The 72089-nt window shown below is 39.0% G+C and overlaps 1 protein-coding gene across 6 annotated transcripts; it reads right to left on the bottom strand.

The window, feature by feature from the left end:
• Window positions 1-22304: 22304 nt before the first annotated feature.
• Nlg4 (Neuroligin 4) lies at window positions 22305-71706 on the bottom strand. 6 transcript variants are annotated; one of them, XM_070287088.1, is made up of 14 exons: window positions 71578-71609; window positions 68915-69447; window positions 64114-64535; window positions 63690-63907; window positions 63032-63181; window positions 62474-62907; window positions 61683-62096; window positions 57961-58394; window positions 57520-57638; window positions 54268-54582; window positions 41999-42508; window positions 41288-41866; window positions 29762-30216; window positions 22305-23888 (listed from the first exon to the last, which is right to left on the bottom strand). In XM_070287088.1, exons 3-14 carry the CDS (start codon window positions 64362-64364, stop codon window positions 23442-23444), a joined length of 4326 nt encoding a protein of 1441 aa, XP_070143189.1. In that variant the 5' UTR covers window positions 64365-64535; window positions 68915-69447; window positions 71578-71609; the 3' UTR covers window positions 22305-23441. The 6 variants fall into 6 exon arrangements, with proteins under 6 accessions (XP_070143189.1, XP_070143187.1, XP_070143184.1 ...); XM_070287086.1 differs by lacking the exon at window positions 71578-71609 and adding an exon at window positions 71644-71706 and having other exon boundaries at window positions 23822-23922; window positions 29715-30219; window positions 68915-69337; XM_070287083.1 differs by having other exon boundaries at window positions 23822-23922; window positions 29715-30219.
• Window positions 71707-72089: the final 383 nt, after the last annotated feature.

Here is a 72089-nt window from a genome sequence, read left to right as displayed (position 1 = left end):
CCCAGGGCAATCGATAGAAAAATCGATAACAGACGAATAGACGTTCGTATGCATTTCGTGAAAAAAGATTAAAAAACAAACGTTTTCTTAAACTTTTTGCCTTTCTATAGTACGTTTGTACCGCTTTGCTTAGTATCAATGATGGGGTTTCTTACTCGAATCTTTCGATTTCGATTAGCGGAGCTGAAAAAACCAAAGAAAAGGCACTGTACATGTTCCAATTTCATCGCTAATTGTTTTAATCTCCACGTGGTTCTCACGCGCTAGCCAACACTGTAAATAAACTCATTTCCGGAATTGTATTCAACTGGATCTGGATAAGAAGTAAGTTCGTTGTAATGTATGTATTTGACATGTATTTTATTATGTTATTTTTTTAAATTTAAATTTTTATTACGGTGGCTGCGGAGGAGGCAGAGGCGGCCAAGCATGTAGTCGCGACGGCGGACATGGACGTGGTCGCGGCCGCGCCGTCGACGGGAGTGGCCTGAATAGGCACCAGCGCTGGGCCCTCGCCAGAATGGCAATAAATATGGGCAACCCGGAACTTCGGCGGGAGTTCCTTAACCTGCCCAATAGGGCCTATGCAAACGCCGCTCCGGCGGAGGAAGGACGCGGACGGGGCCTCAATCGGCGGCAGAGGGTGGCGTTGGCCCACCAGGCGGCGAGGAATTACCCGGCGGACCAACAACGCACAGTCCGCCGGGGTGTGATGGAGGCGGTTCGTCCGCAGCCCCAACCTCCACTTCAACCCCTGGAGCAGTCAGAGCCCTCGCAGCATGAGACCATTGAGCAAGCAATCCAGCTTTTGAATATTAAATAAAAACAAAAAATACTCTGATTCCTTTCTTGTTTTTACTTGGCTTCCAGAACTTGTTCGTGGCACCTCAGAGTGCCTCCGCCTGTAAGCGAACATGTAAAGAGAATGCTAGAGCTGCCATTATCATTCCAAAACTTTCATGAACATAATTTCTAGGCTTCAATCGCAACATCTCAGTGAACATGAAAAAATGCTGGCCATTAATATTTTCATGACTAGCCCGAGGTGGTATAGGAATTTGAGAAATAATTTAGGCTTTAATTTGCATGTGAGTCAACCATTGACAATTGGTTGCCACTATCAAACTTTAATTCAAGTTTTGAGCAGCATTAAAAAAATGCTGTTGCAAAGATGGAGCCATTCCAAAGAAATGGTATCCTCAATTTCGACGAAATGCCCATTCAGCCAAGCATAACATAACATACATACATACATTGACAGTTCTGATAGTCATAGGTTATGACTGATAGAGATAGATAATCTTCTCCAGCCACAGGAATGCTTGCATTTATGGTGCGGGGAATAAATTCAGATTGGGAATATATACTTGGAGTGGTTTTTGTGAATCATAATATTGTTTCACATAATTATGCCGATATTGTTGAAAGAGCAGTAACGACATGTAAAAATCTTCGTTTAACCGTAAAAGTTCGTATTTCCGATCAGAGTAGGATAAACATGTCTATTTTTGAAATTTTACATACAAGAGAATTTTTTAGAAATGATCTTGAATACGTTTGCGACTCTGTGCATTTGTTTAAAAGCATTAGAAACAATTTGCAAAGTCGAGATGTTGAAATAGATGGCAATGTTGTGTCTTTGAGTGTCATCGAAAAACTTTTTAGGATAACTCAATCCGAACAGTTCGATTGACCCTAAAATTAACCGCTAAGCATATGTATCCGGAATTTTTTGATAAAATGAATACAAAGCTAGAGGTACAAGTGTTTTCTCATACAGCCAAGCTATACTAAGCTCACAATCATTTTTCCGATCTGCAGAAAGCTGTTTCTACGGCAGACTTTTTGGGAAAAATGAATGAATTATTTGACTTATTAAACAAAAAAAGTTTAACAGCCGAAAACAATTCCAGTCTTTTTTTTGGGTCAAAAAACAATGAAGTTTTTATTAGATTAGTGCACCACGAATTTTCAGAGTACTTGAAGCGAATTAAAATGCTCCAATTCAAAGAATCTGAAAGTGAATCGCAGGCAACATGCATATTAGAACTATTGAAAACATGTTCTACTAATAAAATATGCACTAAATTAATTAAAAATATAGAAGGAAATGGGAAGCATATTTTCTTGAGTATATTTAATCAAGATTCCCTTGAACATTTCTTTGAATTTCTTAAAAGCAAATTTGGAACTTCAACCAGTCCGACTATAACTGAATTGAGATACGCATTAAAGAATATGTGGTCAATGACAATTGTAATTCAGAATACAGTTGGAAATGCTAATTGTATTCCAGATTTCGATTATTGTTTTGATTGGTCCGTTGTCCCCAAAAAATATAGTCCAAAAGAGGAAGCCAAAAGTCTTTTCGCGATCATTAAAAATGAAAGCATTGAATTAGATGAAAGTGCAGACCCATTTAATGGTTGTTTAAAAGATCCACCACAAGAGTATTGCGAAGCTATGATTAGTGAATCTAATATCGAAGACTTGCCATTATATATGGCCACTCGATATTTGTTAGCTACCTTTGTTTTTAAACTTTTCCCCGTTGAAAATTGCTTAAAATGTGTGAAAGATTTTAACAATTCCAATAAATTAAGCGATAAATCGGAGGAATTCATTAAAAACAAAATCTGCAGCAATGCTAATTTATATTTTAAAAATCCTTCAGATGCTATGTTTGCAGTCACGCTACTGAATATTCAAATATTTTTCGCAGAATTTCAAGCATGGCCTAACCAACCGTTTATTTTGAATGTAGTTCTTAAGAAATGTGTTGAAGAAACGAATATGAAATATCCATATTGGTTTGCAATATCCGATCCATGTGCTTTACATAGGCGTAGCATACTTACTTGTACGCTTACTAAAAGTATTGTTGCATTGGCACTGCAAATGGCTACATGAGAAACTCACCAGCGAGAGAAATCAAATCCTTAAAATAAATCAGGAATTAAGCAATAGAAAACAAAAATATTATATTTAAATAAATAAAATTGTTATCTTTTTTTATATTTCAGACCCGTACAATCTCGTGGCGTACAACAAGAGGATCCCTATCCCGTCCTTCTCTGTCAAAGGTGCTAGAGGCCAGTTCCATCATCGTTCGATAGACCGCGTCATGATCACGCCCAACGACACAGAAGTCGTTGAAGAGAAAGAAAAGGCCTATGAAAAAGATTAGATTTAGCCAATAAGAGACTTTTGCGACCGACTATCGGAGCTCACGATCGGTAAGTGCCTTCCCAAGGGCTGCGGTCGGCTTTATATAGGGCCTGGCGAGGATTAGTGTGTCCGCCGCAGGCAATTACTTTGCCCGTATAGTGTGACCAGGACCCGTTCGGCCCAGTGTGACCCTCTGTTCGCGATCGTTGGCGTGCGCGCGAGTTTAATTCATATCTTTCAACTTTTCTTATTTTATTTCATTTCCTATTTCCTACTAATTATCCCACTCATTATATTTATATATATACATATATTGCAGCATCAGCAACAGTTTGAGCCCTGACGTACATAACTCCATAACTACGGCTGGGCAGGCTAAAGGGCCTTCATTACTGCCAGTCGGATTAGGCGTTGTTGGCCCTCCGAGTAATTTTTCGCCGTTTGGTGGGCCAACACAACCTCTCCCGACGATTGGGAGACGCGTCCATCTTGGCCTCCGCGATCACGTTGGCCGCCACGACCTTGTCGTCCTCCTCCATCAATAAAAATATTATATTTAGCATCTGAAAGACAATTTTTTCAAATTTTTCTAAGAAACTATGTTTTTGTACCATATTTTACATTCGCTTTCAAAATTTTTCTTGGAGGATTTTCCTCAAATAATGAAATCTCCAAATTATCCGGTGTTGCCACTTGTCGATCAGCCAGGGCTGCAGAAGCATATATAAAGAGTGGGAAATATAAAAACCAATATTCTTATCAACTACTGGCCTAAGCGTTTGAATATTTTTACCAAAATTTTGTGTTCAGTGAGTGTAGGTACAAACAAAAAAAATATATAAACGCCACTTATACTTAAGCCTAGTAATCTGACGAGAAAAATCCGCTGTATAAATTTAGACAGCGGCCAAACTCCATATAAAAAAAACGGTGTCGAAAAAAGAAGAAGAAGTACTTTTAGCCACGTCGTTTTTTCCGGTACTCTGACGACGAAAATGAAGCCTGCGAAAATTGAATGGCGTTGCCAGATCGAGATAGTAAACAGCTGATATCGCGCTGTCTAAATAATTCATTTGATTTATTTGGACACCCCTAATGGAGGGAAAGTTGAAGGAAAAAGGTGGCATTGATAGGGGCTGTCAAGGGGAAGCCCATAATATGGAATTTAACCCACAAAGGACATTTTAATGCCATATTTATTAATATTTTTTTTTTAATATTTGTTTACAAACAGCTGTCCAGTGTGACCAAAGAAATTCCTTAAACGCCATAAAAAGTACATTTTCGTGGCGTTTCAGGCTTTTCCTTAATTTGTTTGGTCACACTAGCTCGGTAGCGAAATAAACAGCGATTCCGCTGTCTAATTTAGACAGCTGGTTTTTCTCGTCAGAGTACTAGGCTTTAGACAGCGCGATATCAGCTGTTTACTATCTTGATCTGGCAACGCCATTCAATTTTCGCAGGCTTCATTTTCGTCGTCAGAGTACCGAAAAAAACGACGTGTCTAAAAGTTCTTCTTCTTTTTTTTCGACACCGTTTTTTTTTATATGGAGTTTGGCCGCTGTCTAAATTTATACAGCGGTTTTTTCTCGTCAGAGTACTAGGCTTAAATCTTTGAATACAATTTGGTAACTTCAAATATTTTTCTGTACACTCAAACTAAATAATTAAAAAGAAAGTGGAAAAATGTTAGGTGATTGTTATTGAAAAATTGTCCGATAGTTAAGTTTTGTATTGAGTATAATTTTTTGTGTTCTACACTGCTAAAAATTCAGGGTAAACTTTAAAGATCTGGTCAAGATTTTGGAGATTTTTCATAATTAAAACAAATTATTTTTCATAACTAAATACGTTTTATTCATCTGATATTTCTGTGGATATATTATGTCGTTTTGCGATCATTTCAGGGGTTATCCGGGTTTTTAAGCACTGAAAAAGGCCTATTTTCCTGGATTTGTTTTAAAAGATCATACGACAATTTTACAAATTTAATTTACTGTACATTAAAATATCAGGTTTGAACTACATTGTGTAAAAATTTTAACAAAAAATATTAAAAAATGAGCCGTTGAGGCAGGCTTGAACTTAACCCCACAAGAAAATTTGTCCTTCCGGTAGACAGGATATCTCCGTCAATGTTTATAGGAAATCAAAAAACCAAAGTTTTTCTGTTAGTGAATGTGTCTGGCTTGTCTTAGAACAAAGGATTTTTTTTTAATAAAAAATTTAATTTTTGGTAGCGCTTTTTGGCCGTATTTTGGCTTATAAAATGAGTTGTAAATGAAGATATACAAAATACTTCGTTCAACGACAACAAAACCATGTCTTGAAGAAGTGTACAAAAGCAGAAGTCGATCGGTGCAATAGTTTTCGAGAAATCGTAACTACCGACTTCAAAAAAGTGGTTTCGAGAAAAACGACGCAAAAGTTCGAATTGCCAGTTGTAACTCATACGACGCGCTGGGCTTTAAATTTCTCCCATTCCTACAGTTTTGCTTCGATCGACTTGAAATTTTCGGACAACATTCCTGACACTTTGTACTATTACATAAAAAAGTTTGAAATAATTGCATTTTTGTACGTTTCAAAACCCGGATAACCCCTTAACAAAACAATAAACTAATAGTTTAACTATTTCATTATTATTATTAAAAGAATATTTAATGTATTTTTCTGAGTGTTTTATTTAAATTTTTGGTCTTTAAGCCTAGTACTCTGACGAGAAAAACCCGCTGTATAAATTAGACAGCGGAATCGCTGTTTATTTCGCTACCGAGCTAGTGTGACCAAAAAAATTAAGGAAATTCCATGAAAATGTACTTTTAATGGCGTTTAAGGATTTTCCTTGGTCACACTGGACAGCTGTTTGTAAACAAATATTCAAAAAAAATATTAAAAATATTAATAAATATGGCATTAAAATGTCTTTTGTGGGTTAAATTCCATATTATGGGCTTCCCCTTGACAGCCCCTATCAATGTCACCTTTTTCCTTCAACTTTCCCTCCATTAGGGGTGTCTAAATAAATCAAATGAATTATTTAGACAGCGCGATATCAGCTGTTTACTATCTTGATCTGGCAACGCCATTCAATTTTCGCAGGCTTCATTTTCGTCGTCAGAGTACCGAAAAAAACGAGGTGTCTAAAAGTTCTTCTTCTTTTTTTTCGACACCGTTTTTTTTATATGGAATTTGGCCGCTGTCTAAATTTATACAGCGGTTTTTTCTCGTCAGAGTACTAGGCTTTAAATAATTGTGAATTGTGCCCATACTTCATGGGGCCAAGAAATCCATACAATATCGGATAACTTAAGAAATACTAGAATTTCCTTCCAATACTTATTCTACCTATCGATTACAATGTATGGCCGTCGATATTGACAATTAAAAAAAAATCTAGACAACTATTTGTGCGTATTTGTAGGTGTTTTTAAAATATAACATGTTGTAAGAATTTGTTTTCGTTTTATGTTTCGAATTATTGTGTTAGATAAATGTTTTAAATTTTAATAATAGAATGGTGATGGCGATGGTGATGGTCACACAAAAATGGTAAAAATCTCGTAGAAAGTTGCGATCACACTGAAGCCTCGTTAGGCCCTATATAAAAAAGCCCATCCCGTAAATTGTTGCCTGTTGATCGATCGACCAGGCTATGCGGCCCCGACAATTTGTGCGGAATTTTTTTTTTATCGGTACTCAATTTTGATAGCCTTAAAAATAATGCGGACTATTTTTTGACTATTTTTTGAAACCAGCAAAAATGTACATCGTGCGGTAAGCTTTACGAAGATAGTACTCCACAAAGGGCCACCGGGGGTTCTTTTTGTTCGCCGAGCTCATAAGGCCACCGGCACCGGACACGGAATTCGTGCTACTGGTGGCGAGGGAGGAGTCAACCAGAATCGGCGAAACCGCTCCGATGCCGCTTTAGCGAGCCGGATCGCGATCCTCCTCCTGTGGTACTGAACTCGGAATTCGTGCTATTGGTGTCGATGCTGTCGGGCTCGGTGCTGCGAGAGATATTTTTATGAATGTAATATAGAAAATACCCTGAACCTGGATTAGATTTTAAATAATATATTATAAATAAAAAATTACTAACAATTAATAATATATATTAATAAAGTTAAATAATTATTAAACTTGGAAAAATTCCTCCATTTATTATTATATAAAATTTATATATCCATATATACAAATTATAAATTTATTTTAAATGTATTTGTTTAACATTATATTATTTATATAACCTTGGCGGCTTGGCGCTTGATCAACCTCATATTGCGCTTGATCGATCGTTCTAGCTTGCGAGCCTCCTTCTATCGCTTCTTCTGGCTATTGTACACATAAATAAAACGAGCTATTAGACAAGATTTGTTTGAATGTAATACAGAAAATACACTGAACCTGGATTAGATTTTTAATATATACTTTCCATCTTGTCCAAAATATAGCTTTCCGAGAAAATGCTCTCAGGCCCAGGCCACGTTTTTTAACACTTTTTTCTCGATTTGCCGGCTATCGGCACTGGCCTACGAAGATTTATCGATGTACAAGTTATCGCCATAGAATAGTTTCGAACTGACTTTTCACGGCCTTAAGAGACGCGTACTTCCCCGAATTCATCTCTGACATACACATAAATAAAACGAGCTATTAGACAAGATTCGTTTGAATGTAATATAGAAAATACACTGAACCTGGATTAGATTTTAAATATTATATTATAAATAAAAAATTATAAATAGTATACTTATACTAACAATTAATAATATATATTAATAAAGTTAAATAATTATTAAACTTGAAAAAATTCCTCCATTTATTATTATATAAAATTTATATATACATATATACAAATTATAAATTTATTTTAATATATTTATTTAACATTATATTATTTATATAACCATTTTAGCGTCCGCGACACTTACCGTTGCTCCTTCAGTATCTTTTTGTGGGCCTTTTCGGCCGCCTTGTCATTGGGCTCTGCTAGCGCGCTGGACGGTCGGGATCCTGACTGCCGGCTGGGTCCGCCGATACTGTCATCCTGTCCTTGGAAGCGTAAATGAAGTTTGTGGGAATTAGTTTGGGTCGGATTTGGGGCGTCGGAGGGATTTAATAACCCTCAGATAGTTCACTTACCTACTGCGGCGGCTGCTGTTGCTCCTCAGCGCTGGACGGTCGGGATCGGGGCCAAGTCCTCAGTTGTGGAGAACAAGATTCTTCTAAAGCGTCTTCCGGAACTCTGGGTGGCATCTTGCACGTGGTCTCACTTAAGAGTGACGTGTTGTAAAACGTCAATAAGAGGAAGCAAAGTTTGTAATGGTTTTATTTGCTCTCTTATATCATATTTCCACTTAGTGCATTTGCATTTTTTTCTAGTCATTTCCCGATCGTTAAATGATATAGTCGTCCGAATTTCATAAAATTAAATCCGAAAATAATACAAAATGGAGATATTTCTTTGGGAAAGGATTCAATAGATAACTATGCTTCAAAATATTCGTTACCGAGGAAAATATATAGCGATTCTGTTTATTAGGCTTTAAGATTAGGCATCTTTTATCAGCATTTACCATTTACCATTTCAATTTCATGTTCCAATTTCATCGCTAATTTTTATCTTCACATGGAATTTTTAAGAAGAAAAAGTAAGTTCATAGTAGTTGTATTTCATTATTATTTTATTTAGAACAGTTTAAAGTGCCTAAGGCCTCAGTTTTACTGTGTTTAGTCTGCCTCGCTGACCAACTAATTAATTTTTTTATCTTCACAGAAGAGGCAACCAAGTCAAAACTCAGCATAATCATGGAAAACGGTAGCGGCGGCATGTCTATCGAGCAGATGCACCAAAAGAAGTCGCAGCTGGAGCACATCCTGCTGCGACCGGACTCCTACATCGGATCCGTGGAGTTCACCAAGGAGCTGATGTGGTTTTGGTAATACTCGCGGGATCCGCGTGATCCGAGTCGTAAATCGTGAGTGATTCACCGCAGTCGCCTTCGTATTTTAATATTGGATATTCAATGGGATTGATGCGGAAACTGGAAGGAGAAGAGGGTGAGTTTTTAAATACTATCTTCTTAATTAACTGATAAGTAAATAAAGCAGGAAAAATCGTACCCTTGGGATCATATTTAAATATAATCCAATGTTTGTTGTTTAATGTAATTAATATTAATTTCAACTATGGATTTTTGGTGTTCAGGTGTTTCAGGTGTTTTAATATACAGCTTATAGTTCGTGTTTTTGAATTTTCAGAATATACAGATAACAAAACTTGGTGTACTATAAGAATTGTTTAAAATTAAACTAGAAACTCCAAAAAATATAGTTACCTGGAGGACAAATCAACTTTAAATTATATCTTAAATATAATTTGCTTGTCTTTCTCCGGGCATCTCCTTTGATGCCTTCCTAGCTGGTGGGCGGTGGCGAACAGGCGGCCACATTCGCAATTGTACTAGTACTCCGTTTTTTCACACGTTTCCTTGTGCCTATAAAGGCTTACCGAAGTCTTGCACGGCAATTTGCAACGTGTGCATTCAAACTTTATTTTGCTCCCGCTCCCGCCTCCTCCACGTTATCATCCAGTCCCTCTGCCCTATCCGACGAGTCCATATCCTGGGGACTGATTTGACAAAGACGAATTGTCCGCCATCATCTCCTGCAATACCTTGTCCAATTCATCCGGGACGTTGCACAGTAGCGCCTTTTCTCATTTCACGTTTCAAAAATCATAACTTTTGAACAAAACAAGATAACTAAATAATTTAAACGCCATTTGACAGGTAATTGTTGTAAAATTAACATATGTATTGGAAAATCTGCTACGCCCACTCATTCGCCTTTTAAAGGGTATCAAAGTAAAGAAATATTTTTTTCTCAATGAAGACAATTTTTTAAAAATATTTTTTATTTAATTTTTTATCTTTATTTTAATGTATTTGCTTAAATAAAAATAATTTGAAAACTGAAAAAAAAATTTTTTTTGTTCTAAGTTTAACCGCCACAGAACCGTGAGCGCTACAGTTAGTATTTTTTGTTGGTTTGTATGAAATTGTGTCGGTATTTTGGTATATTTTACCCTGAGTTGTTTCAGTGTTTTGCTTCGCAATGCCAGAGTCGCAGCTGGACGCAGACTTTCTAAACGGATTCTGATTCAGGAAAGACACACGCAGTGCGTAGTCATAGTGTAGTCGCCGGCTCTGGGCAGCTTCAGAAGTTATAGACTACTTTAACCAGAAAAAGGTGAAAAAAATGGACACCTGGCAGGAAGCGATTTACCTGTACAAGCCCACGCAAAACTACCCTTTTTTTTAATTTGAATAAGAGGTAATGAATATACCTGTCTTTTAAAAGAAAAATCAAGACCATTGGTTATGTAGTTTTTGTGTAATATTACCTGAAAGTCGACTAATTTACCAATTTTTTGTTGTATGACGCATACACGGAAAACAATTTCGACTTTGAATGCTCATATCTTCCTCAAAAAAAATCTGAAAATTTTTTTGGTTAAAGATTCGGAATCCTTGGGAAATTCTCTGTCGATTTCTTATGGTTTAAATCGATTTTGCGATTATGACTTTTTCGATTTTTGCAACGGCTTTTGTTCGAGAGGCGCTACTGTGCGTTGGCGAGAACTTCGCCTACGTTGGCGTTGGTAAGAACTTCGTCGATGTCGGGCTCTGTTTCGTCCAACATCTCGCTGGCGCCGGAACCCTTATTCAACACCTCGCTCAGGAGCGTCAAGGCCGATACTTTTTTTTTTTAATCACGCCGTACGCTTTGATCCTGAGCGAGGGGATCAACTTTTTCAAATCTTCGGATGCCACTTTCGACCTGGCCAGTTCGTCCAGTCGGTCCATTAGTTCCATATAGGCCTTGTCGGCCTCCACCAACGCGGTCTGGATTTCGTGTTTGGTGGTGGGATTCTGCCGTTGCAGAAGGTCCTTGAAGTATATGCACAACTTCTTTGCAATTTCCATTTTTGGGGTGACGCCACGAATCAGTGTTGGAAATGGTTTACGTGTCGGTAAACGCCAAAAAACGGCCCAGGGCAATCGATAGAAAAATCGATAACAGACGAATAGACGTTCGTATGCATTTCGTGAAAAAAGATTAAAAAACAAACGTTTTCTTAAACTTTTTGCCTTTCTATAGTACGTTTGTACCGCTTTGCTTAGTATCAATGATGGGGTTTCTTACTCGAATCTTTCGATTTCGATTAGCGGAGCTGAAAAAACCAAAGAAAAGGCACTGTACATGTTCCAATTTCATCGCTAATTGTTTTAATCTCCACGTGGTTCTCACGCGCTAGCCAACACTGTAAATAAACTCATTTCCGGAATTGTATTCAACTGGATCTGGATAAGAAGTAAGTTCGTTGTAATGTATGTATTTGACATGTATTTTATTATGTTATTTTTTTAAATTTAAATTTTTATTACGGTGGCTGCGGAGGAGGCAGAGGCGGCCAAGCATGTAGTCGCGACGGCGGACATGGACGTGGTCGCGGCCGCGCCGTCGACGGGAGTGGCCTGAATAGGCACCAGCGCTGGGCCCTCGCCAGAATGGCAATAAATATGGGCAACCCGGAACTTCGGCGGGAGTTCCTTAACCTGCCCAATAGGGCCTATGCAAACGCCGCTCCGGCGGAGGAAGGACGCGGACGGGGCCTCAATCGGCGGCAGAGGGTGGCGTTGGCCCACCAGGCGGCGAGGAATTACCCGGCGGACCAACAACGCACAGTCCGCCGGGGTGTGATGGAGGCGGTTCGTCCGCAGCCCCAACCTCCACTTCAACCCCTGGAGCAGTCAGAGCCCTCGCAGCATGAGACCATTGAGCAAGCAATCCAGCTTTTGAATATTAAATAAAAACAAAAAATACTCTGATTCCTTTCTTGTTTTTACTTGGCTTCCAGAACTTGTTCGTGGCACCTCAGAGTGCCTCCGCCTGTAAGCGAACATGTAAAGAGAATGCTAGAGCTGCCATTATCATTCCAAAACTTTCATGAACATAATTTCTAGGCTTCAATCGCAACATCTCAGTGAACATGAAAAAATGCTGGCCATTAATATTTTCATGACTAGCCCGAGGTGGTATAGGAATTTGAGAAATAATTTAGGCTTTAATTTGCATGTGAGTCAACCATTGACAATTGGTTGCCACTATCAAACTTTAATTCAAGTTTTGAGCAGCATTAAAAAAATGCTGTTGCAAAGATGGAGCCATTCCAAAGAAATGGTATCCTCAATTTCGACGAAATGCCCATTCAGCCAAGCATAACATAACATACATACATACATTGACAGTTCTGATAGTCATAGGTTATGACTGATAGAGATAGATAATCTTCTCCAGCCACAGGAATGCTTGCATTTATGGTGCGGGGAATAAATTCAGATTGGGAATATATACTTGGAGTGGTTTTTGTGAATCATAATATTGTTTCACATAATTATGCCGATATTGTTGAAAGAGCAGTAACGACATGTAAAAATCTTCGTTTAACCGTAAAAGTTCGTATTTCCGATCAGAGTAGGATAAACATGTCTATTTTTGAAATTTTACATACAAGAGAATTTTTTAGAAATGATCTTGAATACGTTTGCGACTCTGTGCATTTGTTTAAAAGCATTAGAAACAATTTGCAAAGTCGAGATGTTGAAATAGATGGCAATGTTGTGTCTTTGAGTGTCATCGAAAAACTTTTTAGGATAACTCAATCCGAACAGTTCGATTGACCCTAAAATTAACCGCTAAGCATATGTATCCGGAATTTTTTGATAAAATGAATACAAAGCTAGAGGTACAAGTGTTTGCTCACACAGCCAAGCTATACTAAGCTCACAATCATTTTTCCGATGTGCAGAAAGCTGTTTCTACGGCAGACTTTTTGGGTCAAAAAACAATGAAGTTTTTATTAGACTAGTGCACCACGAATTTTCAGAGTACTTGAAGCGAATTAAAATGCTCCAATTCAAAGAATCTGAAAGTGAATCGCAGGCAACATGCATATTAGAACTATTGAAAACATGTTCTACTAATAAAATATGCACTAAATTAATTAAAAATATAGAAGGAAATGGGAAGCATATTTTCTTGAGTATATTTAATCAAGATTCCCTTGAACATTTCTTTGAATTTCTTAAAAGCAAATTTGGAACTTCAACCAGTCCGACTGTAACTGAATTGAGATACGCATTAAAGAATATGTGGTCAATGACAATTGTAATTCAGAATACAGTTGGAAATGCTAATTGTATTCCAGATTTCGATTATTGTTTTGATTGGTCCGTTGTCCCCAAAAAATATAGTCCAAAAGAGGAAGCCAAAAGTCTTTTCGCGATCATTAAAAATGAAAGCATTGAATTAGATGAAAGTGCAGACCCATTTAATGGTTGTTTAAAAGATCCACCACAAGAGTATTGCGAAGCTATGATTAGTGAATCTAATATCGAAGACTTGCCATTATATATGGCCACTCGATATTTGTTAGCTACCTTTGTTTTTAAACTTTTCCCCGTTGAAAATTGCTTAAAATGTGTGAAAGATTTTAACAATTCCAATAAATTAAGCGATAAATCGGAGGAATTCATTAAAAACAAAATCTGCAGCAATGCTAATTTATATTTTAAAAATCCTTCAGATGCTATGTTTGCAGTCACGCTACTGAATATTCAAATATTTTTCGCAGAATTTCAAGCATGGCCTAACCAACCGTTTATTTTGAATGTAGTTCTTAAGAAATGTGTTGAAGAAACGAATATGAAATATCCATATTGGTTTGCAATATCCGATCCATGTGCTTTACATAGGCGTAGCATACTTACTTGTACGCTTACTAAAAGTATTGTTGCATTGGCACTGCAAATGGCTACATGAGAAACTCACCAGCGAGAGAAATCAAATCCTTAAAATAAATCAGGAATTAAGCAATAGAAAACAAAAATATTATATTTAAATAAATAAAATTGTTATCTTTTTTTATATTTCAGACCCGTACAATCTCGTGGCGTACAACAAGAGGATCCCTATCCCGTCCTTCTCTGTCAAAGGTGCTAGAGGCCAGTTCCATCATCGTTCGATAGACCGCGTCATGATCACGCCCAACGACACAGAAGTCGTTGAAGAGAAAGAAAAGGCCTATGAAAAAGATTAGATTTAGCCAATAAGAGACTTTTGCGACCGACTATCGGAGCTCACGATCGGTAAGTGCCTTCCCAAGGGCTGCGGTCGGCTTTATATAGGGCCTGGCGAGGATTAGTGTGTCCGCCGCAGGCAATTACTTTGCCCGTATAGTGTGACCAGGACCCGTTCGGCCCAGTGTGACCCTCTGTTCGCGATCGTTGGCGTGCGCGCGAGTTTAATTCATATCTTTCAACTTTTCTTATTTTATTTCATTTCCTATTTCCTACTAATTATCCCACTCATTATATTTATATATATACATATATTGCAGCATCAGCAACAGTTTGAGCCCTGACGTACATAACTCCATAACTACGGCTGGGCAGGCTAAAGGGCCTTCATTACTGCCAGTCGGATTAGGCGTTGTTGGCCCTCCGAGTAATTTTTCGCCGTTTGGTGGGCCAACACAACCTCTTCCGTCCTCCCGCCTTCGCGATCACGTTGGCCGCCACGATCTTGTATGTTATTTTTAAGACCCTAAAGAATTTTTTAAGCGAAAAAATGTATATTACTCAATCCATTCATTAAAAAGATTTTATTTGTACTTTTTTATGATTTTGAAAATACTTTTATTTTGTAAAATTGCCAAAAATTACAAATTCAGGATTTGGAAAATAGCCAGATCAGACAAGAAAATAGCTAAGTTGTCAACCTTGGAGCAGAGAAATTCGGATGAATGTAACTTTCGATACTAATCGATAATCGTGTCAATCGACCGTGTCAATACAAACAGCTCGGACACGAGCCTGGGTGTGGAGACTAGGTGCGATCTACCCAATTTTTGAACCATTTTATTTGCTGAGAATTTTTCACAATAAATAAATAGAAAATATTAGTGAATTTATTTACCAATAAATTTTCCCTAAAGGTTTTTTTTGTTAATTTTAAAAATTAATAATTATACATTCGTTTCTTTGTAGTTATCTACTTGGTAAAGCGGAAAAAAAACTAGCCGATTGTTTAGAATTATTTTTGATTTTAAATATTTATAAAATAACTAAAAAAATGATTTATACTTTATGCGCAAAAATTGCTAAATAAACAATAATTATTTGGATTATATACGAATTTGTTCTGACCCTGTAAATAATATAATTTTAAATAAGAGTATTAGAAACACCATAAATGAGCGAATACGGAACACGCTGCGACAATTTAAACGATGGATTAATTAAAATAATATAGTTGTGGTTTTTGGTTAATATATTCAAAGGTATTTTTTTAATTATGGTCCTTTAAACTCCAGGAAAACAGAATACAGGCACGAAACCAGTTAATTTATTTGGGTTTGAAATTGTTTTTGTAACATAAATAGTTCGTTTGATTGTAGGAGTTTAAATATTATATAATATATTGCAAATGGGAAATCGCTCATGCTGAATTATTTATAAGTGCACTATCTTGAGGAGCCGCAGGCTCTGCCAAATGAGATCCGGTCGAATGGAATCAAGGTAAAAAGTGCAAACATTCATCAAATTTGTGCCGGAAAAAACCGCGCTATGTGACCCGAGCACCTGCGCCAGCGAGCGACATAAATTACGCATACGTCGTGTTAACCGTGGGAAAACATATAAATGTGTTGCCTCCCACACGACAGCGCAAAACCAAATTGTTGTACCTTCTGCTGCTGGAGCTATTATTGCCATAACTTTAGACTTTTATGAGCAGTCAAGTCTGAGCGAGGACGGCCCCCTCCCCTCACCTGCGGGATTAGGCACCGAAAATGTAGCACTTCAAGTTTAATGAGCCGAAAAGTGCATGCTGGAAGTCGAAGCGAAGGCCGATATACATTACGTTCAATTAATTAATTGATGCGGTTACTCGGAAGGAAAATTCCAGAGCCAGTGTTCGCGCCCTGATTTTAGAATAAATGATTGCAGGACATTTTGCACAAGTAAAATGTTTATAGAAAGGGGCGAAGAAAAATATTTGGCTAATGGGATTCATTATTACATACATATACATTATTTTTTTTAGTAGAAGTTCTTCCTTTTTTTGAGTTTAAGGCAAGGGAAAATGCTAAAATATAAAAATATAAATTGTTATATAACAAATTGAAATGAACAGCTTATGTTAAATATTATAATAAAAATAGAAGATTTAAAACAAATTTATTAATAATTTTGTTTAGTAAAAACATGTTTTTAAATAAGATTTTCTTTTAATAATAAGTATACTTGAAATTAGAGGAATGACATTAGAAAAATTTATCTTATTAGCTTTTCTTCTTTCTTCTTAAATAAAAAATATATATTAATAAATATAAATTATTTCATATTTTGAATGTGCAATTTAAGGAGAGAGTTAATTTGGTGCAAAACGGCCCACTCTTCAACCAAAATTTGTGGCGAAACGGCTAAAGTTAGCTTAATGAATTAAATACCATATAATGCCACACAATTTGATTTTTTTTAAATTTTTGTATTTTTTAAAATTTTTTTTTGTATTATTTACAGGTCTACGAGTAATAGGGAGTATCCTGAGTCCCCTTAAAAACAACCGATATCAAAAAACTATAATGCATTAGTTAAAGAATAAGTGTTTTCTCGATTTTTTACCAAAATTGGAAGTCAAAACCCCGAATTTGTACTTAAAAATTAAGTTAAAAAACTATATTAAATATCTACAAAAGTTCAAAATTAAAAAAGGTCGACTTGAGAATTAGTTAAAGAAGTTATGTTCCAATTTTCAAACCGATTGGTTCAGTAGATTTTCAAAATGGCATTTTTCAGGAGAGCGCTTTAAACTTTGTTATACTCATCCATTGAACACCAACCGACCTAGGTTTAAATCTGCATACCTTCGACAATATGAATATGATCGATGTAAAAATTGGACACAGTATTCTTAAGGTATTGAGCCCTTAAAATAAAAAAATTAAAATTAAATACCTTACCCTCCCTTAAGCTAATATAGTATTTAGAAATAATTAAATATTTTTGTTATCGTTTAAAAATGGCATTTGCTTAAAATATTAATCAAGTGAAAAATATTTTATTTTTAAAGTGTTTTATTGAAAAGTGTTTCCATAAAATGCGTATTATTGATACTACTTGTACATTACCATTCGGCTCAACATTTTAATTATTCCAAACTTTAATAAAAATCCTGTTGAAATTCGCCATAAAAAGTTCGCAGTTTGCCTTATGCATTAATAAGCATTAAAAATATAACAACGGAAATGGGATGACGTTGGTTTTTGGTATTTAAAATAATAATCCTAATTTGCTACACCTGTCATCAAGTTTTTATGTCCCCGCGCTTGTGAGTGTGTGTGTGTGTGACTGACTGGAGCTGCACAAAAAGTAATTTGTAAAATTCTCAGCTATAAAACATTTATAATAAAAAGGTAGCAAGTGTCAAGCAAAGACACCCCTGACCCCTTCACGGCACCCCAGTCCCGCCTGGCGCCCAACTCTCTTGGCCAACACATTTTTCCCATTTAGTTTGTAATAAAAAGCAAACATTAAAAACGTATATTCACTTCAAAACCGACATTTCGGCAAGTTGTGGTTGAAAGGATGGGGAAGATACGGTGGCCAAAATACAGGGTGGACTGCTGAGGATGTTTTTCTCTGGGGTAGAATGGTGGCTAATGGTTTAGAGAGCTTTAGTTCAGTATGAAGAAGTACTGCAGGTATCCTGTTATTTATTTGAATAAGAATTTAAAGAAATAATAGAACTATTATGAATATATCTCCACATTTGCATTTTCAATAACTGATAAAGTGACTGCTACAAAAATTTCGTTGTCCTCGGTGTGAATGTGATATCACTTTTAATCGATATATAATTATTCTAAATAAATCGATAGTTTTTAATTTTATTTTTATTTATATCAATTTAAATAAAAATAAAATAAGAAACTATCGGTTTTAGTTAGATCAAAAATCAAATCAAATGCAACTGAAAGGATTTTTGGTATAACAAATAAAATTTATTTAACGTTGATCAACCAAATTAATCTCTATTAAACATTGAGTATAACAAAGGAACCAAAAAAACAGAATAAAACCATAAAAAATGTTATAACGTAAATAATACTAATGATTGTCATAAGAAAGACATTCTAAAATAATATAATCACACGATAAAAATATTTTAACGCTTGTTTGTTATGAAAGTGACTTGTAATTTCAAGTGTGTTTTAATATTAAATCATAGCCCAGCAGGCAAAGAGCGGTCTCAGTGCGGATGGATCCGAGAAATGTCCGCTAAAAATATTAAATGCGAACAAAGAATCGGAGTTTCCGCATTAGGTTCGGGGAATGCTCAAAAACGGACGCGCAAACGGACGAAAAGCAAAACTGTGGCGTTCCCCGTGAATGTACCGAAAACGTATTGCTAACGGACACTGAAACGTACAGTGGGCGGCCAAAAAGCGGACTTACCGCAATAGGTTTGCCTAATTGTCGAAACCTGGTCCGAAAACAGATACTGAAACGGGCTAACACTGGGACCCGTGCAAATGTCCCGCTAACGGACACTAAAACGCACTGCACGCGTTAAAAATCTTGTCGTCAACGAAATTTCTAGAACTCGATGAACGGTTCTTCTCCTTCCTTTTTTTGTCGCTTGCCTGTTTTTTGTTATTTCGCTGCAAATGAGCGAGAGGCAAATATTATTGCATCATCTTCTAACTCTTTTGGTTTGTGGAATTTTTCCCGTTGCGACTCTTTTCCTTTTGACCGGCGAGTTGTGCGGACGTGAGTGAACAGTTTTTTAAAAGACGCACGTGTTTTCATCGGTAAGTGTTAAATTTAAATTGATTAATATGTACAATCTCTTACTAATGAACTAATATTGACTAGATTTATATTTATTTATGCTGGCGAGACTTAATTTCCGACGAAGTGGCGCGCCAATGGTCCTGGTTTGGGACAGAGTCCAAAATGTCCATTCGAGAGATGCTTATTACGTCATCCGTCAAAGGTATGTATATTTTTCGTATATTTTTTAATACGTATATACTTATAATAATTTATATTTTTACAGCCGCTTTTATAAACAAATTTGCGTTGGAGGATGCAAGCAGACACAAAAGCAGAATGCACAGGACGGTTTGTATTAGTATTAAGTATTATTAGTTTTAAGGAAATTAACAAATCTTAAGTAAAATGTTTATTTTTTAAGTTAAATAATGATAACTAATAAATAATGATAAACATAAATAAATGTATGTTTTATTTACATTTAAAAAACCCGAAATTCTAAAAAAAATTTAGTTGGAAATAGATATTAAAAACGTATCTGAAACGCATCGTCAAAAGGTCCGCAAACAGTACTTCCTGCGGTATTGCCACAGGTCAGCAAACGATCCTTTTTCGGGTATCGTAAAGGGGTTGCTATCGGTACTGTTTCCGGTCTCGCCACAGCGTCCGCAAACGCTATTAGTTCGTGTTCCGAAAATGAGAGGTTTTGGTGCCACAAAACCCAGGACAGGTAATTTACTTTGTTTTTCAGTTTTTAATATTTTTTACGGAGTTTTTGTCTGCTGGGAGCTTTTCCCAGCAGACAAAAACTCCGTAAAAAATATTAAAAACTGAAGTTTTGCGGACCGCAGGCGGACAAAACGTCCGATTTTAGGCTCAAGATCGGTAGCAAAGTAAATTACCTGTCCTGGGTTTTGTGGCACCAAAACCTCTCATTTTCGGAACACGAACTAATAGCGTTTGCGGACGCTGTGGCGAGACCGGAAACAGTACCGATAGCAACCCCTTTACGATACCCGAAAAAGGATCGTTTGCTGACCTGTGGCAATACCGCAGGAAGTACTGTTTGCGGACCTTTTGACGATGCGTTTCAGATACGTTTTTAATATCTATTTCCAACTAAATTTTTTTTAGAATTTCGGGTTTTTTAAATGTAAATAAAACATACATTTATTTATGTTTATCATTATTTATTAGTTATCATTATTTAACTTAAAAAATAAACATTTTACTTAAGATTTGTTAATTTCCTTAAAACTAATAATACTTAATACTAATACAAACCGTCCTGTGCATTCTGCTTTTGTGTCTGCTTGCATCCTCCAACGCAAATTTGTTTATAAAAGCGGCTGTAAAAATATAAATTATTATAAGTATATACGTATTAAAAAATATACGAAAAATATACATACCTTTGACGGATGACGTAATAAGCATCTCTCGAATGGACATTTTGGACTCTGTCCCAAACCAGGACCATTGGCGCGCCACTTCGTCGGAAATTAAGTCTCGCCAGCATAAATAAATATAAATCTAGTCAATATTAGTTCATTAGTAAGAGATTGTATATATTAATCAATTTAAATTTAACACTTACCGATGAAAACACGTGCGTCTTTTAAAAAACTGTTCACTCACGTCCGCACAACTCGCCGGTCAAAAGGAAAAGAGTCGCAACGGGAAAAATTCCACAAACCAAAAGAGTTAAAAGATGATGCAATAATATTTGCCTCTCGCTCATTTGCAGCGAAATAACAAAAAACAGGCAAGCGACAAAAAAAGGAAGGAGAAGAACCGTTCATCGAGTTCTAGAAATTTCGTTGACGACAAGATTTTTAACGCGTGCAGTGCGTTTTAGTGTCCGTTAGCGGGACATTTGCACGGGTCCCAGTGTTAGCCCGTTTCAGTATCTGTTTTCGGACCAGGTTTCGACAATTAGGCAAACCTATTGCGGTAAGTCCGCTTTTTGGCCGCCCACTGTACGTTTCAGTGTCCGTTAGCAATACGTTTTCGGTACATTCACGGGGAACGCCACAGTTTTGCTTTTCGTCCGTTTGCGCGTCCGTTTTTGAGCATTCCCCGAACCTAATGCGGAAACTCCGATTCTTTGTTCGCATTTAATATTTTTAGCGGACATTTCTCGGATCCATCCGCACTGAGACCGCTCTTTGCCTGCTGGGTTCTTTTTAGACGCTGAACAGTCCTCAGTACTCACACATTCACACACTCAGTGGCACACCCGTTTACCAGCACATTTTAAATAATGAAAATTACGCTTAAAACTTTGGCTTTTGGAAAGAGCAACAAGGCTGCCAGCATAATGTTGCCAGCAACACACATCAAACAAAACAAACAAGTCAGGGTGGAAAAGGGGCGGAAGAGTCGGTCTACAAAAGAGCTACAAAATGACCAGCGGGCATTTTGTATTTTTAGCTTTCATTTTCTATTTTCCACCATTCTTAGTTTTCCTCTTTTTTTTTTTGCGATTTAATTGGAATAGTTTTGGACAAACATCAACAAGCTTCCAGACCAGAAAGTGGCGAGGTTTTGATGAAGGGGCTACATATTTAATTCCAGAAACTGAGCTCCACAATATATAAATTAATTTCCAAAGAACCTTGAATATTCCGGCTGAACTTAGTAAACTTTCTTCCTGCGAAACACTGCTCGTTCTCCATCAGCGAGGTCTTTTGCAGCCATATTGCTGGCCAGACATAAAACTTGATTTAATAACCGTTGCTGGCTGCCATAAAAATTTGAGCCATTAAAATTGCCAGAACGAAAATTCTTCACATAAACGAAAAGCCTTTAAAACGAAATGAATCCAGAAATCCTCAGGGTCAGATCGGGTTCACTGGGGTCTTAAAGTCTTTATTAGCTGTTAGCAGGCATGGCAAAAGTTCATAAATTGCTGTTTTTCGTAGAAGGATTACAAAACAATATTTCTACGGTGCGCTTAATGGCATTTCCAAGGGTTTCCTACTTTGACCTACTTGTTTTAATATTAAATCTTGGATTTAACGGAAAATGTTTTTTGAATTATAAGACGCAAATGATATAATCTTGCCTTGTTTATTATTATTCCTATTCAATATAGTAAATAGTTAAAATATAAATTTCTTACCTTTCTGCTAATGTCAAAGTTGACTAATTTTACAAGCAAAAGATTTTCCTTTTAAATTCTATAACAATAAAAAAAAAACATTATGAATTTCTTTAATTTAGTTTTTATTGTTTTCTGTTTTTATGGTTGGTTTATATTTCGTTTAGTTTAATTTTACTTCATATTAATCACTTAATTTAGTTTATGTGTTTTCTGCAAGTCGACTTTTTTTTTTCATAATGTAAACTAGACGATTATAAATTTTGTTCTTAAAAGTACAAATATTTTATGGTTTATCTGTGCTTTCTTGGCGACGCCTTCTATTAGTTTTGATGAGAATGATTTACGAATAGGATGGAAGAGTTGTTTTTAAATAAATGAAACAATTAGCATTTCTGTTTTGAAATAAATGAGCTTATCAGTTGGCAGTTTTTGTTAGTTTGAGGTACCTCTTTTGTGAGAACAGGATTGGATGTTACAAAATACAATACAATATCTGAATATTTAAAAACAAACCATTAAGACTCTGATATATATCATTTTCAGAACTCCAATTGACCTGTTGCGTCTAGGCTGAGATTCCCAGGTGTGCTGCTAATTATTAAATTTGAAATGTGGTTGAAAATCATCGTTTAATTAAACACTGTTTGGTTTTCTCGCTTTGTACACAGAAAAAAAAGAAGCGTCACATGTTCATGCCTCGTCCTTAGAGCAATAATTAAATGATAAACTATTTATTTGCTTTCAATTATGCCCTTCATTGTTGTGTTAGTTGATCCTTATCTATTTTGAGCGCTTTTGTTTTTGTTAGTTTAGTGATTTTCGTTTTTTGTTTTCTTTCATAAATTTACTTGAAGTAAATTTTACCACATTTTATGTTTATTTTGACTAGAGTATTTACACTTTCGTTTATCAACAAAGACCATCAATGTTTGCCTTCACTTTCTTGATGAGTGGAAAAAATGCATTTGTGCTACACTTATCTGACGAATTGTATGTATCGTTAGCTTGATTATATCCATATATATTTATATATATGCGTATATATAGTTCACAACAGATCTATCGAGCAACTAAACACAGATATTTAACTAACATTCTCGAGCTATATGTACAGGTTCCTTATCGACTACGTTTAGCTACGGAATTTAATGCAACTTGTTTGGTTTTCTGATGATTTGTTTGATTTCCCCTTTCCGTCGGGGAATTAGCCTATGACTAAACAGAGATTAGGTGCAGTCTAGTAGTTGGTTTTATCCTCAATCCGAGAAGTTCTTCTCGTCGGAGAAGCGCACATGGTGCTGCTGCTTGAGCCTCCCGCCCCGCTTCCCCCCCGTCGACGCCGCCATTTTTACGATCCCGCTGCCGCTCCCGCTTCCGGTTGCGTAGCGCCCGTTGCTACTTCCGGTTGCTGGCAGAGTCGGCGACATGGTTGCCGACGTCGTGGTGGACGTCGGAGAAGACGAGTTGGTCCACTGCTCGTCGCAGGAGCAGTAGCCCCTGGCCACATCTCCGCCCTCCAGCGCCAGGGCATGCATTTCCCGCTTGAATCGCAGCTTCTTCAGTTGCCGCTGCTTGTGGTCACCTCCAGTTCCTCCGCCCCCCGTCCCGCCTTTTCCCGCCACCACAGTTGCAGCTAAGTTCGCATCGGCTGGTGTCCCATTGAGTTGGCCATCATCATCCGCCCGTTTCGGGGCATAGAACTCCTCGGGCGTTTCCGCTCGCAGTGTTTCTATGGAGCTGCAATATAAAGTGGGAAATAGCAGTTGAAAATTAAAGTCTTTACTTGGATTTTATAGGTAAAATATTAAATTTAAATTAATTAAAAAAATATAATGCAGAGTTAATGCAAGTTGCTGCAAATAGAGGCTGAGCCAATAAATAGTCATGATTTGTAGGTGGAAATTAATGGGATTAAAGCGCTGACAACCCTAATAGATGATTTTTAATATAGAGTTATTAAATAGTACATTATTTTACATATAAAACAAAAAGAAAATGAATACATTCCAATTAAAATATATCAACATAAGAGAAATGTGCATTATTAATTAAAATTTTTAATAAATGCCCATTTAAAATGGAAGGAATCATTTATCCCATCGAGAATTCATAGCTTAAACGAACTTTTAGAGTTTGTAATACTTTCGCTCTTAGAAATCTTTACAATACTTTTTACAGTTACCCCTTTTTAGAACCGCCTCAGCCATCAGCGTTTACGACACAGTGCCCGCTAAAAGTGCAATCCCATCAGTGCCACTCAGTTGGCCGCGCCATATCGCCAGCATTTTGCATACATATCTGTCCTATCGGGTGCTCGGCTCCATTTGGTCGCGGATTCGTTGATGTTGCGCCTTTCTCAGGGCCGCACACTTCATTGCGCTCTGTTGGCGCTTTCTATTTTCCCATTTTTCCATTATGCCTTGGTGTTTAGTTTAAAATTCAGCGGGAAAATCTTCTGCAGCAGCTGCATGCCATATTTATTCAGCTTCATTTCTTTTTTTTTCATTTCGTTTCCAGCGTTCTTTTCCTCAACTTTTTCTTCCACCACCGCTGTTTGTGTTTTTGTACCACTTAGACAGAATGGTGAGGGTATACCGAAATCAGTTACTTATCGGTGTATATTCAATAAAGTACAAACTTCATTTTCTGATTCCAGATATCTGATTCTGTTCGGAATTCATTTGGCTAATTTGCAGTCTTCAAATTGGTAAACAGCTAAGGTCTTATAGTTTTGAATTTTATTTTGACTGCTTAAAAAATGTACAAATTTGTAGAATTTTAGAATATTATTTAACAGTTCCTTAAGATGAAGTTATAGAACCTCAAAGGTAATCAAGAAACGTATTTTTGCACTTTTAGGTTAAAATATCTCAAGAGCTGACGAATAGGGTATTTTCTAAGGTCGGATTTGAGTTCAGAGCATCAATTACCTTCGGAAAAGTATATTCCAGTTCTGAATTCTGAAATTTTTAAAATGTTTTCGGCCTGTGTAATAGTTTTTAAAATAATAAATATCGGTTTGGGCCATTATATAAGCTTAAAAATTAAGAAAATAATTTTATATTGAAAATATTGTAAAGTTTTATATACAGATTTTTTAAATATCAAAAAGTATAGCCATATTTGATATATTGATATATCAAAAATATGTTATGTATGCAAATCACATTGAAAATATATCGGTGTCTATGTATATCGGCCAATGCATCGAATATCGATATATTATCGACTTATTGCTATTTTTTGCCATCTCAAATCTAGTCTAAATATAAAGATTTTTAATTTCATTTACATATTTCAGCGATAAATTTCTAAAATTCAAAAAACATAGACTAATAATCGAGTTGTTTAATTGGTACTTCCTTCTTATAACTTTGCACTTATACACTTATTAAAGGGTACCTTTTTGTCCTGCCTCTTGACTCCTTTCCACCAATTTTGTTTTCTTTCGTTTTAGCTGTATGCGTGCCCATTTTTGCAGTACAGTAAACTCGGGATGGCGAGAATTTATGCAAAGAAAGCGAAAAGTGCAAAGTAAAGTGCAGTTGCGAAAAATGCGCGGCTGCCTTTTGTTTTGCCAGCTCTCTGGCCAGCAGGGGGTGGTCGGATGGTCTGTGGGCTAGAAAGGCGAGCAGGGGTTAAGGGGGCTGTGCTGCACACAGTTGAGCGCACAATTTGGCGCAGATTGTTGACTGGAGTGGTGATGATGGACAGAGGGGGGATGGATGCGAGTGGTTACAGGGGCGGCGGAGCAGCTTAGACTTTCTCCTCGCAAGATACCGAAACTGAAAGGGAAGAAGTCGTGAAAGCCCCGTCAAAACGAGGGAACTGAGTAATGCGCGTAATGCAAATCGCGGCTACAATGTGTGCATGTTACGGGTGGGCCAGGAGGGCGTACGGGGGCGGGCGAAGGCAGGGACCATCATTAACGTATTACGCGCATGTTTGTGCAGCCACTTTGCATATCTTGTGCTGCTGCTCGAGAGGGGCCAAATGGCTTGGCAGAACGGGAAACGGGGACTGAGACCCTTCTTAAAGAAACAATAAACATCAGTCAAGTGTCGGAAACTTGGCCAGGTTCATAAGCTCATTTTCGTAAATACTGAAAAGTAGGAGAAACCGTTTCCACATGTATAATTAACTTTAATTCAAGAATTATAGGAAGCTGAAAATAATCCCCATGCCTATAATGAGCTGCTCTAGTGATTACTTTTAAGAGTTTTGGTATAAAATGAGCGGAAAAGGGTAACATTTTAAAGAATTAAATAACTTTCAAACTTTGAAAGTCTTAAATTCCTAATAAGAGTCCCATTAGTGACGGAAACTACTATATCTACGAAGAAAGGTTTGAAAAATTTCCAATAAATATTAAATATTAATTTAAATAGTATTTAAATATACAGATAGAATTTCTGTTAATTTCTATATAATTGTCTTAGTAGAAAAGATATTTTCAGTTAATTGAGTTTAGGTAGTTGAAATACCCTTTCCAAATAACCCAAAAATCTTGCTACCTTTGTTTATATCCATTTAACTCTACTTATTTTCTCTGGGGCTTGATGCAACTTGAAAGTTTTACGCTAATTACATAGCACATTTGGTCCACCAGGGTTGCCAGTTCATGTGTGCTGAAGGGACATCATCCGCTCTTAGGCTGCTGTGTACGGTGGTGTCAAGAAATTCAAGCACACAATTTCCTAAACTTCTTACCACATTTCTCGCATTTCTCGACAGCAAACTTGTCAGCTCCGCAGTAAATATTTAGTTTCCAAAATAATTTCCGCAACAAATCACAACAGATGGCAGTCAGGGAAACCGCATCTGATGATATTATAAGTGCAGCCGAGAAATCGATAAGAAATTAAAGTGTTTTCATTCATTTGTTGACTTAATTGATTAGTAATGTGTTGGATGAGCACATCAATTGAGTTGCAAATGCAAACAAGTAAATTGCAATTATTTATATTTAACTACCAATCATTAAATGGAAATCCAGGCTTAACAAATATCCAAATTTATTCAGGTTTTATGTGGATCTTTGCTAGGTTTGCTTAAGGCTTAAATTTAACTAAGGTTTTAATTGACAAAGATAGTTTTTACCTCAAAAGAAAATCTAAAACTTAAATATTGACCGATATCGCTTTAATCTTTATGATATCGGTATTATTGAATAAATAATCGACAAATTTATTTAATTCATTTAATTACCTATCGTTTTTTTATATCAATTATATCAATTAGATTATTTATTTGGGGCTCATACATATATGGTTAAAATAACACATGAACTTTTGTAGTTTCCATTATTTCACTTTTTAAACAATATGGCCACTCCAAATTTAAAGATTTTTTCCACCAAAAGATTGTTTTCATTTCATTTCATCTCCCATTTTTTTCTTTTCTGAAACGCAACAATCTTTTGATCATAATTTCAACAAGTGCAAAAAATCTACTGAAGAGGGAAGAACTTAAACAAAGTATAAGGACCCAAAATGGAGTGGCTCAAGGAAAAAGAATGTGAAATTAATGTTTATTGCGCTTTTAACACATATACACTTCGACACGCCCCCGTGTCCGGGTTTGTGTGTGTGTGTTTAAACCGTGTGAGTGTGTGCTTGTGAATGTGAGTGGGTGTAAATTTACATAAAAGTTGCCATTTGCCCTGGGCCCCGCTTTCACTTTGGCTGGAAGGGAAAATTGCATTTCCACACAGGGCCAAGAGCATGGCGCAGAAATGTTAATCAGCTAAAAGTTAAGGAAACCAGGACGGAGGCTGCGCGGGCATCGTGGGTTAAACAAAAAGGCAAGAAATGCAAATTTAATTGTATGCCAGGTGAAATAGTGTCCTGCCCGCACACCTCTCCACAAGTGGCTGCAAGTGGGCAGGAAAAGTAGGTGATAAAATGTGCTGTAAGTGGACAGATCTTTTCGGCGCAGCCTCTTATTAAAGGGGATTTTTATTATATGTATATAAATTTAATATATTTAAATTAGAAATAAATATTCTTATTGGGATTTTTGAGAAATTTAAAGAGGTCATTGGGGATATTTTTAGATGTGCTTATCATCCCATTCCTATAGAAAATCGTAGAACTTATAATAATTTAGGAATTAAAGCTACTTAGCACCTTTGAAAAACAATAATAAGCACAAGGCAACTGTTTTATTTTGTTTCACTTTCAGTCTTATTCCGTTTTCCAGTTCTCCTTTGAGTTGACAGCAGCGTAAGTATGCTTCACAGCTGGGTTACAGTTAATGCAATTACCAATTTTTTTTTGTTGGCCACATTGCAGTTTTAATTTGGTTTAGCTCGAATTTCCAGAGACCGAAACTGGGCTCATAAATTAGTCGAGGGCTCGGTTTCAAGTTGCATGCCGCAAATTACCTTGCACCTTGCCACTTGTTATGGCCTGCTCTGGTGGCTCCAGTTTTAATTTCGTTTACAATTTCGTTCCCTTTGGCCCGGCATTAATGCCTATATTTTATTCGTTCTTTCCTGCTGCGAAAAACTCTCCATTAAAGCTCTACCTTTTCGGTATTTGGACGCCCAGTCTATGGCATTTTTCCATGCCAGTGGCTGCGACATTTGAGTCCACCTTGAACCATGAACTCGGTTATATGCTTCGTGCCTTTCGTGCATATTTATTTTTATTCGTTTGTTTTTTATTTTATCAAATAAAGAGGCAGCATTTTTTGCTGCCGCATGTTTGACATGCCGTTTGTTATTTTTGATCAGAGTCTGTGTGCGCAGATATTTTATTCTACCTTTTTTTTTTTTTGGATGCCCCGGCACGACCTTTGGTTTTTCTTCTTTTGCCCTGTGAAGAGTTCAGCATGTTTGTCATTTTTGTAGGATGCAGTGTCGGGAACTACATTTTAAAGGGCTTAGCTGACTATATATTATACGGATTGCCCAAGCGATTTTAGTTTGAATTTAATGTCTCCTTAGAAAACACATACTCGTGCACGAAACGTAATAAATCGCCGTGAAAAGGCTTGACCACCGAACACCGACGAATTCGACCTCCTTGACTGCCACGTGGCGCCACAAATATTACACCAAAGAATTGAGTGAGCTTCTGGCATAATACGCGAAATGAATAATAAATATTCTTGGTATGAATATGCGAAAAAAAAGAACGTTTGAAAAAATTACATATGAGTTCACGCTAAATCTCTTGAGACTTTTCTTTTTTGTACGGAAAAAAGGATATACAGATGCATAAAAGAGTTTGGGATAAGGAAAAAGGCTCAAATGAAAGTGAAAATGGTGGGTGAAAATCAAGGCTAAATAAGGCAAGCATGTGAGTTACATGAATTGAATAATTAAAAAACCTTACATAAAAATGAAAAAAACTTAATTTATTTTCTAATAAGTATTGAAACCAAGGAAATATCAGAATCAGAAAATTTTGAGAACTGGTTTTAAGAATATAAAATTACTACAGAATCTCCAGATCTTCCACTTTGTTCTGCATTTCTGCAGTTCTGTAGATTCTGGCTATTTGTTATTTGTATAAAACACTCACCCCGTTGATGACTATAAGTCCAACTCAAAGACCGATACCTATCAGACGCGCATCTCGTCCATGGCCGCCTGCGGCACCTGCTGCTGTTGCTGCTGCTGCTGTTGATGCTGCTGCTGGTGCTGGTGCTGCTGCTGGACACCGACGGGCGAGGCGGAGGTCAGGACCATGCCCTCGCCGTGTGTGTGCACTAGGTGGGCGGCGTGCGAATGCGAGTGGGTGTGGTGGCCTTTCGAGGAGCTGGGAGCACTGCTCACGCCGCTGCTGCTACTGCCCCCGGAAGGCGTCTGATCGAGCAGAATGTTGCCACCACCTCCGCCGGCCCCGGACACGACCACGCCCATTGCCGAGTTATTGCTGCTACTGTTGGTGGTCGTGGAGGAGGCGGTGCGGAGCGGGGGGCGTGGTCCGCGTATGTGGTGCGATTGCATTCCAGTGAGGACAGCTCCGTTGGCCTGATGTTTACTCGACTGCTGTTGCTGCTGCTGTTGATATTGCTGGAGTTCTGCTGCACAAAGAGAAAAATCATGTTTAGTTGGAATATTTGTTCGATGATAACGAAAAATATTTAATGAATAATTAAGTTTTCAGAGGAAGAGCCACAGCCAAGAGAAAATTAATGCGCTTTGAGCTCCGATTTTATAATAATTAATAACCTTTTGATCTTTGATAGTTTTTTAAAAAATATTAAATAAATATTGCACTCTAGAAAATATTTGTTATCAAACCAATTATTAGTTGAGACATTTTCCCTCTCTGTAGAACGGCAGTTAGTTGGGAGGTTGGAGGATGTAAGCTACTTATGTACGTTATGCATATGTTGGCATATTATCAGGCAAATGTTTATTGACGAGCAGAAGCGGCAGCAACAAAAAGTCAATTTGTAAACAACAATGTCAACCATTAAACACACATTCCCATTTCATCCGCAGGCGACATCGCCGCCGTCATCCTCATTCACAGAGTGAGAGTGTGTGCGCGTCATCGGAGCTGGTTGCACTTTTTGTTCCATTGAATTGGCAATGTAAATGGGGAAGCATGTGAGGGTTCCCCGTTTTCCACATTTCGATGTCGTTCAACTTGTCGCCTCGATTGCCTTCGAAATGCAAAAGCGCAAAATGTGCAGAGCTATTGACGCGTCTAATATTTTGATGTCGACCCCCCGAGAGGCTCCATTGTGTGTTTGGGAGGTCCTTCTCAAGTTCCTTTTCCCCTCTGTGTGTGTGTGTGTGTGTCTGGGCAGAACTAATTTGTTTGCCTGGCTTCCACAGACACAATGCAGTTTTATTGGTGAGTCGGCACTAAGCGAGGCAACTCCTTCCAAAGGAATGGCGTCGGGTGGTGCAATAAAATCTCGAGTTGGTGACTGCGATTAAGCAATAAGTCTGCGAGCAGTTCGTACTTGAGAGGTGAATTCATCCGGAAACGGGTTTAATCAAATTTGTATTTGTTGATTTGTTATGTCAAGAATCTTTTAATACAAAATATCTCTGTAGAATTAATAAAATCAGATTACGCAATAAGGGCTTTGATTTGGGAAAACTTACACATTTTTAAGAGATAATACAAAAGGGTTTCATTAATACAGTTCAAGTTGATATAAAGTTGGTAAGCAAATTTTAAACAAGCCTTAGCATGAAGCTATATATAATAAATAATAATTAGATCTAAATTAATTAAATCTAATTAAATAATGAATAACATTAAAAGATTATTTTTTCAAAAAACAGACGAAGACTAATCTAGAATTATAACATTTTTGGGATCTGTAAATAAACCAAGAGCCATACATTTACAAAAATCATCACTTTCTCTAAGTCGTTAATCCGGCTCGAAGGACCAAAATAAGAGAATAATCTGATTAAATCTGTCTTTATTAGATGAGATGAGCATTAGGAACGCGTCTCGATGGCTTTCCCCAGATCCACAATAGAAGATTATTGACTTAGAAAACTGAATAAATTTTGTGAGTCTAAAGAAAAACAATATATTTCGCAACCCTTAATTTGCTTACTCCCTTTTATAATTTCCCAAGAGTTTAAGAACCTAATAGCTCCACTTAAGCTTCGTATAACACCTTTATTAATTTTCCAGATCCAAACCATCCGCTTATCATTTCAATTCTAGGAGTTCTAAATCCCTTTTGCCTAGGCTCCCAACGGAAACATTTTTAATCATGCTGGCTTCTTTGGCTTTTCTGAGCCCCTTCTTAGACGTAAATCTTTTAAAAATTCAAAGAAATTTTCATTAGTCATTCAAGATGTCCCTGGGCAACCTTTAATCCCGGCCAAAAACAGCTTTCACTAATTAGAGGTTTAATTCAAGAAAGTACACTCGATGGCAGAGCCGACCAGCGCATCAGAGAGCTGTGCCCTTTTGGTTTTTATGTTTATGGCCTGGACTTTCTGGGGATTTGATGGGCAGCCCCTTTTGGCGCAAGTCAAGTGGCCAAATGGACTGGACCTAAGAGAGCATTCAGAGTCAAATGTACCGGATTATGCTGCCCGGCTTTTGGCTAGTTAGAGTAGAGCCGGGCGGAGATTTGCCACGAGATTTCGCTTGGAGGACGGAGATCAAAGTCGACCAAGGCCTTAACTAAGGCATAATTTAACCATTTTTTTTTGTTGTTAACAAAAATACTCACAAACGCAGGCTGAAACACTGGCGGGACCTGTGGAAAAGGGACCGCAGAAGCTCGAGTGCTTCGTGCAATTTCCCTAAGGAGTGCGGCCATCATTTATGAATATGAAATTAACAACGGTGCGTATGCGTAATTTGTAATGAAAGCCGGACCGAACCGAACGAAGACCGGAGACCCCCGACAGGGCGCCGGCCACGTGGTAGTATGCAATAAATTTTCAATTTCCATAGCTGGAAGTTTTTGCCCGACCGACAACCCGCAGCGAAGCAAATGTAATTTATATGCACATCACTTATACGCACTGTTGCAATTACAATGCAAATGCTGCAACAAATGCGTGTAACGCGGCCCAGAAAATATTACCCCGAAAATATCGGGGCTGCCGCGAAACAGACCCCCAAAAAATGCAGTCCAAAATGCTGGCCCAAAATTCCGTTCAACGGATGTTGATTAGTATGAAATGACAAGACCGGAAATGCCGCGCATAACTCAAAAAAGGGAAATAAAACAGAACTGCCAGCCGCACGGAGCTCACTTAACCACACGGACATGAAGAGCCATTGCGGAGTGGTCGGTGGGGTGTGGGGACTAGGGGGTTAAGGGTTAAGAGGTAAAGGGTGGGGCGTGAGTGCAACCACTCGGCCATGTGGATATTGTGGGTTTTGCTCGCCCAACTAAGTGGACACACAAGTGCAGCCAATTGTGCTGTCCTGTTTGTATGTGGGATGTGTGGAGTGAGGGAAGGGTAAGGGATAAAGGGTCAGGGGGGGGGCGAGGGTTCCACGGTTGTCGCATTAATGAAGCATGCTCCACTCTCTGACTCACTCACGCCAATTTATTGCTGAATTTAGCCGTTTCCGCTCCCCGCAGTTGACAGTTGTGGGATTTATGAAAATAAAAAAAAATTATATAGTATACTTAGCAGCGCATGCGACAGGAAATTGGCGGCGAAGGGGGGCCCTGTGGGAATTTATGGCCCAGAGATAGTGAAGTAACGCGCCCAAGCAGCTGCACTTAATGTCTGCCATCAAATCAACTTGCGACGAATGCAACGTGATTGTCATGGGCTTAAGTATCCAATGGCAAAGCAAACTGTATTGAAATCTGAGTTTGTTGGGCTCTTAACTCTGAGGGGAGTTTTCTTTTGATTTCGATGTAATTTATTGGTTTAATACAAGGTGATTTCTAGAGGGAAACCTATTTAAGAAGAGATCTCAGTGAAAAATATAGTAGTGAAGCAGTATAAATAAAATATCACTTGAAACTCTTAAACAGCTCTACATATATCCTAGAATATTCCTAAAATTGATCCCAAATCTGAGTCGTACTCCATTCCATCTGCTAATCAACTGTTCATTACTAAATTTTGGGTAAATATTTAGAGTTTTGCAGAACATTTCAGAGCAATTAACAGTTCAATTAGCCACAACAGATTCGTAGAAATTCAACCCAACCCAAAACCTAAAAGCCTGACAAATGATACGAATAAGCTTTCGAGGCAGCTAGCAACCCCTTGATAGCAGCCCGAGCCCGAAATGGTTTTCAAATTAGCAAACGCTTAAGCAAACTGCCAAATGCCAGGCACAACATTTAAATGCGATTGCTGCAACAATAGCAACAGCAAAGGCAAGGGCAGAGGCAGCGGGAGCAACAACAAATGAGCTTTGTGTCAAAGTCCAGATTAGCATACAATTTAGAGCATTTCAATCAAACATAAATCACAACGAGCCACTCGAACTGGACTGGCGAGTCCTGGCAGCAAGTCCTGCGAAAGGTACACGAAATTGTGCGTAGTAAATCAAAGAGGGATAGATAGCGAAGGCGGCAAGGTAGACAAAGGTGGGGCCGAGAGCTGGAAGCAACAGTATAAAAAATCTATTTTTCAAAATGCAATCCGAAGAAATCAAACCGGATATCGCTGGGGCAGGGACGCTGGTGCCGGAAATTTATGTGCTTCTATTTAGCATTGAGTTAGAAGTTGCGAGGAAGCGGAATTGAGCGCACGAACGAGCAAAAATTAAGTATACGCCGCCGTGCACTCAAGCAGCTCATGCGTGTGTTTTCGCATTTGTATCTGTGCGCTGGGTGAGTGTGTGTGTGTGGGGGAGCAGCACAATTAAATTGGATTTATGGCGCGCATGATTGCAAAATGAAGTTAATGCGCATACAAATACAATCGAGCCAAAAGAAAAATGATTCTCGAACTTCTTCTGCTTGGGAGCCGGGCGGAAATCGTACCTTGTTTGTCATGTCATCAATAATCGAGGAGCAATCGGGAGTTGGGAGTTGGTAGACGGTAGGCGGGAGACGGGAACTGGCGCAAGTAAATTGAATGAGCATATTAAAAAAGGGAAAGTATTACATGGCCGTGTGCAAGGAAGTGCCAAGGAAATGAAACTCGGCACAGAAGCTCGAGTACGAGCTCGAGCGGACGCAATCGGAGAGCCTCGATGAAATATGTAAGAGGAGCTGGCCATGTAGATTTATGTTGGCCCAGCACTGGCGGCTCTGAAAAATTTATTAGGCAGCCGTGCCGGCCATAGCTTGGGTTAATGTTAGTTTATGCAATAGTTTGACACATTTGACAGGGGAAGCGCTTCTAATTGATTGATGACAAATGGGTAGCGGCAAAAAGTTGCTCAACTTCCGGAAAAAGTGAAATCATTTATCTTTTTATTGAAAGCTGATCGGAATGGTCTAGTTTCTTTCTAGAAACTTACTTTAATTATGAGGGTTGTGTAGTTTAGAAATTTAAGTTTTCATAACAATTGAATTTTATTATATTTTACTTACAGCAAATTGTTTATAATATAACCAAGCAATTAATTGAATTTTAAAGCAAAGCATAAATAATTCCTGATAAAAACAATTTTAAATTTGTTTTTCTCAAGACTTTCTCTTTTAAAAATCCGTCAGTCTTTCATTTATTGGGGAACAACTATAAAACCAATTTGTAATTCAAAGCCAACCATTGTCGTAAATTTTTGGCGTAAGCCCTGCATCAACTGAAGTGGGCTTTGGTTTTTACAAGGCTTTTGCATTCTCTCACCAAAACCGGACAACCAGTCATCCTCCTTATTTGTGACCCTTTGGGCTGAAACCCAACTGACCACTAAGGGTGATATGAAATCTCCCTTCCCAAATCTCCCAACCCCGGAGGCAATAAAATAATATTGCCTTATCTAACTATGTGCGCAATGCACAACAACAAAGGGACAAATGGAAAAAGTGCGCCAACTATTCTCGACGAGGGAATTTTCGTCGTGGCATGGGGGTATGTATTATTTGTATGCCCGCAGTTGGTTGGCAAGCGTCTATCATTTTAGGGGAAATCGTCAAAGCCTAGGCGAAATAATAAAACCGAAGAAAGTGAAAGGCAAACAGGAAGGGAGATATTTACACAGTGAAAAGAGTTTAAAACCGAAGAAATATTCCAGTAAATTAATAAATATATCAAAATAAATATAAATAAATAAGGAATCAAATCTATTAAAATATATAAAACTTTTCTAGGGGAAAACGAAACTTGTCCGAGTATTTTCTTTCACTGTACAGAGTATAACCGCTCACAATGTGACGGCATCGATGGCGTCGAATAATGTTTGGTTGGCTTTTCTTTCCATCGAGCCGAGGCCCCGCTTCTGTTTGGGATGCCGGGAACAAACGGCAAACATATGGTGACGGCAGGGCAGGGCAGGGCAGAAATATGGTCAGAGTCAGTGGAGTGGGGTTGGGTTTGCAAATAGATTTTTCATCATTTTTTGTCATTTTGCTGCTGCTGCTGCGTACACACGGCGTATGTGTGATAAACACTTTTTGCACTCTCTTCCTGCCTCCTCAACGGCGGCTGCTTTCTGGTTTTTCCTGCTGAAATTTCAATAATAACATTTGTATGAAGCTGTTTATATCCTGGCGGCCGAGGGGAACTGTTGTTCTGCGGTTGCCCTGCCGTTGACAATGTGGATGACAATCATGTCACGTCACGGATAAGGTGCTTTTCCTCTCTCAGTCTATATTTTACCCGCCCATCATCTTTTACTCATCACAGTTATGGGCGGAAAAATAGTTCTGAGAGTTTTGTTTCGACTTAATATATTAATTGGAAGAGGTTTGGTAAGAACAATAGTGATAAAAGTAATACTAATACATAAATATAATGATAATAAAATCCATATTGATTATGAAGAGAGTTTATTGAGCAACTTTGGTGGTGCTTTGTTCCTTAATTCATTATAATTAAACCAAATTCACAAATAGTCCAACATATTCAGATAAAATTCCATGAATAAAGTTTTTGAAGAAATACAAATCTAAAAATTAGTTATAAAATATATTCTATTGAACTAATATATTCAAATAATACCTAAACTTGTCTCAAAATTCATTAAAAATGATATTGTAAATTATATTTATAATTCCTCCTATAACTCCTACTATTTCAACCCCAACTGTACATACTTTTGGCCATGTTTGGGGTGCTTAACAGGCAACTCGCGTTTGCCTTTTGTTTGCTGCCTTATTTTTATTATATTTATGCTGTTTTTTCCTGCTCTCCACATACATGTCAGCAAAAATCGTTTACGCTTCATTGTTTTTACTCAATTTCGTTGATTTTTTTTTTCCTGCTCACTTGGTTTCTCTCATTTTTTTGCACTTGTCTGAGGTCGGCTCTTTTATTTTTGCTTCATTTCTGGGCTCATCCGCCAAAAACTCTCTATGCAAAGTATAAATCTGAATAAATTGAAAACACAGAGGCGTAGAGGAGCAAAAAAACAGAGCAAATATGAAATAGCCCCACTTTGAGTGCTTAACGCTGGCTTCAAAGAGCTCAGAGCTGTTGCCCATTGCACAAAATCGAAAAAAAAGAACGAAAGTTGTATTGAAAATGATTAAGGCCCCAAAAAGGCTGACTAAGGATTTTTATCGATTGAACGGGCCCAGTTCTCAATTCCCATTCATGTATGCAGGGGGCTAGCTTAGTTTTAAGTCTCTTTCTAATCAAAATTTTGCCAAACAAACTTTTCTTTTTTCCCAGCAACATAATACACGGGCATTTCGATTGCCCTAAAAGTTGGCAACACATTTTCCAATTCACTTTGCAAGTCAGTAAACTGAACGCTTAGTGTGGGTGTGTGTGTGTGTGTGAAGCTTTTCCAGATGATTTATGAGGGGTGAAAAAGGTGAAACTTTAACACTTGTACTTCCATTTACATTTCTGATAAATATTCACAAAATTGAATTTTGTATTTTGTTTTAATTCCATTTAGATTAATTTTAAATGTGACAAATCTTGTATTTTCCTTTTACTATTGATTATTGACACTCATTTAAGGCTATATATCAAAAACAATAAATAATTAAACATCCTCAGCAAATACACAGCATTTCATGGTTAAATGTTGCATGTCCTTGTAATAAAAGTAAACAAAAGACGAACTCAACTGGTCTCGAATTAAATTATGAAATCTTTTGCCAATTTTCCGACAAAAACTTGAGCCGGAAACAGGTTGAAGTGAAGGCAACTTAACCTAATGAGGCATTTAACTGCCGTTCAACAATGTCAGCAAACTCACATAATCCGCAGGCATTCGCAAACACCGGAGCCAGAGCCAAGTAAAGGCAACAGCAGGAACGGCAGCGGCAACAACAGCAATGAGTTTAATATGCCACTCGAGTGCCTTAAGCGGACAAAAATCTCAGAACAAACATTAATTACACAAGGATTCTCGCCCAGACACAAACTACCGTTGACTTTAATATTTATAGTCTCTTCGCCGGCAAGAAAAATTTGCTGCTCAAATAAATAACTGGCTCGGAGGGGAAAAGCACAAAATATATGCATGGAGAGGAAAATTGAGCGTCGGGCAGATGCTGGAAATATGCGCCCACGCATAATTATATGAAAATTCGCAATAATTATAAATAATGCACAGAGCGCTCAAAAATGCCAACAGAGAAACACTCGCCACTTCCGACAACGTCGCCACCTGATGGCTTCGCCGACGGCAGCTTCCTCGTCATCATCACCATCATCATCATCATAATAAACATAATCAGCGAAAACAGCGCCGAGTGCCACGCCCATCATCCCACTTAACCACTACGAATTTCCGCTTCCGTTAGGGCGCGAGCGTAAAATTAAATCAGCAACAAAATATTCTATGCAAATGCAAAAATAAGAAAAAAGAGAACTCACTTTGCCACGGCAATCCAATGAAAATGTGAATTTGGCTCAAGTCGGACTTGCTATCCGCATTTTTCAGCTTTTCCCCATTATCGACCAGCAATTAGAGAGCGAGCTGACAAAATAGAAGTGCATAAACCTGCTCAAGTAGCTAAAAATTGGATTCCCTGGAATTTCTCGTCTTTGAAAATTGGTTCTCGGAAAATGGGGTTCGATTTGAGTGCGTGGGAAGTGGAAATTGAGTGTAAATTTGTGATTGAATGGATTTACAGTTTGCAGGATTTTCCAAAAAATAAACATTTGAGGGTCTGCTTTATATAGAAAACTGAATGAGTTATGGGCAAAGTTTTCAGTTTAAATAATTCCATTTGCTAGTTTTTGCAATTTAACTAACTTATTTTCAGCTCAGAGTAAAATCTAGTCATTATACTTTTATCAAATTGAGAAATAAACAAACAATTAAATTCAACAACATTCCAAAGAATCCAAACAACTTGTGAATAATGTGTATTTATTATGTCATCAAATTCTATAAATAACCTCTGCCTTAATTTATTTTTAAATTTGCTTAAAAATTCGCAGAATTTTATTTTTGAATAAATTATCTGTCAGTCCCATGCTAAAATATGTATGCTTGGTATTTTCATCGTTCAACCCTAATTTGTTTATGGAAAATTAAAATGAGTTCCCTCATCTGTCAGGTTCAGCCGGGATATATTGAACAGAAACAACAGTTTTTGTTATTTGAAAAAACAATTGGAGTTTGCCGACCTGTGCTCGGCGTCGTTTGACCGGCAGCAGCGGCTCATCGGATTGTTGTTTTATTTGCCATCGATTGCTGAAATTGTATTTATGAACTGAAATATGCCAGCGACATCGGCGGGGTCTGGATTGTGGGGCTTTCCGCTGCGGGTCCCGCCATAAAATACACATAATTCCGAATGCAGAGATGGTGGGGTTGCCGCGCTCCTAACTTATTCTGCACCGCTGGCTCGGTTAATGTTTTCATTTTATTATGCTAAACTAAAACCAACAGTTTTATTCGATTTTTTTTTTTATTGGCTTAATGTGGTTGAGTTGTTTTACTGCCGGCGCTACCTTTACGGAGCTGGGAGCTCTCTCCCAGATTTGCTTTATCGTTATCGTTACAGTTTTGTCTGGCGATTGAAATTGAAAATCTTATCATAAAAATCATGTCGTGACTGGGAATGATACAATCGCAAGTCGAATCTTTATTTTATTTGCCGTTTATATTGGAGATTTATTAGTTGGGGGCATATTTCTTGAAGTGGCCCCTAACGACTTTATTGCGTGATGGCTGGGAAAAACTGTCAATAGCTGGCAGTTCTGGGCCCCCCTTCGCATTTAACAGCTCATCAAGCAACAGAAGCCCACGGGAGAAACACACTAAAAACCCTGGCAATCAGTGGAGCATAATTTGTACAACAATTTCCGCTGCAGACCAAGTCGACAAACCGGGATTACGGGTTTCGGGGTTTCGGGCCGCTGTCTGTGTGGTCAGAAGTCAAAAGTCCGTTGAACCCCAGCGAAGCGTAAATGTTTTTCCCGGTCCTCTTCTCATTTTTCCTCTTGGTGCTCCGTTTTTCCTTTCCAATGATTCAATAACACGTGTTAGCCGGGCCAAAAAAATACAGAAAACAAGGGCGAAACAACCTCCTCGATGGCTGATTAGAACAATTTCAATTTTCACGCGGACATTCTCGTTTTTTTTTTATTTTGTTGCTGCCTTTGGCTTTTTGCAACGTCAGACCTTTGGGCACGAAGGTCATTCAATTTGATTAAGCAATATTTTCGTTTGCTCGGGATGATTTAGCAGGAAATTTATGTGTATGTGGGCGGTGTACCCCTGACAGGTCCCAACATTCCTCTGTCATGCTCGTCCTTTTTTCTGACAACCAGTTAGCCGAGGACGGGGAGCCTTTAGTCATCCATTAACCCATTGTTTGGATTTAAGGACTTAAAGAGCAGCCATTGAAAGTGAGTTAAGAAATCGTATAAACATATTTGTGATGACTTATTCGAGGGATATTGTTATTCGATTTGAGGCAAAGTATTGGGTTTTTGTTTACACTTAATAGGAAAATAGTTATACATTTTTGATGGAATGATATTAATATATACAAGTGAAAAAAATCGAATGCAATCTATAATGTATTGATAGTTTCATGAAAATAATATTGGACTTAAGCTAAACTTTTATCCTGCATAAATCTCCTGCTCTACTGAAAACTGATTTCATATTTACTTTCAATTATACGATGTTCCGTATCGAGGAAAACCGAATACATTCTCACAGCTAAACCGCATCCAAGTCTCGGGCTGATTGTAATGCAAACTGTATTTTACCAATGCCAATGCTTGCCGAGTGTGAACTCTCACAAAAGCTTTTCAATCTCGAATTCATTTGCTTGAAATCGAATAAGCAGACTCGGAGGAGCGCAGAGACAGAGACACAGAGAGCCGTCGAGTGGAGACTCGAGAATCGGGTGCAGGGAGGTGGGAGGCGGAGAAAGGGAAACAAGCACTTCATAATGAAATGAAATCTTATCACATTTCAGCTTGATTGCTGCCTGCCGCAACATTGTTGCTTCGTCCTGGCGCAGCTCCGAGATGTGGAAAAGGAGCGAGCGGAAAACAAACTTGCAACTTTTTGGGAAGCTGCAAACGCAATTCAATTGCATATCCTTTGGCTGTTGCCTCCTCGAGTTACCCGTAGTTTGTGGCACTCACCTGTCGTGGGATTGTGACGCCCTGCGCCCGCCAGGCCAAGATTTCGTGGCAGCGTCATGCAGTCCCCGCCGCCGCCACTGCCACCGCCGCCGCCTCCAGAGGATCCGCCGCCAGCACCAGGACCCACTGCGGTGCTGGTGAGCAGGACATTCCCGCGACTGTCCACCAGGGCTGTGCCACCGCCCGCTAGATTCAAGGCGGCCGTGTTGCGAGCATAGTTCAACGTGGCCGCATGGTGCAATCCCCCCGACTTGGGCAGCGTCATCATGCCGGGATTGTAGCTCACGCTGCTGCCGGAGACCACAACGGAGGCGCCGCCAGAAGAGGGCCCTCCGCCGACTCCACTCGCCGAGCCGGAGCTACTGCGTCCGAAGGTTTGCGTGCCGGTCATTCCCTTGATCTGCATGTGTTCGCGTTGCTGTTGCTGCTGCTGCTGTTGTTGGTGCTGCTGCTGCTGCTTGGAGCTGGTGCTGTAGGTGACATTGCCCAGGTTGTCGGTGGTCACCTTGCCACCCTCAATTCCGCCATTGTTCAGTGCCCCGCCACTGCCGCCGCCCACCTGCTGCTGCTGCTGCATACCTATGAGAGCATAAGAAAGAAGATACAATTATATTATATTTAAACTTGAATAAGATTATTTTAAAGTCCAAAGAAATCTTTAATTGCTGTATAGTTAAGTCCCCAATCTTGGCAAGAACAACTCCTACTCACCTGTATTAGAGCAGATATGCGGTGGTGGTGCTTTCACGTCGTTGGCAGCTGCTGCTGCGGCGGCTGCTGCAGCCTGGAGCAACATGGCCGCCTGACCGGCCTGATCCTGATGGCTCTCCACGTCCACGATGACATTGGCGGAGCTCTGCGAGTGACCCATGTGGTAGTGGGCATGCTTGATGGGCTCGGGCGGATAGGGCACCTGCTGGTGCAGGCTGCGCTGCTGGTACTGCTTCTGCAGGGTCTTCACCTCCAGCCGAGTCTTGTCCCGCTGGTAATAGACGCCGGCGAAAATGAGGACATTGAGTATCAGCAGGCTGCAACCGATGGCAATTGTCACACTGAGCGCCGTGGAATAGGCCGCGTAGCCGGCCGCCTCAAAGCCGGAGGCCAGAGTGTCCGAGGAGGCGTTGGCCAGGGTGGTGGGTGCGAAGACACCGCCGCCGCCCGAGTAGTTTCCTCCAATGGGTATACAGGTCGTATACATGTTGTTCGGCTCGACGGTGGTGACTGCAAGTAGCAAAAAAAAGGGGAAGTGGGTTGCATATTAATCTCCGAGCTCGTGCTGTAGTTCATTTGTTCGCTGGGGGAGGCAGTGCACGGGTCGTATGAGTAATGTCCGTTGCCGTACGAAATTATTCATACGGGGCGAATGGGTAATGGAGGGTAAAGTCAACCGTTGAAGCGAAAAATTGTGTATTTCTTGTTGCATGTTGGCCAAGCTTAAATTTCTTAAGGCTTATTACACTTTGTGTGTGTTAAATAAGGTAAATACAATAGATTCTCTTTTAAGCCTGCCCAAGGCAAGGGGATACATTTAATTACAGTCTGTGCCCTTTTACTTATGTTGGTTTAAAACGACATAAATGTAGCTCTTATATATATTTTCCAAATAAACAAATAACCCAGAGATTTATTTGCTTATACATTTCGGTAATCATTGTTCCCCCTCTTCTAAGCCGAAATATAGACTAATATACTAATGGTAAAACATATAAAACTTTTCACTAACGTAGATAATATTTAAGTTTAAATCTTTTCAATTCTCTTCTGGTGAATAAAAGCAAACTTCTTCAATATTTGACCAAGTAATGGATGGAGTTTGCATGCGGATTAGCCCAGCTTAGGGCCTTTTATGCCACAATCATTCTCGCTGGCTGTTCCTTTGTCTCAAATGTCCAGAATGCAAAATTATTTCCATTTCCCATGCGGGCGGTGAAAAATTTCGCGCACCACCACGCCGCCATTGTATTTGCCAAGGTATTCGCAAACGACTGAAGGAGTTGGAAGCGCAAATGTCTGTGAAAACAAATGGGTTTCTCGTTGCCTTTGAAGCTCTATGTATCTCTCCCTCTATCTCCCATGAAAATGTATTTGTCATTGTGCTGGAAGTGTCTTGGCATTGTTCTACGGTCCCCCGTCTCGATGTCTCTCTGCTTGAAGTGCTTCCTACACTTGGCATTGTTTTGTATCAAGTGTGGAAGAGCGAATGCTGTGTCTGCACAGAAATAAATTTGTACTTTGTGATGCTCAAAATAAATTATTTCTTATTGTTTCTCTTAGCTCAACATATTCTAGGGTGCTTTAGAAATCATCAGGGGTTTTACAACCCTTGAAAAGGTGTTAAAAAGAATGCAAAATAATTTTGTAGCTAACGAATTCTTAGTTTATGTTGCATAATTTAAATCGCCTTTTAAAGGCACTTAATATGATACTTAATATGACGTCTCACAGTCACAAAGGCAAACTCTTCACACGTTTTATTGATTTTTAAAGAAAATAAAGATGGTTTATTTAAGTTTGCAATAAACCATCTTTATTTTCTTGATGGAAAAAGTTATATTTTTATGCACAAAGATAAGAAATTATTTTTCGCTGTGTGATTGTTTGTCTGTAAAGTTTTGCCTTTCAATTTTCTGCATATCAAACAATTTTGGCAAAGTTACTCGGCTCAAGATTAAAGACTTGTGCACGTATTTTGCATAAATATTTCCCAAATAAATCTGCCGTAATAATCGGGAATAAAAGACAAAGTATATAAGGCATATGGCCACCCACGCCGGGTGTCAATAATCGTGTGAAGATTTGCAGCTGCCACTCAGCCAGCCACTTGCTGCTTTGTCTGAGAGGTTTTCAATTTGCATTCAAGTGTGGCATTTAATTTACTCAAGATTGTTTGGTCGGGTTTGGTTAACAGAGCGGGCCAGAGCATCAGGTGAGCGCTCGGTCGCCTCAAGCTTGTGTGGGGATTGGGTATCCAATTTGGAATTAGCCCCTATCTATACATAATAATTTTGCTCCAACTTTGGCCATCAATCATGGCGGCGTAGGCGGTGGCTCGACTCAAAAACTCTCGACCTGTCACTTGAGTTCACTCAGGGAAATGCTTAAGACCCTTTTCCTCGGTGGGTGGGTGTGTGGGTGTGTGGCAACCCTTTTGCTAAATTGCATAACCAGATAAATTGTGATCCCCCCATCAGCAGATTCGACCCCGGCCACTAAGCTCTTTATCATTCCGCTCCATTTTGCATTTAATTTTGCAAGTACAAATACTTTTCGGTTGGTGTGCAGCGCTTGGAATTTTCCCCATTTTTCCTCTTACTTTTAATTCCTCTTTATTTTTATTTTCATTTTAATTTTGCCGTTCGTTCCAAGGGCCGCATGCGTTCAAGGACCCCAGATAATTATGTTACGAGGACACATGGCCCCAGCTTGAGGCAGACAGATAGCCGAGGAGGGTGCGGCGGGTGGCAAAAGCAATGCTTAATGTGGCTTTAATTAGTGGAATCACAAAATAGGAGAGGCAACAACAAAAACAAAAGTAAAAAGAAGAGAAAAAAATGAAACAAGAGGGAAGAGAAGAAGCGTTGGGCAACCCTAAGCCGTAAAATCAAACCGAAAAATGGTGAGCAGAGGGCGTCGCCTTGCAGCTTTTTGTGCCACGAAAGCGAAAAATATTTTTGTGGACAGCCCGAGGAGGTTGGAACTGGAATGTCCTTGCATAAATTAGATATTAGTCGGGCCAACGGCATCAGCCTGAGCCTGCCATCCAGCGAAGGACACTCGGGCATTTATTAAGTGAACCATTTCAATTTTCACTGATAGTTTGACATTTCCCAGCTTAATCAGGCCTGCGCTGCTCTTCCCCGAAAACGAAATCGCAGGAATTATGCAAATGATTCCAGAGAGCTAAGCAGAGATGGCGAGGATTTTCTCGGTGGGCTTTCGCCTAAGTCTCCTTCCACATGTTGCGTTATCTTCATCTCTTTGCCAAATAACTCAGGTGAGCCGACTTCTGCCGGGGTTTCTTTTCTATTTCCATTTTCCCCGGAATCCAGGTCAGGCAAAGTAGCACAGAGTGTACTCTCCGTGCGTCTGTCTGTGTGTATGTGGGAGCCTGAGGTTGTGGTTGCTTTGGTCTTTTTCCTTTTCTTTTTGTTCTGGATAACTGGTAACCAAAGCTTAGGCAAGATGCAGGGAACTCGATGATGGGATAAATGGCATTGAAAGCATACTCAGTGGGATTGAAAATGCGTTAAAGGAATTGCTGGGGCCAAGAATTTGAGTCTCTACCTTAATTATTAAGAGACTTTAAAAAATAACAGAGATTTAAAAAGATGTCGTTAATATTTAATAAAATATATACACTAACAAGAAAGGAAGCTAACTTCGGCACGCCGAAGTTTGTATACCCTTGCAGATATTATTTCATTAAATTTTACCTATACTTATTGTTTAGAGTTTGACAGTTACAGTTTTACATTCCCAGTTTAACATTTTCTCTCCATCTACCGATCGGTTTATATGGCAGCTATATGATATAGTTGTCCGATTTTCATAAAATTCATACGAAAATTCTGAACTAATAAAATAAGCTTATATCTCAGAGTAGATAAAAATAGGTTGAAAAACAACGAAGTTATAATGTTTTTTCTATTAATTTCCCGATCGTTCCTATGACAGCTATAAGATATAGTCGTCCGATTTTCATGAAATTTTTACCGAAATTCTTGAATAATATAAAATGACCATATCTAAAAAATGGTTTAAAAATGTTGATAAACAGCCAAGTTATAAATTTTTTTCTAAAAATTTATCGATCATTTGTATGGGAGCTATATGATATAGTCGTCCGATCCGGCCCGTTCCGACATATATAGCAGTGAGAGTATATAGAAGACTATATGCAAAGTTTCATTCAGATAGCTTTAAAACTGAGGGACTAGTTTGCGTAGAAACGGACAGACGGACAGACGGACAGACGGACAGACGGACATGGCTAGATCGACTTGGCTGTTGATGCTGATCAAGAATATATATACTTTATAGGGTCGGAAAGGTCTCCTTAACTGCGTTGCAAACTTCTGACTGAAATTATAATACCCTGCAAGGGTATAAAAAGGGTTCGTAGTGGATACATTTTGTTTTAAAATAATGTCCAACGTCTTTGAATTCTTTAATATTTAAATGTCCTTTATATATTTAAGCAAACACCATTATGGAAAGTTCGTTCCGCAAAGCTTGAACAGAGACAATCACCATGGTAAACAGAAATCCAAGTACTTCAACACTTTGCCAACCAGACTTAAACTTCTTGCGGAAAAGTTGTTTTTCACGTCTTTCGATTTGTATTTTGTTGGGGTTGCTTTGTTTACGGCGAGGCCCCATCGTTTTCCTTGTGGATTTTTTGGCTTTTAGCTGCATATTTCCGTCGCCCCGACTTGGCCAAGTTGTATAACCAACGGTGCTGAGGTGCTGGCAGACACTTGGGCAGGCAAGACAAGGCGGCACAGTTGGCAAAGTCAACGCTTAAATGAAAAGCATGTCAAAGTATGTCGAGTCCATATGACACTGGGTCTCTGTCGCTTGCCGCCTTCTAGCGAGTCTGGTCTGTTCGGTGGCTTTCCGATCTCCTGTGATTTTCCCGCATTTCGCACACCCACATTTCCCAGCCATCGCTGGGTGTTTTTTGTGGCCTGGCTGCGTCGTCGTCGACTGTCAAGCTGACAGCTGTTTGTCGCATTTCAGGCATTTTATCATCTTCTATTTCCACTTTTTGCCACCGCCCAGTGCTCTCTGTTCGTTCTCTTTTATCTGCCGCATCTCCGTTTTTGTTTCCAGCCCTGGCCGGGTTGTAAGTTTGTTTTGATGGCCGGATTTAGTTCTGCAGCGTTTCTGGCCCGTGCACTAATTGAAATGAACATTTGTTGTCTGTGGTTCAACACTCGCTCATCAGCATTCTACATTAGCCGCCGCAAGTCGCCCTTTCACCTCCGGGGACTGCCCGCCAGCTCCCGTTTGTTCCGTTCTGTTTGTTTGGGTCACAGATTAGTTGTTTGTCTGCCAAAACCGAACTGGGTGGATTAAATTTAAACGCACTGTGCCCCAATCAAGATTTAAAGGGCACAACCACGAAGGAAACTAGGGGAACTGGGTGGAGATCTGGAGGTTCTCATGTCGTGAGAGGTTGGAAATAAACGCACACTGTATTTAAAATAAGTTTACAGTTTTTATAAATTTATGATTTCGTTTCTCGTTTTGGAATTCCAATACATACTCGGTTTGATGATATATATGAATGTGACTTGAACGATTAAAATATTAAATCAACGTTTGAAATAAATGATCTTTCATTTTTGTGCGTTCTAATTATGATATTTTTAATTAGAAGAAGTACTCCTTTTAAAATGAATTGTTAGTCATCAGTTAAATCGGAATAGTTTAGGACTGCATATCGAGAGAAAGAGTCCGATATATCGATAAAAATATACCACCAAATATTTTATTGAAAATATTGCATTTAATCGATAATATAGATCGATTGTATATTATTGATATATAAGAAATATGTTATTTCATTTAAAAGTGTTTTTCACTGATTATATTCAAAACTAAATAGCTTTATCGGATTAAAGAGAGTATGGATTTATCGCACTTATCTATTGTATATCGACCTTCTTGACAATTATCTATACATAAGCGATATATCTTTATTTTCTAGTCTGAGATCCAGGCCCTTCTTTGTCTTACAGTTCACACTTCTAGTCTCATAATATGACATACCACATTTTTCCTTTTAAGATTACAGTACAGATTACAGATTACAGTACTTTTCGGCTTTATTGTAATATACAATAACCCTAAGAAGGAATTGCTTGGACCTGAATTAAAAACTTTAGAGACCTCGTTCAAAACTCTTTGATGAGAATTTGAAACTACTTAACCGTCCTTTTAAGCCACTCTGGTCTGATAATTTTCAGTAAATTTAATTGGAATTTCAGTGTGGAAATCGTTTCGCTTTCATCGTTATGTGACTTTCTCCATCTTTCTCGACCATCTAAAGTCAACATTTCAATAATTTCTAATTTACCCGACTTTGCCCAGAGCTCTCGACTGCTACGCCCACTGCTACAGCCCCGCCCCCTTTGAGCTAATGCATTTTGCATTGGCAAACTTGGAAAAGGGGGAAACATCGTAGGGTGAGACGGTTAAAGGGGGTTGAGGCCATTTAGTTGTTCGACTAGGGGAAAGTAGAAAGTTTCGCCTGAAATTGACTGTCTTAGTTTTGACTTTGAGATAAGCCAGCGTCGGAGGAAGTAAGCCGAAGCGGTTGCTGGTTGCTATGGCATGAAACAAGGACACGCCCATGAGGCACTGCCCCGCCCCCGCAGTCGCCCCCATATAGGGATTTGATGTTTGAGTTGGACTCACTCCTCGTCCGGGTTTGAGGGAAAGACTGAGGCAGAGGCAGCTGCAGCTGCAGTCGCCACAGCTGCGGGGACAGTTTATTAAAAATGGCAAAAACATAAAGAAAACGGGGAAAAACAAGCAGCAAAGTTTGCTGTTAATTTAGAGTAAGTGTTGAAAAAGTTTCCGCCAACGAGTTTTACATAAACTGGTTTAATGACTTCCCATCCGAGAGGAGCGCAGTGGCCAAGGGGGTCGTGCAGTGCATTAAAATTATGCGCTATTTACATTTGTGGCATCTTAGACAGAAGACCCTCTTTCAGCTACAGCTTTCAGCTACCAGCTTCTCCCCCCGGTGAATGTAAACGAGAAATTTATGCCACAGACACTGCCGGGGAAGGGAAGTGTGCAAGACAGGGAAAAAAGGTTACACACACTTAATGCTTATAGAGATTACAGTTGAGTGCATTTCCAAAAGTCAGCACTCGACACAATATAAATTCAAAAGCCAAACCGTATCCCGGCCCGGACGCAATTTCAATAACCAGAGCCCCAGCTGGAGGTCCAAGTTCGGGGCTGGGTCAAATGGAAATGTCATGCCGGGGACAGAATGGCAGCGGAGCGATGGGTTTGGGATGGGAATAAGGATGAGGAGAATGAGGAATGAGGAATGAGGAATGGGGATGTGGACACCCCACAAAAATGCCAACTCTGCAATTTAACTTGCTGCGAGACCACAAAGTGAAGTAAACACTGACTAGGCCGAGGCCAACGCCAAGAGTAAACAGAAATCTTTGCTACCGAAAGTGTTGATTTTCAGCTCGCTCTCCAACAAACAAACCTTCCAAATAACAAGAAAAAAATAAAAATATAGAAAGCCAAAAAACCGAAAACCGAAAAGCAGAGGAGCCGAATAAATAGAAAGAGTTTTCTCCTTTCGGATTTGCTTTTATTTGAGAGGCGCCCCACATGGCGTATGTGGAATATATTTCATTTGGCGTCGAGTTATTAAACAAATGCTCACATGTGCGTACAACTTTGTGACCGCATCTTAAATATTTGACTTTGGATTCATCTCAAATAGCTTGATCATCTGTTCACATGCATACATGAGTGTGAGTTATCTAACCGAATGACTGGGCCCTAAAAATTGAGGTCTGAAAGGACACAATTTAGGGAAACTTGTCCATAACTTATTTGTAAATGTTCGCTTGGCTTTGGGATTTGGCTTTACATTATGGGCACTAATCATCAACTGAAACCTTAATAAATGTTGGAGACTGACAGAAATTGCAAGGTAACTGAACTGAATGTAGGTTTCAAATACTTTCTTTTTCAACAAATAAACATTTGTGTTCACGCCAGAAAGGCGTTTAATTTCGGGAGCCAGTGTGATCCCGTACGCTCTCCTTTTCTCTCCCTCTTCCTCCGGACTTCCAGTCCAAAGAGCTTCCAATCCGCTCTCCCTAGCTTTAATTTCTTTGTATTGTGTTAGTACCAATTTACCTACGACTAAATAAACATCCCGACGCACGTCGCGTAAAACCCCGACAAGTTCTACGTGTTATTATTTATCCGAGTGCATTTCAGCTTAAAGCCGCCCCCCTCCAACATTTGGTCCATCAGAGCCGGATTTCATCCACCAGCAGCTCCGGTGGCTTTAACACCGCACCAGATAAGTCCATTACATTATTGCTGCCGGTCATACAGTTAGGTTTTGCGAAACTCAATTCGTCTTAACTTCTCTGTAAGATTATTGTCTAAATCCAAGTCCGATTGATCCGACACACGGCAGCATAATTTCCAATTCCAAATTCAAAATAATTCGGTTTCCAAATTTTCTACATTTGTGTTTCTGTGCCGAAATCCAAAAGTGTGTGTTTAAATAAATAAATAAATGCAATAGCCACAGTGAGAATTGAATTCCAATAGTTCTCGATTCCTCTTCGTTAACTGTGTTCCCGCTAGCATTTATTTACATTTACATACATATTCAATACAGTTCACTCCACAAAACTACAATCGCTGTCAACATTGACATTTCCCCAAATCGAGAAATTATATCCAAATAATTTCTATACAAGATCTACGGGTTCCAAAATTCATAAAGTGTTTGTTTAAATAAATGCCTAAGCCACAGTAAAACTTTCCAATTACGAATTATTCTTAATTCCTTCTCGTTTACTGTGTTCCCGCTAGCATTTATTTACATTACATACATACTACAAATACAGTCCACTTCACTCCGAAACTTATGTATATTTACAAATTTACAACAATAACTGTCCGCAGCTACTAAAATTATAAATTGATTTAATTCGTACATATATTTGTTTATTTGTTCCCTTGCTCTATCCTGAGCTGCAGTTACATATGTACATACATACATAATCGTCTGCAAGTCGACGCTCCAATATTTGGCAATTTTTTCCGCCTCTCCTTATCTCCGCTATTTTGCACTTGCATACGACAAGTGCACAAATAGACATACACACGTATTGGTTCCAAAATACAACACCGGTCAATCACATAAGTCCAGATCAATAAAATAATTTGTAAATTATTTTATATTAAAATTCCAACTAACGAATTAAGTTAGAAATCCAAGTGCGCTTCCGTATCCGCACTAGTGTGACCGTATTTTCGTAATTCCGTATTTAAGTCAAATATTCTCGATTTAAATTCCATACGAGAAAAATACAATTTTCCACAAATAATTATATATAATAATTATTTCAAAAATAATTATTACGAGTCCGATTGGTTCCTAAATTCCCAATCAAACTTCGACACATAAATTTTAATACCTATTTATAGTAAAAATTATAAAGAAATATCCAGAATGGCTCCTTCAAATTTAGACAAATTTACTTTGATCTGTGACCGTCTAAGTCACTTCGAGTCCCGAGTCTGCAATCCAGCAGCGCCCACTCCATCCAAATACTCTTGCCAAATCCATCTCGACCAAGTCCGAGCGCTATGGGATAAGGTCGAGAAAGAGTACGAAGATTGTTCAGAGCTGATTTCAGTTGGGTTAGAGGGCGCGGAGGACACCTTGCCTATCCTTAAGGCAAAATACGACGACACCTATTCCATTTATGAACGGTGTGCCGCTAAGTTCATGGAACAGATCAACAGTCCAACCTCCTGCGCCCCAAAATTCCTTTCCGTCTGGCTGTCGGCTTCCTTCGTGCGAAACGGAAGTTTTCTCGGGCGATTATCTTCGCTGGCCGACTTTCCGGGACCTTTTCACAGCGGTCTATATCGACAATCCTACGCTGACCCCTGTAGAAAAGTTGTTCTATTTAAATGCCAAGACGAGTGGTGAAGCTCATTCCATAGTTTCAAATTCGCCACTGACCAACGACAGTTTCCGCTCAGCATGGAAAAACCTATCTGAGCGTTTCGAAAATAAACGCGCGTTGGTAAACAGCCAACTGAGGAAATTGTTGAACATTCAGTCCATTGAACGTGAGTCCTCGGCAGCCTTGAAGGAGCTGCAGAATACAATTCAAAATTGTCTCACATCCCTAGCTCTGTCCGGCCTTCCTACGGATAATTGGGACTGCCTCCTGGTTTATTTGTGCTCCACGAAGCTTCCAAAGCTGACGCTTTCCTTATGGGAGCAATCCTTAACAAATAAAACCGATATTCCGTCGTGGCTAGAACTCGATTCTTTCCTTACTGAGCGCCATAGAACTCTGGAAACCATCGATTCTCTCCAGCCTCCTACGATATGCCTCCGTTCGTCTAAACCGACAATCTCCAACCAGTCGCCACGAGTACTACAATCCTTTAGTACGCGGATTGTTCACTTATCCAAAAGATGCGATTTGTGTTCTGCAGAGAACCATCCAGTGCGTAAATGTCCACGCTTCCTTCAAATGACGATAGAAGATCGTACTTCATACATTGAGAAAAAGCAGTTGTGCTTAAATTGCTTTGCAAGCGGTCATCCGCTCCGTAATTGCACAAGCGCCCACAGCTGTCTTACTTGTCACGGTCGGCATCACACATTGTTGCATCCAAGCAACACTTCGTCCAGTGTTCCGAATCCTCGTGATGACGCACCACAAATTCCTGCACCCATCCAAAGGATTTCCTCGTTCTCCACACGAGTGACCACTTCTGCCGATTCCTCCAATTACTGGGTTCCATACGACGATAGCAAGAGCAGACGTTCCCGAGGTATTTTATCCTACCAATGCCGAGTCTGCCAAGGGAACCATCCTCTTCGGAAATGCCACCGGTTTCTGCGCCTTAGCGCTGAGAAACGGCTCCAGGCAGTCATAGAAAAGAAGTACTGCGTCAACTGCCTGGCCCACCACCATTCCGGGGGATCGTGTCGTAGTAAAGACCGATGCCAGTCGTGTGGACAGGATCACCACACTCTTCTCCATGCCAACGAGTGCTCAGCGTTATCCTACGCTTTCCAGAGCTAATCCTTGCTGTTACTTTTGCTGCGTATCCTCGCAAGGGGGGGGGGAGAATGTTCACGCCAGAAAGGCGTTTAATTTCGGGAGCCAGTGTGATCCCGTACGCTCTCCTTTTCTCTCCCTCTTCCTCCGGACTTCCAGTCCAAAGAGCTTCCAATCCGCTCTCCCTAGCTTTAATTTCTTTGTATTGTGTTAGTACCAATTTACCTACGACTAAATAAACATCCCGACGCACGTCGCGTAAAACCCCGACAAGTTCTACGTGTTATTATTTATCCGAGTGCATTTCAGCTTAAAGCCGCCCCCCTCCAACAATTTGTAATCTCAAATTAGTGATATAATTCTTTTATTTAAATAATATAGCTTGCTTAGTATTTTTATTTGTCCGTTTTCCAATCATTACCCTAAAATGCGTAATTATGGTCATGGAATACAAAATGTTACACATTTTTTAAAGTCCATTTAAAGGACTTTTATTTCTTATAAGTATTCCAATCAAAACAGAGTAGCAACTAAGCGTTGAGGCTGAAATCGAAGAAAAGGTTAAGCTCACCCTTATTTTAATTTGTCAGTTTCTGCAGAATTGCAATTAAATAAGCCAAAACCCAAAGGCCAGTCAAGTGTCCTTTCGGCTTGGCCTTTGTCAACCGCATTAAACGACAACTGCAGACTGTACAAAGGCCCAAAAGGGACGAAACCAAAATACAATCTACAAAGGCGATAGGCGTTATTCCTTTGGGCTCGGTTTGCCGTTTTGTGCCGGCTTATTTGTTGTTTTTAGGTATTTAGGTGACAGTGACAAGCCGCAGCCACACAGAACGAAAATAATAACGAAGCCAGGGTATATCAACTTATGAAATGATAATATTTCATTATGATATCGACTAGTTGTAAATTATATCTAACATTAATTCCATTATTGAATTTCAATCGAGCGATGGAAAAGGACGCAGACACTAAGTTAATAAATATTTTATAATAAATAAAACAGCAGTCTTGGACACGAATTATTTACTACGACCTCCACTTTGTAAATGTATTTTTCTAGCTGAGCAAAAATATATGTATACAGACAAGTGTAATTTCTTTCCGTGCAGCCGTATGAATGCGATTCCATGTCTGTGTGTTTGTCTTGGGGCTACTTACCGCCCAATATGCCGTTCAAATAGGCTGAGGCATTCAGGCCGCGTCCCTTCTTCATCATCAATTGCTCATCGATGAGCAGGAGGCGCGACGACGACGAGGAGGAGGATGAGGAGCCGGCGGATCCAGTGGCTGTTGATATGCCGAACGGATCCGGCTTAACGGGTCCCTCGTACAGGTCCATATCATCGTGATTTCGGAACAGATTGTGCCTGGCTATCACATCCTCCATGCCGGCGCGATGGAGCTCTGGTATCAGACGCAGCCAAATCGAGAGTTGATGGGCCCGAAAGTGATTCTTAATGCGCGGTTTCATTCCTGGAATTTAAAGAGTATCCCGTTGGTTAGTAGGGTTCTTTTCGGTTGGGGGTTTTCTTTTTGATTTGCAAACAAAACGGAAAACAAAGGGACGCGCGTCAGGGTAAACATCTTCATTTTCAGTTTCATTTCCATGTGACAGATACCAAAACACACACTCATCCGCCCACGAAGCATGCATGCAAATAGCTCTAATGCTAAACTATTCCATTTGGCCGTTGCTGTTGCTTTTGGGCCACTTTCGAGTCATTTGCATGCCAAAAAGGTGAGCGACAGACACTTGGCTCAATTGAGGCCAGACCTCCTCCTTTCTCGGGTTTCCGGCCCCCCAAGACCCCAGCCCATAGCCTTTAGACCTTAGTCTGTAGTCCTCAGTCTTCAGTCCTAAGGCCTCAATCCTCTGTCCTCAGTACTCAAACCCGATGTCTTGTTTATTTTGGCGGGGTGAAAGCGACATAACTGTTTAATTTTTGATGCCCCCAGCTATTTCTACCAAGAACCTGCCATATGTACTGCAAAAAAGTTTTACTGAAATACAAAAATTAGTTTTAAATTTTAATATGGTATGAAATCACTCTAAAGTACTGCAAGACGATCTCAAAATTATTTAAATGTAAACCAATAAATAGTTAAGAAATATATACCCTTTAAATATAGATAAATATACAATAAATAAATAATATTTTGTTCATTACTTTGGCAATTGGTGGGTAGAATAGAAATAGTAACAATTTTCCTAGTGTCTCCAAATGAAGCTTGCAAAAACCCGACTCTCGTAGCCCACTTGTTTTGAGGGTAAACAAGTTGAGGTATTTCCTCATATCTTCATGTATTTATAAATATCTGAAAAGAACCAGGAATGATTCTCGCTTGAATCCTCCGAAGGCTTACACACACACACACCTTTGAACTTTCGCTCGACACTCGCCCACTGGGAGCGTTCGTGGGGAAATATGAAATTTTGAAAAAGGACTTCTGTTCGCCAAAATCATTCCCCTTGCAATCATCAATCGCAAGTGCAAATCCGAATCCGAAATAAATATTGCAGGCGTTCGGGCTGCTGCTGCATAATTTACGTAGCAAAACCTTTTCAATACTCGGTTTATACATAAGATATGCTTATAGTTCGATGTGTACTACACGCGTTACGTATACGCCGCATATGTGTGACAGCTGCCTTTGTGTGCGAAAGAGATCCCTTTGTGCCGGAGCCCCTGCCTCCGTATTATTTGATTTCGATTTCAGTTTCCTGGCGTATCAAATAAAAACTCTTCACGGCGGAATCCTTTCAACTTGCTTATGTAAAGTGCAGCAAAGCGTGGGGAGGGCGGGTCTGCTGTATAGAATGTCAGCTGTCGCTGTGTGCCGTTTCAATTAAAATCAAACAAAAAGGAGCAAGTAAGGCGAAGGATGGGGAGCGCAGACATATCTTTTGATACGCATCGTCCTTCAATGCTTACATGTGCGTAAAGTGCGTGTCAGCAGGCCCTGTCCCCCTTTTACCAGGATTTTTTCCTCTTAGCTGACTAAATATATATAAAAAAGCCTTTCTGGTGTGCACAATGTAAGGCGAATCCATTGCCATAACCTGTGCGTAATTTTCATAAACCGTTAAGCGCGCGTATCTGTCGCTATCTGTGTAAAGGTGAGCGTGCAAGAGTGTGTGGCTTATTTGTGTGTCAAGTGGGTAGATTGATTTTGATATTAATTTGATCTACATTGAATATAATTCCATTTAAACCGATTTCTATTTGAATTTAAATTTATAAATAAAATTTATGTATCTTACTAAAAGTTTTGGAATACCAAAGAAGGGTATTAAGGATTTTATATGCTTTTTTTTACTTATAAATTAATTTACTACATAAAATGTAATGTACATTTATCTAATAATTCCGTAAATTAAGGTTTATTTGTGTAAACATCCTCTTTTAATTCCAAAAACTCCTTTCACCTTACAAAAAATGTTGTATATTTTGACGATTAGAAACTCCTAGAATGAATTTCCGCCAAAATTCAGGGTATTTGGTAATCCTCACATTATGCAATTAATATGCATATTTCTCTTTCTATCGGCTTTGTGTACTTCTCCCATGTCCCTGTCGCGCTCAAGCACAAAAGGTGTGAAAAATTTGAAATTAATAACATTTTCGTACATTTGACATGAAGCAACGGTGCCATTTTAACGCGGGCATAAAGCTTTATGCCTCGCCCCGAGTTCCGTTCCCCTCACATATCCCAGCCCCAGCCCGCACTTCACGTAATGTTTCGACAATCTCTGGGCGTTTTGATTGCCCTTCATCTACCTGGTGTTGCTTTAGCCCCAGTATATGCTGACAGTCGCCGCTGTGATGCTTATTTTCCTGCTCCACTCAGATTTCGTTCAAGTACTTGTGTGTTAACTCCCTCGTTTTGCAGCCCCTCTGAGCCACCACCACCCCCTCAATTTGCTGTTGTTAGCAAGCTGAGCATGTTCAGGCGTTGCCTTCTTTAAAATTCAAATTAAATTTGATTCTCCCTTTTTTTTTGCAGCTGGCTGTGTGTGCTTAGGCCTTCATTCCCCGTTCTTTTTCTTGTAAATTTGTAGCTTTTATTTGGCATGAATTCCATGAATTCTTTTTACTGCATGCCAAAGTAGCCATACAGCATTTTGGAGGCATTTTTCGGGGGTGAAAGATGTATAAGAAATGTTTTGTAGCTAAAGCCACTTGCATATTAACAAGCTGACCCCCTCCTGCCGGGGACTGTTTTAAATTCAGCCCAAAAAATATTGTTTTATTGAAGACAAGAATCGACTAAAACTTTTAACATAGTATTTACTTCAATTTCCAACTACAAACAAATCACACAGTTCTTTGGAAGCTCAGAAGAAGATTTTGGTTGAATTTCCCCCTCACAGAAATAAAGAAAGTTGGAGAAAAGTTTCTGCTGGCTCACCTATTTCCAAATACTTTTGATGCAGCGGATCATAATTCTCCCAGGTGATGCTGCGGAAGCGGTTGCGCTCCTTTGAGACGGGCAGCGACGAGTCCTGGCGATGGTGTTCGTTTGGATTGCTGAAAATATTAAAGAAAACGTTACACTGTTAATTCTTTGAGGGGAAAGAAACATTGCTTATTTGTAATACAAAATTCATAAATAGTATCCCAATGAAAATATTCTTTTAGGATTTTAGTAAGCCGAGTTGCAGCAGTTCTCCCAAAAACTTTTCGGCCATCCAGTTTACTTGACTTCTTGTGTCATGTCTTGCTTTTGCCCAGTGCATGAGTAAGTCGGACATTTAAGTGGAGCTTAAAGTGCAGACAAGACAGCAGGTGTCCTAAGACTGCTCAGAGACACTTAGGACAGCCGAGGCTCCTGCCCAATCCCCCTACTTACCCGGTGCGCGCAAAGTTCGTCCAGAATATCATCACCGCCTCGGACAGAGCCGTCTCCGATTTGGTGTAGTTTTGCGGAAAGTGACTAAAACCATCGACCAGCGGGGCACCGAAGATGTAGGGCAAGTCCTCGCCGTGCACGGTGCCCATCCTCTGGGGATAGTCTCCGTCCTTTGTCTGGTAGTCAAACACGTAGAAATAACACCGACCCGCGGGCAGCGTGGACCCCGCCGATGTGGAGGCTGCCGCATTGCCACCCGCTGAGCCGGTGGGCGAGGAGGAGCTTACTGGTGGTGGGGAGTTGGCCGCCAGGATATCGCCGGCCCGCACAATAGGGGCCACGAACTGGGCATCGGACAAGGCGGCCACTGCCGTGTCCCGGGTGTTGATCGGATGCTGTGAGGTGCGATCCCAATCCGTGTACTCGTTGACGATCTGGGGAGAGAAAGGAATGGGATTTTCCATTTTAAAATCCTTTTGCAAACGTAGGTACACTTGAAAAATGTAAGGTATTAGAACACACCAAATTATAAATAATAAATGTTAGAAGAGAATTTAAAGAATATTTCTTCCCTTAATATATTTATTTATATTAAATCCTTCTTTAGTAAAATATTTTTTCCCAAAACTAAAGAACATTTTCCTATTCCTACCAGTTTCAATTGCATTTTCTAAAGTGTAAATGAGCTGGTTTTAGATTTGCATTGGCTGCATGTGTGCCAAGTCAAATCCTGGCTGGATTACAAGCGGATTGAAACTGTTTGCTGTCCTTGTTTGCGGTGGCCATTCACCACCGCAAAACGAGCAGGAGGACGACTTGTTACCACCCCAATGATTATTTCTACCAGCATGTGTGCGAAAAATAAACGACCACAAACTGCATCTGTAAAATCGATGTCATGCATAATTTAAAAACCCTATCAACAAAAAACAAAAATGAAGTAAAAGAAATAAAAGGAAAAATCTAACAATTGTATGTGGAATACATTAACATGGAATTTCAGCTGCTGCTGTGCTTTGCTCTGAATCTATTTTTGGGATAACATTGATTTTTGTTTGGAAAAGTTGTCCCTTTCCGGCGAATTTTAATGATTTGGGATTTTCATATTTTTATTTTTTACTTTTTTTGGCAAGCATAAATAAATGATTGTAAAATGTCCCAGTCGATTATGATTTTTGATTAGTCATCATTAGCTGGGGATTGCCTTGGCACTCAATCCTGTGACCTATGACCTATATAAATCGAGCCTTGTGAAGTATGAATAAGGACCTGCGTTGCGGTTGTACAAAAGTATAATGAAGTAAAATAAATACGGACTTGAGCGCTATAATCGTGATATATGCCCTGGTAATTTACGACTTCTTAATATATATGTCTGTGTGTGTATATTTTATATTATATATCTGCGCCTCGCACTCACACTGAAGAAAAGGCTATTCAGTTAAATTGGTTTGAAATTTTAGAAAAATCTTGCAGTTTATATAGTTGTTAGAATTAAAAAGGGGTTCCATTAGGAAAATAAATCATATTTAAAAATTCTTTTTATTTATAAATTTCAAAATAATTTAATAATAATTGTCTTTAAAATATATTGTATAAAAATGTATAATTTCTTAAAATTATTATTACACAGAAAAAATTCATGCAGTAAATTCAACCAATATCACTGTCAAAGTGCCCCAACCCAAAATCATGGGTTGAATTTACTGTAAGCTACGTAACGACGTTACGTTATATGACTGCTCTACAGTAAATCCAACCATGATTCTGCCGTAAAAGAGAGAGAGAGAGAGAGAGATCAAAATAAAATGTATCTCTTTCTCTCTCCCTATCTCTCTCTGAGCTACGTAAACCGAACAGTGTTTTGACTGCAGCTGACAGTAAATTACAGTCTCTAAAGCCAATAACAAAATACACACATCATTTGGAACGTAAGGGTTACTGTAATTGGCTGTAACAACAGTTTCGTACAGGCAAAAATCCAATAACAAAATACATTGACTGTACTTTACTGTAATTCAACCCACAAAAATAGTAAATTCAACCTACGAAAATGTTTTCTGTGTACAAGAGCATACCCGATAATTAATGTATTCCTTTAACTTTAATATTAAATTGTATGTTCTCCTGGTTTAATCCTTATAATGCCAAGAGTGCCAAAAAATAAAGATCATGTTTTCATTCTCTTGTGACTCTAAATTAGTGATAGTCACAGACCTAAACAAACTTTTCTCCCAGTGCACACAGACACAGAATCATCTACCGAAGCGCATTTACGGTGCGTGTGTGTTAATGTGGCGAATGGTGACCGAGGCTGAGGTTCAGATTCAGATACAAATACAGCTACAGCTACAGCTACAGCGACGGATTCAGATTCAGATTCAGTTCCAGTTTCAGACTCTGACTGTTGACGGTTGTCGTTGGGATGCCTCTCTGTTTTTCTCCGCTGTGTTTGCTGTGATTTGGGTTAAGTGCTGCTTGTGCGCTTTTAAGTAGGTACATGTGTGTGTGAGTGTGTATGTGGCATGTGCGCGTGTGTAGGTGTGCGTCTATGTCCTTGCACACATTTGCCAAATAAAGCGTGTTAATGTTTTGGCAGCGATGGCGTGTTAACTGCCTTCCATTTCGCCCGCTTGCACAATGCGAAAATAAAAACAAAAAGCCAGTAAGAGAGCATAAAATAAATATATACAACAGAAGCGGCAGCAGCTAGCATAAATGTGAAAAAATGTTAAAAAGTTGCAAATGTCCTGAAACATGAGCGCAAAAATGAAATGCAGACAGACATTTATACAGTCTGAGTGTGTGTCTGTTTGAGTGGCGAATGTTACTCATTCGCCATGTGAAATTATAATTACACTGGCTCACACACACTTTCAAAGAGAGTGCCTCCATTTTAATTGACTTTTTCCAGTTGCAGCTGCTGTTGCTTTTGCCTGTTTGTGCCTGGGATCTAGAAGTGTTTGCTTGCAGCCAATTACTCTATTGAAAACATCAACTTTTCTAAGGGTTTAATCATTTTAATGGAGTATAATGGGAATGGCCTTGAAGGGCGGCCAAGCAGCCCAGTTGAAGGCTACTTTATATATATGTTTGGTTTATAAATAAACTTAATTTTGATGTAAATTAAGATGAATCCCAAAAAGTTTTTACCGTAATCATTTTCTTATCTATTTCAAATTAAAGAAATGGAAATAAAGTCAATTATTTGCTTTCCAAATGATGTTTGAGAGGAAATAAAGTCTAAAATCATAAAATATATTTAGTCCTAGTGCTTAGATTATTTTTTCAGAATTTTTTATCTCCCAAAATCACCCAGCTTTCAATTTAAAATTAAAGACAATTTGATTTGTTTCATTCTCTATAGAAAAGAAAAAGATTTGCCTTGTCACAAGTCGAGTCCAGACTTCATTTGCATCTAAAATTGTAACTCGAGACATTTTTCATGGAAAATAAATGATTCACTATGCCGAAACATATTTCTTTCATCTGGCAGCTGTCTATAAACTTTTTAGGAAAAAAACTTTGCCAGTCAAGAAGTAAACTCCCCGATAAGGGCAATAATTAAGCTTTAACTGATGCCAGACAAGCCCGACCACCAAGAAGTCATTTGGAGGGGAAGCCAAATCTGATTGGCAAGATTTATGAACCAAGAAGCAGACAAAAAAAAATATATATATAAACAAAAAATACATAAAAATAGAAAAAATGAAATTACTCACCGTATAGAATATCTCGTTGAGGTGGTAATTGTAGGCATTGCGGACGTAAGTGCGGATAATTTTATCGCGTCTCTCGCCCTCGAAACCGTTTTGAATGTCGTGAGCACTGAAGCGCCAAATCGATTCGCCCGTAACGACGCCAAACAGGACGTCATAGTGACCACCCATGCTGGCCGAGCCGGCACCTCCTCCGCCAGCGTATCCCCCTCCGAATGCCGATCCGAAGCCGCCGCCTCCTCCTCCTCCCCCGCCGCCGGATCCACCGGAGCCGGGTCCATTCCCTCCGCCTCCGCCGCCGGAACCACCGGCGTTCGACTGGAAGCCGGAGTCCGCTGACGAACGCCTGGAGTTGCGCGCCATTAAATCATCGATATCGAGATTGGAATGTCCGGGTCGTATGACAACGCCATCAACCTAAATTGAAATCGAGGACGGTAGAGCGAATCGCAAGTAAATGACAGGGGTAGTGGAGCAGGCGCAAGGGGCGGTCCAAGTAAGTAAGTAATAAAGTCCGTTGAAGCGAGGACCAGACAAAAGGGAGCTAGTGCAGCAAGAAACGAAAGCAATGTCTTTAAAAGAGACTTTGGCCTTGGCCAAATCTCTTTTGAGATAACGACGATTTCTTTGTCAGAAATAGTAATAATCTTTTGCATTTCTTTTGTTACGAAAGGTTTAACTTATTTTTTGGTTCTGGCTTCAACTGGCATTTAATTTGCCATCGAGAACATTAATGGATTAAATATATATTAAAGACTTAAAAGAACCATTTTTATTTCCACATTAAAACTCACCGATGGACCGAAGGACGTAAGAAAGTTTGGCGCCTGAATGTCTGCGCTGTAAAGATCCTCCAGCGGCACATCTCTCAGACAGTCGACAATCTGTTCGTGATGCCGATTAATGTCCTCGGGTATCGAGCAGTTAACCTCCTTCGCCAGCTTGATGGCGAATAGTACTGGATCTTCGACCAGCGCCCAGGACGAATAGGCAGAGCCTGACATCAGGATGGCACGATGGAAGAGACCACGGACCATGGTCGGCGAGGTCATCAGGTAATTGATGCAGGCCGCCCCAGTTCCGTGGCCCGCCAAGGTCACCGAGTTGGGATCTCCGCCGAACTTCTGGATATTCTGCTGGATCCAGTGAAGCGCGGCCATTTGATCCATCAGTCCATAGTTGGCCACCCTCGCATGGGCATGTGGATTGGGATTGGCATTGAGGAAACCTGTAAGGCAAACAAATTGAATTGAAAAATAAATTAAGGTGTTAATATTAGAACGTTTGTATTCCAGTCTAAATGAATGCTAATTTGATTATAACATTTGATTATAAAATTTATTTTTAATTACCTAAGATCCCCAACCGATAGTTGAGGGTCACAACCACGACTTCTCCGTAGCTGGCCAGGACACTGCCATCGTAGGGATTGCCGCTGCTCCACTCGAAGGACTCGCCGTGTATGAACACAATGACTGGCAACTTCTTCTCATTTGCACCGGCTGAAAAAGTACGGAAAAACGGTTAACAAAACTCTGTTAGTACATCAGGACTTGCAATCATAATGCAAATATTTCTGTTATTTTTTTGTATTTATTTTACGAAACTTGTGATATGGCGTTTTTCCCTTTCAACACACCGCCAAGAGCTAGGAGCCCAAGAGCTCTCATGACCCATTAAACGCTTCCGTTTGCGTGCCAAGCGGATTGCGCCAGCTCTCCGGCGGGGGAATCGCTTCAGATTAGCGATTCCGCCGGATCCGGCTCTCTCCCAGGGATTGCGAGCTTAGTGGGGTGGCACTTGCGATAAGATTTGCGCAGCGGTTACGTGAGCATTTGCTTTTTCTTTGCGTAGAAATTATTGGCATTACGTGGCGTACGATTAATCTTAATTAATTGAATTTAAATGAGATTTATGTGCAGCTTTTTGTGCTCAAATTGTGCCTGGCTGGCTGGCTACTTTCGCCGGGTTTCCGGGATACGACTTTAAGGTTTATTTCTTTGCACTTACCGTTGACCGGCGAAAAGACATTCAAGTAGAGACAGTCCTCCGACTGGTTCTCCAGGAAGGGCAGCAGTCTCTTCAAGTACTCCAGGCGACCCTTGGGCATCTTCTCCAGCGCCGCCGTCTCATTCTGGATATTGGGCAGGCGCTGCGGACAGACGGGACTGTACTTATCCGAGATGCGAATTCCGTCCCAAGGCGCCGGAGCTCGCGTGGGGCTAAATCTAATTTGGATTATTAAAATTAATTTTTGATTAATGTTTAAGATGAGTATAGATGAAAAAAAAAACATTTTTAAACCTAGTTTAAGCCTTAAGCAAGTTGCTTGGATATAATATAAATTTAAATTGCTTTAATTATCTTTTGTGAACGGATAAAAATATAAGGTTTTTTTTTAGTTTTTAAATATAAAAACATATTATTTGCTCACCGATTCTGTTTGGTGGGTGGAGTTGCATATGGCACTCCCAGGAAAACCTCCACGGATCGCAGGAACCGGAAGCTGTCCAGAGGCAGGATGAGTCCGTGCAGGCGGCCGTAGCGCGTCTGGACGATGCGGTGTCCCAACCGCGCATTCTTGTAAATGTCCGAGGTGGAGGCCTCGGCACATCCCGTCCAGCCGAGCAGGACAGCGGGTAGCAGGAGCAGCCGTAGCAACAGGAGCAGCTGGCTTTCCCCCATCGTGGCAGAGCGGAGCTTCGAATTCAGCGACCTGGCGAGCTATTCTCAAACTGTCTTCACCTATTTGGATGTGGCTCTGGATCGTTGTGCTTTTCTTCTGGTCATTTAGACTATCTGTGCTGCAGGGCTGCGTTGAGGAGACGAGCTGCCAATTGGCAGGCATTCATCGTGCTATGAATTTGATAAAAATAATGAATTTTATTAGTACTTATATTACTAATTAAGGAAAGGAAACTGTTATGTACAGTCACATAATATATTTTAAGAGGGGATGCACCAGTTGAATTCTAGCTTACAACAATGCAACTTGTTAGTTTATTTATATTTGATTATTATATAAATAGAACCTGCTTGAACTTCTTGATACTTAGATTTCAATATAAAATCTTTATTTAAAAGCAAATCTATTTTGTCGTATTTGTATTAAATACCTAAAAATTTCTTATCAATTTTGTATTTTATTGTCGCGTAATGTTGTATACAATGCTGGTATACTCAGACGACATTGCTTAGAAGGAAACTAGACCCACGTTGAAACAATGGTATAAGTAATTTGGTACCCAAACAAGTAGTCTTATTATTCAATGATTCACTGTTCTGATTTATATAGCTATGTCATCTAAGGCTTTGATAAATAACAAAGAACTAAACTAATTGACAAACTCAGAAACATTATTGAACAATAGACGAGAAGGGAAGTTAATTTCCGAGAGTCCGTCTATGTATGCCGTTGCAGCTTTTCATATGATCTATAAGATAAAGTCGACAAATTTTGGTGAAAAAAAGAATTAATAAAATTTGCTTTAATAAATTGTAAGATGGGCAGGCTCCTTTTGACTGTTCTAAAACTAACGTACAAATCGATTGTGTAATAACCTCGAAAAGTCAATATTACGACAGCGAAAATCCCGATCTGATAGAGTTAAGGGACCTAGCATTTAGATGCAGCAACCCAATAGAACGAATAAGTATATATAGTCAGACCCCTAGATCAGAATGTGAGGGCGGTTCATTACATGAAATCTTAACAACATTTAAAAATCTAATTTGCGGAATACGAGTGGATCAAAATGTATGAGAATTGGATAGTTTTTTCAGTAATACTACTATTTATAAAAATAATTAAGAGTAACTAGAATAATGAAAATCACTGATGGCGCATTATATTTAATAAATTTCACGTAATAGAGAAAATATTTAAATCCTCTTATCAAAGTGAAAATTGTTTCATATAATACCCCTTTTTGGCATAATTATAGATTCAGAATTCACAACTTTATTGATAAATATAATTCAATTATTCAAATTTTTTGCTCTGCCTGGTGTAACAACTAATTGGTCGTTTATAATTATGCATATGAAATTGAACCATCGTGTCAGTTTTCCATTTTAAATCAGTCCTTGTCTGCATAAAAAAAAAAAACTAGGGAAACTGTTGAAATTTAAGAGCCATTTTATTTTTTATCAGAACACAACTGGCGAGTACAACAAGGTCACAGGCACTTTTTCCACACCCCTGAAACCAGTTTTTGCATCTGGTAGCCACCCCGTGCACATGTATCTGTTCACACAAGTGTGTGTCTGTTGTATCTGTGGTGTGTGTGTGCGTGGCCCAAGGTTACTTTACACATCCTTAACTGTGCCAGTGCAATTTGTGTACATTTTTAAGCCTTTGGTTTGCATTTGTTCTGCTTTTTGGCATTACTCTGCTGATATCTCGTTGTTTGCTGCGCTGACAATTCAAGTACGCACAGCGAGGAGTGCTGGCTGCGAAAGTAGCTCATTTGGATATGCATGCTTGTTTGTGGAAAATATTTCTTTTTATCTGCAGCAGCATATTATGCTAACTGTGAGCGGTTTCCAAGGGCTAACCGTTGGGAAAACAACGTGATGAATATCAAAGCAAACAAACAGCAGGGAGATTTGTTTGCAAAATGCTTAAGTATTTTTTTAATTTCGCAACTAAACGTAATGTACGTACTTGAAATATAATATAAAAGTGGTTAGTTCTAAAATGTTTACTAGTTTAAAGCGTTGAAAATGTTTCTATAACAACAATTTGTAATTAATTTTCATTTCGAAAAAGATACTTAAGGACATTTAACAATGTATTTCGAGAATAAATATTAAATTACTTATGAATCTCATGAGTATCCCAAATATTATAAAGCTCAAATTATGTTTTTATAAAAGAAATAAGAATGGTTTCAATCTATTCAGGTTTTTGAAACGACTGAGTTATTTAAAACCCGAATTACTTAGCTTTGGAATCAATAGACTATACCAAAAACAATAAGTGAATGAATTTATGGAAAATTAAGGAAATCGGGTTAGTAACTAGCTAATGAATAATAGACACAAGTTTTCCCGTCTCCATATACGAATTTAGTACGTAAGGCATCTAGCAGTTTTAAGATAGATATTCCACCAGCGGAGTTCAAGTTGCTTTGACAGAAATTTAAGTGGGTTCTGCTCATGTACGCCCCCCTCCATCTCAAAGAAATGGACAGGAGACTCCATTAGACTTGGGATGGCACCGCGTTTAGTTTGTCAGGTGCTTGCTGCTAGGCAGGTACCCAAGCAGGTGGTCAGCGAAATGGCCGACGCCTTGATTACCGTCGACTACGCGGGCCGGCGCTCCACGAGGATTCATCGTCTGCCGTCAATTGCTGCGGCCACTGCCACAAAGAGAGTCGTGCCCGAGAAGGCGGCCTTCACTCAGTTGGCGGGGTTTCCACCTGTAGTCAGCTGGTGCATGGAACTGACTCTGGTAAAGCCCCGAGATGGGTCTTGCAGCTCCAACTGCACCGAGTTCGTCTGTTGGATTGCCAGCTTAGCACTGACGCAGTGGATGATTGGGTTGCGCGAAAATATCAGAAAGCCCCTCTGGTGCCACGTGAACGAGTCGAGCATATTTTGGGGGAGAATCTCATTACCTGTGCCGCTGTTTTTGGCGGAGGAACTGGAGCAATTGTTCTTCGGATCAGGTGCTCCGTTACAGGAGAAAGACAAGGACATGCAGAAAATGGACATGGTTACCCAGCTTACTGGTTATTAAATATTTAAGATTATGGAGTTTATCCAGTGTTGAATTGGAAAATAAAGTAGTTTCTATGCACTGGAAATTTTAATTTTTCAGCTGTATAGTGTACAAAATTTATTTCAAATTACAAACGAAGAGCAATGAAAGATGTCATAGTAAAATTAAAAATATAAAAAATGAAAAATGTCATGGAAATAAGTTAAGTACTTCTTAAACCGTAAACAGGAAACATTTAATTACTTTCTAAATTGGTCATTGGCTGATTTTGAGACCTTTATTTGCTACTTTAACTTGCTAATATACATTTGTATGCACATAATATCGTCTAGGTTCCTGCCTCCTGATCTCAAGACAAGTAACTCATCATATCTAGAGACGAATTAAATTTCTTCCTTATATATTTGCAAATATTAAGCACAAAAGTAAACATTTTAAACATTTAAAATAAATACTTAAATAATATAAAAGCCCTAGACAGGATCCTTCAAGTTTTAAATTAAATTTAAAGGCAACTTTGACATCATTTCCTTTTTCCCTTTGAAAATAAAAGGAAGTCAAAGTTCGGTAAAATGAATGGGCAAAGTTCGCTCAACGAATGTTCACCTCTAATATAGCAATGAAAAGGGGAAATTTTCAAGTTGGTCCGCCGACTAATTATGGAGCGTTAAAATATTCAAAAGTTCAAAACAAGCTCGTCATTCTTCGTCTGGCGGCGTTTATTTGCGCACGGCAATAAAAGCGGGCGAAAAAATCTGCATAATTATTTGCGCTAATTTATGCAGTACTCCCCGGAAAACACCCTCCACCTTCAGCCGCCAAAAGTGGGAGCCAACAGCTGCGCCTACTAAAAATAGCGACTCAGGTACCTCGGTGCGTGTCAGACAGGCCCAAGAATCCAAATCGATAAGGGAAGCCAGAAGAAATCATTCCAATCATTGGCAGAATGATTAATTTGATTTCCCTGCTCATCAGCGAGAGAGAGTCTGGCCTGGCCTGGCGTGGGTGCGTATGAGTAATAAGATGAAACTTTCTTATGACAGCCGCCGGGTGTCGGGGTAAATTATGGCCACCGCCAGACTCCTATGATGTGCTGTGTCGCCTGGCGATATCCTTCGACATCCGTTTCCCGCAACACCTGCGTCGCATTGTGGTCCTGCGGCGCACGTGACTGCGGCGTCGTCCTTGCTGCGACTTGGATTTAGACTTGCGACATTGTAATCGCTTATTACCGCTGCCAATCGCTGGTGAAAGTGGAGACCCAGTCAGGACGAAGCCTTGGCTTATAATATATACGCTAGCGTCTTGGGTTTCACTTTGAACTCATTTATCTTCATTGAATTGATTTTATTTCTGTTGACGCAGCGCCCGGGCTAAATTAGGGAACAATGTGATTGATCTGAGCGGCGAACACACTTTTCCGTGACGGGTAAATCATTCGACGATCTTGGAGACACATCTTTGCCTTACTGAATTGACAATATAAGCTTTCGTCTTGTCCTCGACTTACCTTGGAAAAGTCAGTGATCTATATACACACATCCATGTGTACGGCTGCTGTTTTTTATGACCACTGGCAGTTTTATTGTCCGGACTGCTGGCGAAAATAATCCGGGGGTCGTGCCTGCTGCTTCCTCTCCGGTCAGCTGGGACTGTCGAAAATCCTTTTCTTTTAAGCTCGCGTATCCTTTTCGTCCTTTATCGTTGTTATTTCCTTTTTTATTTGCTCTGTAGGTGCTCACACAATTGCACACGCACACTCACTGCTTTGTACATGGTATCGGGAAACCGTTTGGCCGAAATTGTTGATATTTCATATATCGCGCACCAACAAATCATTTTATTTCAAGTCTTTTTCTGGCCGAATTTCAATTGCTTTCACTTTTCACGGGTTCAGCTTCTGTTTGCTTTTGTTCGCCGTTTTTGTTAGATCCTATGTTGAAATTGAATCGTTTGCTACATTTATATTTGTTTAATTTCCTTTTTCATTTGGGGTTTCATTTATTTTTAATATTGCCGAACTGCGTTTGGGTTATTTTAAGGCTTCGAATAAATAAAAAGCAAGCGAGTTTTATTAAATCTACATAGTACCGTTCAGCCAAACGTGTTTATTAAAGATTCACTTTTTGTTTTATTATATTTTTTTGGTATATTTACAAATGGGAATTCTCGCGTTTCATTCTATTTGCGTTGCGACATATTGAAATGGTTTTTGTCGAAACTACTAAGAGAAGAAAAACTCGTTGGCCTGAATTTATTTTTTGATATGAATGCGAATCCGATGCGTATTTTCAAGTATTAAGTGCTAGTTTGACCAATAGAGTGATGCAAAAAATGAGTTTTAAAATTATTATTCAGTAAGGAATAATATAACTCTATTTAAATATTTGATTATTCCGTGGCCAAGAATGAAAGGGATACGATAAAAAACAGTTCCTTTTTTACTTAACTAAAAAAATATATATTTTTATACGCAAGTTTTAATTTGTTATTCATAATGAATATGTATTTGCGAGTTTTATGAATAAGGCAAATAAGGCATTTTAAAAAAATCATTGAAAATATAATCCGTCATCAGATTTGGTTAGTTTATTAATAAATCAACGAGAAACTGTGTTTTTTTAAATGCAAGCAGACCGTATAGAAAATAAATATAGTTAAAGACAAAAAACGTTTACCCTTGGCTTAGTTTTTATTCTCTATTGAAATGTAATATTTATAAAAGGATTTTATATTTTGAATACAAGCTTTTTGTATGAAATTGCCTACAAATATAACCTATATTCTCTGTTAAAAAGGTAAATAGTATTTCTTAATAATATACAAAAAAAATTAAAAAACAAAGACGTATATTTTCGGCTGAAGGTATACTGATTCATTAATAAGAAGTATTTCTGAATAATATAAAAAGTAAGTAAAAGTAAAATAATATTATTCAAAACAGATAATATTACTGAATAAATGAAAGCTTTTTCCCATGAAAATCCAATTATTAGCGAAATCCGAAAGCAGAAAACTCCAACAAAATAATATTGTTTTTTCACAAAACCAATCTCATACACAACATTTAATTTATAACTTTAATATGTAATATAAACACCTCTTTTGTTAATACACAGTCGAGCGGTATCATTATCATTAATTTTAGTTAGTTTTAGTTTTAACTATTAGTTAGCATTATATATTTAAATATATTAAAGCTTCTTTTGACTTTGATTACAAAGTAGATTAATAATGGACAAAACCAATTATATAAAATAGATTACATTTAGTTTGCTTATTAAAAACTGTTGTGTGTTATTAAAATATTTTCTGCTAACTGTGTCCATTGTAATTATAAAATTAAAGCAATTAGTTGAGAGAAATATTAAAATAAAATATATATGAATACCACCTGGGGAATATTTGCAATACAGCGATAAATAATTGAATGCTTATACAAATATTTTAATTCAATATTAACTTGTATAAAGTAAACCTGAGGATGTATTGTAAATCAACTAATATATGTTTATTTCTATGTGTCATTAAGTGCTCACTTAGGCGTAAAACCAAATTAATGTTTAATAGTAAAATAAAGAAAAGAGTTGTCAATATGAAAACGAAAAAAGTATTTTTAATAACTCCTTTAGGACTCAGCAATTGAAACCCTGCCTGCCTACTTCTGGGAGCTACGGTGTCGTTGCCGATTTCGCCTGGCTAAATTATTCCATCCGCGGCGATTAAACTTACAAGGGCCTAATTGCATGCAAGGCGTGCTTCGGCGGGACAAATGAAAGGCATGCAACGGGTTCTGTTCTCCCAAAAACAAAATACAAAAAAAATAATGTATGAAACGCCAACGTCAATGACCGTTAAGTGGAGTGTGAGCTATGTGGCTAACGTTATTTCTCTTCATCCTTTTTTTTTCGTTTGGTTTGATTTCTGCAAACACTTCTTGGGCGCCTGCCCTACGCAACAAAACGTGAGACGGGAGAGTGGCATAAAATAAATAAAGTTGGAGGAATGCCGCAAGGCAGCAGACAAAGGAGACGGTGACGCGGATTCTCAAGCCATGGCATACATTTACATTTACATTTCCACAGGATACGCATGTGTTTGTCGATTCGCTTTAATTTCGCGTAGATAAAAGGACAACTTTTGCCTGAAACGCACACATTTTCAATTGCTCACATTTACTGTAGCACCCACACACACATACACACGCCCGCGGAGAGGAAACGACGGAGAGCAAAGGACCTCAGTACCGCTGCCACGTGCAAGTCTCCGGCGACAGAGCGATTTCAACTTGTGTCCACGGCGCACGAGTGTATTCCAACGACTGAAGCATACGTTAGTCGGCGGCCAGGCTTCAGGCCTCGTCGGCAATGTGGGTTAAGCTCCACGCACAAGAGAGCCAGAGAGCCTGGAAGTGGAACGTGTCCTGCTCTCCGAAGCTTTCGCTCTTAAACCGAATCAGCTGTTCTGCCCTGCAAATCGTCGAAAAGGAAACCCCCAAAACAACAATAAGGAATTAAGTCAATTCGGTGGCACTTCTCTCTCTCTCTCTTTGTTCCCCACTACACCCCCATGCCTCCCCGTTTTTGTGCTTTGATTTTACTTTTCTACGAATTTCATGCCGTCGTTATTACCGCAGTCACATGGCGACAGCCCCACTCAGCTTTTATTGGGGCAGGTAATGGTTC

Source organism: Drosophila kikkawai, chromosome 3R, assembly GCF_030179895.1.
Source record: "Drosophila kikkawai strain 14028-0561.14 chromosome 3R, DkikHiC1v2, whole genome shotgun sequence".
In the NCBI taxonomy this organism is placed as follows: Eukaryota; Metazoa; Arthropoda; class Insecta; order Diptera; family Drosophilidae; genus Drosophila; species Drosophila kikkawai.
Note: the sequence above shows the minus strand (reverse complement) of the source record. Positions and strands in the feature narration are given on the sequence as shown.

Bases quoted from the DNA above. Each gene is read 5' to 3' on its own strand.
- Nlg4 (XM_070287088.1), bottom strand. From the start codon at position 64,364: ATGGGGGAAAGCCAGCTGCTCCTGTTGCTACGGCTGCTCCTGCTACCC. The intron at 58,395-61,682 runs GTGAGTAATTTC...TTCTCTCCCCAG, and splicing joins TCAACGAGATATTCTATACG to ATCGTCAACGAGTACACGGA. The intron at 42,509-54,267 runs GTAAGTAGCCCC...TGCTACTTGCAG, and splicing joins TTTGAACGGCATATTGGGCG to TCACCACCGTCGAGCCGAAC.